Source organism: Nansenia antarctica, assembly GCF_963989245.1.
Source record: "Nansenia antarctica genome assembly, chromosome: 12".
NCBI classification, from domain to species: domain Eukaryota; kingdom Metazoa; phylum Chordata; class Actinopteri; order Argentiniformes; family Microstomatidae; genus Nansenia; species Nansenia antarctica.
Window position 1 is genome coordinate 3,566,628 of NC_137682.1, and position 72,089 is coordinate 3,638,716.

Consider the following 72,089-nt stretch of genomic DNA (forward strand, 5'->3'; position numbering starts at 1 on the left):
GCCACTGACCTCATGTCTTTTAGCTTGCTTTTATAGTTGTTTTTATTTTCTTAAGATTGTTGTCTTTATTTGCACTTATGACACCACGGATCTCATTGTCTCTTAGCTTGTTTTATAGCATTTTCGCTAATTTGTCTAGTGTCATATTTGTGATATGTTATATGTGTATATGTTTGTGAATATGTGAACATGTTTTTCTGTTTTTGCACCTTCAGAAGAACCACTACCATTTCATTGTATAGGCAACTGGACAAAGACAATAAAGTCTATTCTATTCTATTCTTTAAGCTCTCTCAACGATGTTTTTGTCACAGGGAGCAGGTGTAACATAAACATGAAACAAAAAAGATAACTATGAATCTTTCATATTATTTGCTGTGCAGTGGTTCCCGAGGAGGAAGCTTTTGAATGTTTCACAGGTCTTAAGCTTGACACACAAAGGAGAGGAAAGGTGAACGCTGTAATGGATTTTTTCATCTTATAAATGCTTTAACATTATCTGTATTGTATGTATTCCTGTGGTATTCATTTTCACACAGAATGTGACAGTATGTTCCATGAGGTGGGTTCCCGTGGGATTGTTGTGAGTCTGACTCAGACCAGCTGCTGCTGGTGGTGCCCAGAACCAGGCTGAAAACCAGGGGGGACAGAGCCTTTGCGGCTGCTGCACCTAAACTTTGGAACAGCCTCCCCCTCCATGTACGGGCCGCTCAGACCCTGGAGATTTTTAAATCCCTCCTTAAAACACACCTGTTTTCCCTAGCCTTCCCCCCCACCTAGCTATCGGTCCCTGGCTTTTATTATTTTATAGTTTTTATTGTAGGTCCCTAGCTCTTATTGTCTTATTGTTTTATTGTTTTTAGTCCTTTTATCTTCTCTTTAATTTTTACCATATCTTGTATTACATTGTATTGTGTGCATTGTGCTTATTTATTTCCTGCATTTTATCTATTTTACAACTGTGAAGCACTTTGGTTCAGCATTGCTGTATGTAAACGTGCTATATAAATAAAGCTGACTTGACTTGACTGTCCTGTTTGTGAACACAGAGCTGTTTGGGCCTTGTGTTCATAAACAGTTAGTTTAGGACTCTGCTGTCGGTCCCACGGGAACTCACTCCCTGTTCTCAGACTCGTTATCAATGTTATGACTATGTTAACACTATATCAATTGTACTATGTGAGAGTTTGGTGTCAGTCATTGAAAGCTTCCCATTGAGAAGTTGACTGTCCGCTCGAGCTGTAAAATATAATTTTCCTTCAATAAATATTATACCTAGATTTAAAGCAAGTTCCTATCTTGAGTCTCATTAATAATCCAATCCGACAACGCAAAAACACATAGGGGACAATGGGACTGGCAGCTTGGGCTAAGGGTCGTCCTCTACATACAGGTCTAACAGCTGTGCTGACATCATGTCCGCCACAACTCTAGAAACCAGAAACATGGTTATTTGGCCGCAGTTCTTACTCTCGTCTTTTTACTTGACAGTGTGATGTGGCATATCTCCAGATGGCGGAAGACAAGGAGACGTGGACCATATGACCACATCCTCCGCCACCGTTCCCCCCACAGTCCTTTAGTGAAGGAGCATCACTGCCAACTGTCAAAAGAAGTTGGATATTTCTTCTATGACCCTGTCACACTTCAGGGATGGGGGGGATAGAAAACATTTAACAAAACTGTACATATTAATTTCTCACACAGCAGTTTCCGTTGAAACTGCTCGTCAAAACCAGTGTAACATATTATAGCCCACAGCTACTGTAAGTGAGTTTGTCTTAAAGGGGGCAGTGTCTTAAATAAGTGTGGGGTACGGTACTCACAGGACCTGTGTATCACTGTATCACTACTTGAACATACAGCAGGGTCGCCTTGCCTCTAGCACAATGACATCTAGCAGGATCTCCGCACAGTATATAAGGCCGACAGTGTCCAAATAGAAAAGTCAGCGAAGACAACAACAACAAAGAAAACTAAAAGAGGGGTAGTGGTGGTCTAGTGGATAGTGAGTTGGACTTGTGATTGGAAGGTTGTGAGTTCAAATCCCGCCTGAAACCACACCACTACTAGTGTGCCCTTGAGTAAGACACTTAGCCCTCAGTTACTCCAGGGGGAATGTCCCTGTAATTCGTAATTGTAAATCGCTTTGGATTAAAAGCGTCTGCTAAATGGCAACATTATAAAAAATTAATTAAAATTAAAAGAGACTGTGACACACTAATTGCATCATCTCAACTGATTGTTAGTAAGTGATGTCTTACTATCATCTCCTAACTGTTTTTTCTTTTCTCCCTATATATATCCCTTGGAAACCTAAATGGATGAATACAGAATCCCCTATGAGTGAGCAGAAGCCTCTTGTGGTTCCCCGCGGCGCAGCTTTAAGACTCGCTAGTACAGTCATTATCACAGAGAGCTCAGCGCCACACAACATCGCCCATAAAGAAAGAAAGGGACTGTGAAAAACTGACAGCGTAAAGCTGATTTAGAGGCACAGCACTCTAATATACGACTGGGTATAAATCACGAGTGTCTGATAATGGTTAGCCGTCGTTTCTTCGAGCAGGTTTGATGTTGTTACAGTATGTCTTCCATTCAGTTGAATTATTAATATATGAAGTATTGAGTACACCATTGATTATGTACTGTTGGGAGTTGTTAAAAGCACTTGTTTGAACATAGTGTAGGGCTTTTCTATATGGTACGCTTTTTCTGTATTGGTTTAAGTAAGTTTAAATTAAACAGTAGGGTACTGTATGTATGGCTGTCTGTACTGTAGGTACAGAATGTTGGTTTGCAGTGATCAAATGATTAAAAATAGCTGCTCAGGAGAACGCACTGAAAGTAGACTTTTCATTTAGCACAGTATGCTCACTCTCAAAGCAAAGCACATGAGGGAACACGATAAGTGATGTACAAAATGTACTGGAGAAGGATGAGAAATACATTTCTTGCAAATGGATTCACATTGTTTACAGAATACTCATCAATATGTAAATAAAAAAATAAAAAAAAACACAATGGCAGCGTTAACAGTATGGCACAATGTCTAGGAATACAGTATTTCAGTCAAAAGTTTGGACACACTTCCCCATTCAATTGGATAGGAACGTTTTTCGTATGTTTTAACCTGATTCAGTAGAGTTGTGAAATGTTCTTTGAAGAGGTTTTTTACATTTTTGTGTGATTGTTACTCCCAAGTTAGGTAAATTGTCTTTCTACAATTTGAAATGGTATGTCATTGTAGTCTAGGTCAATTGCTTCCCTGTTAATTGGAAACAGTTCACTTTTATACTGGTTTACCTTATATCCCGATATGGATCCAAGCTGGTTAAGCAGAGAGACTGCCGTTGGCAGAGTTTCAGTTGTTGGGTCTGAAACATCAAACAGCAAAAGGTCATCGGCATATAAAGACACTTTGTGTTCCATGCACCCCCTCCAAATACCAGTAATATCTGCACTGTTATGGAAGAGAGGCCGGCCCAAGAACACCTGGCGCAGGGACTTGGAGACAGACATCACACAGAGTGGACTAACATGGAAACAGCTGGAAAGCAAAGCACAGGACAGAGGACCCTGGCGAACTATTGTCGACGGCCTATGCTCCTCCAAAAGGAGCGATAGGCGTAAGTAAGTAAGTATGGAGGGCAATTGCAAGCGGTTCTTAAAAAGGCGTCGGACATAAAAAAAAAGAGTGACGATTCTTAACAAAGCCTGTCTGTCTGTCAGTTGTTATTATTTGGGGGATAATCTCATCTAATCTATGCACCAGGGCCTTTGCTAGCATTTTGGCCTCCGTGGCCAAAAGCGAGATGGGCCTGTAAGAGGCACACTTTGCAGAGTCTTTCCCTTTCTTGACTATGAGAATTATGCATGCCTCATTTAAGGATGGGGGGGGGGTGAGCCCAGCCGAAAGGATTCAGACAAAACAGGGTATTAATTGTGGGGAAAGGAGCGCTGGAAACTTTTAAAAGAATTCATCTGGAAATCCATCCGGCCCTGGGGATTTACCAGATTGCAATGATGATATGGCTAGGGCTATTTCTGCTTAGGTGAGAGGTGCTTCCAGCTTCTCCACCAGGTCTGGGGGAATAGTTGGAATGTGGATCAAGGATCAAGAAAGCCTTTAATTGTAATTCCATCTCCATCAAATTGAGAGGTAGTTGGGAGTAGAAATGAAAATGCCATTGTTCCTGTTGTTGTTCTTCATGAATTTTCTATGTTTATCTTTATGCTTATGTTATTGTGATTGTGAATATTGTGATTTTATTGCCTTTATTGTGATTTTAATCCATGCACTTTGGTCAGTGCAAGTTGTTTTAAATGTGCTTTATAAATAAAGATGACTTTACTTGACAGTTCCATCCCAAACAAACAACAATACAATTGCTGGATATCAGGTTTTATGTACTGGAATGCTTGAAAAGGTGTACCAATAGTTGGATTGCCCTTAAACTGCATACTATAATAGTCTAGTGAGTCATTTGTAAATGGCTCTAGCTGTCACCATGTCGGAGCCCTCTCAAATTCTATTCTAATCATTATTCTGATCTGCCATTGAGGACAACAGGGGTTGTTCTCCCTACTCATCCATTCATCATTAATCACTTCAGTGATGACACCTCACATAAAAATGCTTTGCTTGCACAGATGCCCATCTCATTTCATAAGAGCATATTCAAGAACTAAATCAGAAATCTTGTTTCGTACACTTTCACGATAGACACCAGATACCTCAAATGAACCCAAAGTGTTATTGAAATATACAAAGTCCTTCTCGTTACAGCTTGTAATTGGGTTGAATCAGCAACTCTACTCAACATAAAATGACACAGAGCAGTTGACAAATGAAGGACATAAGGACCGTATGTGCGCGATGGCCTACTTGAATGTTAGTGTGACTGATGGCTGCATCAATCACTTCAAGGCCATTATTCATAATAAATCACAGAACTTTTGGAAAGTGGGTCAAAAGGGACGACTTTGTGAATGGCCATGCATTTGATGCATGAAGTGTTGGCACTAGTCTTCGGTGAACAACCATGGCAAATCCACAATTTGGCTGAGGCTAATGTTGATGCTAATGATTTAGTTGCTGTAGCTAAATGAACATTAGATGAACATAATTTTTACGCAGGGTAGCCGACGGAGGAAATTACTTTCGGGCTCTACACAGTTAACAAATAATCTTCAGTCAGAAGGACATAACTCATCAGGACATGTTTATATGTATGAAGGGAGGTGGTGTTTTTTTATGTTCTCATGAAACGGCAGAGCAGATGGTAATAAAATTCATACTTCTCCAGGGCAGTCGTCGTGTGTGTGTGTGTGTGTGTGTGTGTGTGTGTGTGTGTGTGTGTGTGTGTGTGTGTGTGTGTGTGTGTGCATGCGTACATGTGTGCATTCGTGCATGTGTTCTGACAGAATGTTGTGTGATTTCAGTAGTGTATAGTGTAAGAGTCTCTAGGCCCAGAGGGAGGTCGACACAGAGGAACGGTACAATCGGAGCGTTTATTTCGCTTTTACAACGCGCAATCCTTGGCCCCCTCCTATTCAATCTCTACATGCTTCCATTGGGACACATCATAAAAAAGAACAAAATTGCCTCCCACAACTATGCGGATGACACTCAAATCTACATAGCCCTCTCACCGAACGACTATAGTCCCATCGACAATCTCTGTAATTGCATTGAACAAAGAAACGCCTGGATGACACAAAACTTCCTCCAATTAAAGGACAAAACAGAGATATTGTATTCAGTGCACCTGACAAGTCAGTGCAAAACTTGATTCTCTCTCTTCAAACTAAAAAACTGGTCAGAAAATCAAAATTCTAGAACTTCAACTGCCACATAAACTCGATAACTAAATCAGCCTTTCTATCACCTGAAAAACATAACAAGAATGAGAGGTTTCATATCCAAACAAGACTTTGAAAAAACTCATCCATGCATTTGTTTCGAGTAGACTTGATTATTGTAATGGTCTATTAACAGGCCTATCCTAAGGGGGGTAGGTTGCAGCTCATCAAAAACGCCGCTGCTAGGGTCCTAACAAAACACATGAACACATTACACTAATCCTGAGATCTCTACACTGGCTACCAGTCTCTCAGGCTATGTTCACACTGCAGTGAAATGTCACCCAAATCCGATCCAAATCAGGTCTGATTTATGCATGACCGTGGGAACAGCGCAAGTTACATGAAATCTGACTTTTTAAAATGTTTCATGTTAAACAGTTGAATCTTTACAAAATTGATAATTCATAAACACCCCTCACACTAATGGTGAGCAAAGTGTTAATGAAACTAAAACTACTGAACGAGCTACATAAACAATGCTTTAATGTACTAAACAGTACATGACGTTACTGTACTATGTATTAAGTCTATCTAGGGTAAAGCCTTTGTGTGCGATATCGGCCATTACAGCAGCAACACAGAGACACTGTACTGTAGTGTACCATTAGGACTGCTTAGTCAGTTGAAGATTATTCACAAAGGGGACTGCGCATGGAGAAAAGAGGATGACGCCTACCTCGAAGCAGCCTTTATTTAATACACTACTGGTAATTAGCAAACCCCCCATGGTGTCTTTGTGTTACCAAGTGCTGAGCCCACCAATATGTTCAATAGAACTGATATTCCACAGCGCTGCCGGGGAGTTAACCTGACACACCTCGTCATTGGCTGGTTAATCCATCAGATGTAACCTGACACCTCCTCATTGGCTGGTTAATCCATCAGATGTATCCTTCAACAAAGAGATATATTACCTTGGATAGGATGGCAAGCAGGGGCGGTCCTAGGCATAGGCGAACTAGGCGGTCGCCTAGGGCGCCAAATGCCCCCCAAAAAACTTTTTTTACATTTAAATCATTTTGTCTCTATGAAAATATGTCTCAGCCTACTGTCTATTTTTGTCTTGAAACCATTGTTGTCCATATTTTTACTGTTGAATGTGTGGGTGGTGATGAGGCAGTACTGGTGGCTTAATGTGGTGGTGGTGGCGCCTCTAAAATTTGGGGGGAGGGGGGGGGGGGCATCAAATCATACTCTCGCCTAGGGCACCTAAATGCCTAGGACTGGCCCTGATGGCAAGTATCTGATATAAATAGAACTTTGAAAACGTTCCCGCACCCTCACGACTGGTGTGAAAAAAAGTCATCCTTCCTTTTTCTAGCATTGTGACTGCCAATGGCCCCTGGTCCTAGTGTAGATTTGTTTTTGTTTTTTTGATGACTGATGTCAAGATGATTCACTTATTTTAGACAAATGTACTTGTTGTTGTAAGTTGCTTTGGGTAAAGGCGTCTGCTAAATATCTAACATGTAAATGTAGGGCTCTGTCCTAGGCCCCTTATTGTTCTCTCTGTATACCAAAGCCTCTTGGCTCTGTCATTTCCTCACATGGTTTCTCTAACCACTGCTACGCTGGGCCCAGTAGTTCAAAAACGTTTAATCTCAATCAGATCCGATCAGATTCTGAAATCCCATTTTTTGTGATCCAGGATCAGACAACTCAGCCAGATTTTGTCCCAGTATTTCAAAGCAACTCAGGATAGGATCACCCTGATCCAGATTCAGACTTTTCAAGATGACTAGATCCTGAATATCAGTGCTTTAATCCTACCGATCTCCATCTAGTGGATATGAAAAATAATACAAGGAAGACAAGAGACCACATTGCAGAGACATCTATAATGTGTAATTATATTTTTTAAAATACATAAATACATAAAGGACAAATTCATAATGGAATTGTAATTTAAAAAAAATACTCCCACTAGGGTAACAACACCAAAAGCGAAGCGAAGCAAAGTGATGGATGCGTCGTTTCTAACCGAAGCGAAACCACCCTTTTCAAGCGGAGCAACCGACGGGTATTTGCTCCGGGAGTTACTTCGAATGAGCGTTCTCACATCTCCAAGCGACGCAGAGCAAAGCGAACTTTATCCTAAACTCCGTTTCAAGTGAAGCAAATGTTCTAGTGAGAACACCCCCTTAGTATGCTAGTGCTGAACAGAGAGTGCTCTCTACAGCCATGCTTTTCCCTCTGCACTTCTTACTCAAACCGAATCAGACAGAAAACATGTTTCTAATGAGTATGAATGTGGCTTATTATATCCAGTGACATATTATGGTGTCATGGCCTGGGGTCATAAGTTAATTATTTAAACAAAGCACTGCAATTCAAGGATGTGTGTGGCCTTTGCTTTTGTATTGAATAACAGCACTTTGTAAACTTCATCTATAATTTATTTAAACCTTGATTTAGCCTCGGAAGTAATTGAAAACAAACTAGGTTAGGTATTAAATGTTTAATCAGTTTGTTAAATTGCAGGTTGAAGTCTTGGAAAATCAGCTTTAAACAAGCTTCCAGTCAGCAGGTGCACTAAATGCAGGGCCGATCCTAGGCATTTAGGTGCCCTAGGCGAAGTATGATTTGATGCCCCCCGCCCCCAATTTTAGGGCCGCCACCACATTAAGCCACCAGCACTGCCTCATCACCACCCACACATTCAACAGTAAAAATATGGACAACAATGGTTTCAAGACAAAAATAGACAGTAGGCTGAGACATATTTTCATAGAGACATGAAATTCATAGAGACAAAATTATTTAAATGTAAAAAAAAACAAGCGCCCCCCAGGCATTTGGTCCGCCTAGTTCGCTTATGCCTAGGACCGGCCCTGACTAAATTTTAAGTACTGTAACATCACACAGTAAGCTTGTTGATCAAAGATGGGACAGTTTACAATAAAAGGGGTCTGTATTCAGGAGAGCCGTATTCATAAGAACTGTATTCAAGAGAGACGTATTCAAGACAGACGTATTCAAGAGAGATGTATTCAAGAGAGGCATATTCAAGAGAGACGTATTCAAGACAGATGTATTCAAGACAGACGTATTCAAGACAGACGTATTCAAGAGAGATGTATTCAAGACAGACGTATTCAAGAGAGATGTATTCAAGACAGACGTATTCAAGACAGATGTATTCAAGGGACCTGTATATGGGCTGTCCAAGGTGCTGCTAACCAATAACAGCATGATGATTCAACATTATAGGTTATTACACACTCAAAACTATAAAGCAATCATAACATCTCAGAATTTCACATACGGTGTAACCGGCAATTGTCTCGGCAAGCAACCAGAAGAGGCTAAACCAAAATGCATTAATGATGAATCTATGACATCAATCACATTAAATGTGTAATTTTCCCCTCCCATATAATCAGAGTCACATGGGTGGTGAGGGTCAGAACTATTACAATCCCACAATTGCTTTTTACTGGTTGTCATAACGTTTCTGTTTACTGTTGTGACTGTACATATTTCATGCATATCACAAGTCCCCATTCACAGCATAACCCAACATTGTTTATCAAAGGTTACTCATTGTCTAATACAGTTTTTTACGATTGCTAACTCACCATGTTCAATACTGAAACCACAGATTCACAACTCTTCATACAGTCAGCAGAGCAGAAACCCATGTGAACAAAACTGTGACTCTTTCTCTGTGATTTGTGCATTGCTTTCATACAGAATGTATTCAATGACTATACGTTCTCCAAATGCCATAACACTTCTCTCATTCAAACTCCCCCACTTGCAAAATACTATGTATTTGCAACACATTTTTTCATTGTTAAACCACTGTGTTCAAAACTGTGAAGAACACGTTCAAAACGTAATTATTTGGTGCAATTTTGCAGTAATCATATTCCTATCATATATGACAGAAAGCTCGCAATAAACCGTTTTTTTGCACAGTATTTGAGTGTGCAGATGCTGTTATTTTGCACTCTATTGATACTCTTCAGTTCCAGAACCTCAGCAAAGTCTGATAACGGATGAGCGGTGGTATTTTCACTATTTGCAGTAATCATATTGAAATGTCTAGAAAATATTAGCAGAATATATACAATGAAATGAAATAGACTAGATGCATTGCCAGGGAAGACTTTGCATCTTCCACTTTATTTTTCACTTTTCATTTTACACAAGTAAATGTAGTGTACTTTGAAGTAAATGTACCATAACTTACTTTCTGCAAAGATACTGAAAAAAAAGGATAAAACATAGAAGGATAGAAGCAAAAGATAGAATAAATGATAGAAGCAAATTGCGGCATTTCTGATTCATTATTGTTGCCTAATACTTTACAGTTGTACAGTCAACTATTCTGTCTATGATTACAGTTTTTTACGGTCGCTAAGTCACAGTGTTCAATACTGAAACCACAGTTTCACAACTCTTCATACAGTCAGCAGAGCAGAAACCCATGTGAACAAAACTGTGACTCTTTCTCTGTGATTTGTGCATTGCTTTCATACAGAATGCATTCAATGACTACGTTCTCCAAATGCCATAACACTTCTCTCATTCAAACTCCCCCACTTGCAAAATACTATGTATTTGCAACACATTTTTTCATTGTTAAACCAATTTTGCAGTAATCATATTCCTATCATATATGACAGAAAGCTCGCAATAAACTGTTTTTTTGCACAGTGTTTGAGTGTGCAGATGCTGTTATTTTGCACTCTATTGATACTCTTCAGTTCCAGCACCTCAGCAAAGTCTCATAAGGGATGAGCGGTGGTATTTTCACTATTTGCAGTAATCATATTGAAATGTCTAGAAAATATTACTGTAGCAGAATATATACAATGAAATGAAAGACTAGATGCATTGCCAGGGAAGACATTAGATGTGAGCAGATGCAGACCAGAGGGTGGACCAAAACCCTCAGGAGTGAGACATTTTTGGTGTGATTGCTATTGTATTGTAGCCCTGGAATTTCTGTTTTTCTTTTTTACAGTATTTGAACTTTGCATCTTCCACTTTATTTTTCACTTTTCATTTTACACAAGTAAATGTAGTGTACTTTGAAGTAAATGTACCGTAACTTACTTTCTGCAAAGATACTGAAAAAAAAGCATAAAACATAGAATACGTAAAGGATAGAAGCAAATTGCGGCATTTCTGATTCATTCTTGTTGCCTAATACTTTACAGTTGTACAGTCAACTATTCTGTCTCTGATTACTATAAATCAAACCATTTTTATAATGAAATATTCATTCTTGTGAAAATCATTCAAACTATGTAATGCTCCCTGTTGTTAGTATTTTGTAAGTCAGAATGTTATGAATGACAGTGTATGCTTCTGAGTGAACATTGTTGACAGTGTGTGGTTGAACGAGCTTCTTTTGAGACATGAATGAAGTCATTGGCCAACATGAGTGTTACTAATGCAGACTGTATGAAGAGTTGTGAATCTGTGACTTCAGTATTGAACACTGTGACTTAGCGACCGTAAAAAACTGTAAAAGGGAACAGCTACAGAATGAGTAGTTGTAGTAGTAGGAGAAATGGATCAAGGAAGACGTGGACGTGGTCGTGGAGGAGGAAGAATGGCAGAGAGAGTGAGAATGCGTGGAGGACAACCAGGGAGAGGAGATGGAAGACAACCAGGGAGAGGAGATGGAGGACAACCAGGGAGAGGAGATGGAGGACAACCAGGAAGAGGAGATGGAAGACAACCAGGGAGAGGAGGTGGAGGACAACCAGGGAGACGAAGACCAAGAGTACAGGTCTCTGATGAGATTAGGGCCACAATTATTGACCATGTCATCAACCGTGGTCTCTCTTTGAGAGTGGCAGGTTTAAGGGTGCAACCAAATCTGGAGCGCACAACAGTTGCATCAATAATACGTATCTTTCGGGAAAGCAACAGGTGAGATGTGCATCCTTCAACGATAATTGAATGACACGTTACAGTACTAGGGCTATACAATATTATTGACATTGTTACATGACATTTTTAAATATATTGATATTGTTTTGTGTTTTACACTAGGATCCAAAGGTTGCCTCACTCAGGAGGAAGAGGCAGAATATTGACTGATGCCCAGGAAACTGCTGTTGTTGATATGGTGATAGAAAATAATGCCATAAAACTGAGGGACATCAGAGAAAGAGTGATTGCAGACAACAACACCTTTCCCAACGTGCATACAATCAGCACAACAACAATATCCAGGGTGTTGTCCAAACACCATATCAGCATGAAACAGTTGTACACTGTACCCTTTGAGAGGAACAGTGTACGTGTAAAAGATCTACGGTATCAATATGTCCAGGTACAGTAAGATGGCTGTTCAATGACCAAACAAGGTATACATACACCGCTAGCTATGCATAATGTCATGTAAAATCTTCTGTATTTCAGAGTGTAATGGAGATGGAAGCCAGGCCAACAGGGCACACCTTCATCTATGTGGACGAAGCTGCCTTCAACCTGGCAAAAACACGTCGCAGAGGGAGGAATATCATTGGACAGAGGGCAACCGTGGACGTCCCAGGCCAGAGGGGAGCCAACATCACCATGTGTGCAGCACTGTCTAATGATGGTGTCCTTTTACACTCACCACTGATTGGCCCCTACACTACAGAGAGGCTCATTGCCTTTCTGGAAGACTTACGCAGACTACTTGTGCCAGCAGAGGAGGGAGCAGCAAACCCTACCTTTGTAGTTGTGTGGGATGATGTGGCCTTCCACCGCTCTGCTGCAGTCACACTCTGGTTTGCTGCTCATCCCAGGATGATGGTGAAATACCTGCCTCCATACTCCCCCTTCCTAAACCCCATAGAGGAGTTTTTCTCTGTGTGGAGGTGGAGAGTGTATGACCACCATCCTCATGACCAGATGGGATTACTGGATGCCATGAATGCAGGGTGTGAGGATACGACTCCTCAAGACTGCCAGGGGTGGATCCGACATTCCAGGAGATACTTCCCTAGATGTATTGCCAGGGAACACATTAGATGTGATGTCGATGAGAATCTGTGGCCAGATGCAGACCAGAGGGGGGACCAGAACCCTCAGGAGTGAGACATTTTGTAATTTCTATTGTATAGTATTGTTGTATTGTATTGCCCTGGAATTTATTTTTTGTTGTGTGTTTGAACTTTTTATTTGTCACTTTTCATTTTACACAAGTAAACTGTAACTTGTAAGTGACTTACTTTCTGCAAAGATGCTGAAAAAATAAAAACACTAAAGGATAGAAGCAAATTGTGGCGTTTCTGATGAATTCTTGTTGCCTAATACTTTACAGTTTTACAGTCAACTATTCTGTCTATGATTACTATAAATCAAACCATTTTTATAATGAAATATTCATTCTTGTGAAAATCATTCAAACTATGTAATGCTCCCTGTTGTTAGTGTTTTGTAAGTCAGAATGTTATGAATGACAGTGTATGCTTCTGAGTGAACATTGTTGACAGTGTGTGGTTGAACGAGCTTCTTTTGAGACATGAATGAAGTAATTGGCCAACATGAGTGTTACGAATGCAGACTGTATGAAGAGTTGTGAAACTGTGGCTTCAATATTGAACACTGTGACTTAGCGACGGTAAAAAACTGTAAATGGATCTCAAGAACGAATTTGATGTCTTTATTGTACATTATACAACAGTTAGTTCCGACCAAGTAATTTGATTGGACAAGAGGCATTCCATGAGTGCTGATATACAGTATAACAGCACTGGGACTTTTAACTATATGTATCACTCAGAAATGACCGTTAATACAAAGTAGCTAGCCTGCAGATGTTTGTGTTCAAGTTACTAGGCAACAGTCCAGTTGCGGAACAATTTTTTGTTGACGGAGCCAAAATAAATGATTAAATAAACAAACAAATTGTGACTGCTCCTGGTGTTTCTGGACACCTCTCGGAAATGAGAAAGACGTCAAATTCGTCTTTAAAGTTTTTTTTTTTTTTTTAGATTTTCGTTTTTTTAGCTAACATTCAACTCGAAGATGTGAAGTACCCACTCGTTATTTTTCCGAACAGTTTTACGTTCATTAAATAAGTGTAATCTATAACACAATGACTTCGTTTCTTGTTGTTTGATGGGGATTCATTATCTTTGATGGGGATTTTCTGTGCTTAGTGATTTCCGGTGTAGCAACTTTCAAATACTCATGTCGTCTTCAATTTGTTTCCGATTTCAATGTATGATGCATCATTTGAAAGCTTACAATCTGTAGTTTAAGCACATGTAAAAAACAGAAAAATGATTTCGCCTACAGGTAGCCCTTTTCATTGGGCTGTGTCACAAATCATAATCTGTTGTCACTTATTACTGTTAACTAATAAACTGCGCTGTAGAACTGTTGTATAAAAACAGGTACGAGGCCGAAGACAATCACAGCCGTGCTGATATTCAGTATAACAGCACTCCCTCTCGTGTGATATTGCAAAAAAACAGTGCAAAAAAACAGTGCAAAAAAACAGTGCAAAAAAACAGTGCAAAAAAACAGTGAGGAACATTGGATGAAGAGGATCCACCAAGGTGTCCTTTTCAAATGGGGGCTCAGTACTTCCTTTCATAGACATCTTGAAGACTGTTATCTTAATTTTTTCATTACAATAAAACATTTTATTTTCATCATTACACAGTGTTCCTAGCGTGTTATCTCTGCCATGTTTTACAATGGGCAGTAAACTAGATCAGAGATGGGGTTTTACAGTGATTGGGATGTAATCATTATTTCTAATCCCCACTGCCTATGGCTGCACAATAAACCTGCAAAATACTACATAATATGAATCCATTTGCTTGGCAAATAAAGGTCTTCACAAACTCATAGAAAGACCAAAAGATACTGCCAGCCCCCGCCCAAGGGTAGATTTCTATCTCAAGATTATTTTGGCCTTTAAGTAACCTCTGTCTGCTGACAGTAACAACTTTAATGTTTAAGTGTGCACTGCAGTATAACTTTGCCTCCCCACATAGCCATCATGTGTCAACATCTTGTAAGGAAAATATTAATTATATTATTATAATTTTGTCCTACAATCTTTAAACTGCTCTGGAGTTAGTTGTTTATGTAAATGTCTGAGACATCTGTTGACCTGCTCTTGACCTTAAATAGAAAGCGACTGTCCTTTGGGGGGTGCACACATTCAAGTTCAACTCTTACAGTCAGTTAACATCGCTCTTACTTCCTACAGTTGTCATACAGGAGAGATAATTATTTCTTCTCTCATCATTGTCTCATATTTTCAGCAAGCAACACCACATAGTATTGTCATAGTAATTATACCACACACTTGTCTACTGAAAGCAGTATAGTGTATTATGTGACACAGTCTGATCATTTGGTCCGCATGTCGGCAACCAATCAAAATGTTCTGACTTTTCGTTTGAAACATGGAACTACGTTTCAACGTTGTTGAGAATCACGACACAAACTCGCTAGTCAAGCCGCAATAGTGCAACGCAATGGATTGGGTGAGTAATCCCCACTGCTACCTAGTTAACTATAACACTACTTTACATTGTTAGCAGGCTCACAAAACAAGCTGTGTTAGTTGACTAGCGATGTGTCATTGATTTTCAACAACGCGGAAATGTATAAATCATTTACAAGAAAAGTCTAATCATTACATCAGATCCCGACATGAGGACCAAAGCATTAGAATGTGTCACATATTATGTACATAGCACTATCCTCAGTCACATCATTAGACAGTCCCAGTAATCAGTCCCATGTATCAATCTAGTAGATACTGCAAAGAGATACAGTATATAAAGCAATCAGATTAATCAGGACAGATTTGGTTTGGTAGGGAAAAACAAAGCATTATCTTTCTCAAGAACCTTTGTTTGTGTGTTTTATAATCAGAAGAAGCTTTTCAGATTGCTGGAGACATCTCCAGTCACAGAATGTGCTCTTTGTCTACTGCTAGCGAGACTTAAAGGAGTCTTTTCTGCTCATGTTATTCCAACAAATAAAACTCTTGAGGATTTTGCTCATTTAGAATGTTGATCTTGGAGCTTTTCATTTGTCTCTCTCTCTCTATTTGTCTGAGGACCAGACCCTGGTTGTACAAAGGGTGAATGACAAAAAGAGGCCAATCAGTGAAATGATGGAGGACTGTGTTTACGTGAAGCCCAAGGTTATCTCACTGTGGTAAACAACGCTGAATAAGGACAATGTTTTAAAAGGCTTCCAATACACAGGACTTGTTGCCACAAACACTGTTTTGAGATGACAAAGACAAACATCCCATAATGAGATTATTACTATCTACAATACATGTAGCCAACAAGTGGCAGTTAACTCAACTGTTGGCATCACATCTAGTGCTCCCAAGCATTTTTTTTCTTCTCCAATTTGCTGCTTAATTGATAAAGCGGAGGAGCTCTGTGGAGGCCTAACGGTCTGCCTAATGATGATCACAACTTGGGTTGATCAATCCTGAGATCAGACTAGAGTACTGCTGCCCAGTGGCGGACTCAGGCTGTTTGAAGGGCAGGGGCGAAAAGGAAAAAAGGGCATCTACTGCACAACATGGGACCCCATCAGTGCACATGGTCAAGTTTAGACCATTGGAAGGGCAGCCAATAGGGCACATCCTCTCATTTTGCCACTCAAAAGGGCACTTTAGTGTGACGTTTTTCAACGGTGGGGGCACCTGGTCAAGTTTAGACCATTGGAGGGGCACCAATAGGCTATGTCCTCTCATTTTCGCCACTCAAAAGGGCACTTAAGACTGCCAGTGCTGCTGCCTGTATCTGAGGTGGCAGAGGGAAGTCACTGCAGATATTCAGCTAGTACTGGCCACTTCTTTAGGGCTTCTCATTATTTGTTGGCATTTTAATGGACCTGACAGCTTTTTTTTATTATTGATTGTGATTCTGGCTGTAGTTGAAGCAGCCAGGGGGGAGGGGGCTATTAAGGACTTCTTTAATGGTTTTCCATTTTAATCCACGGCCCAATGTGTGTACAAAAACATGTCTTTAATTTGGCTTAGTGAAGCGTGGAAGCTTGCGTCTTGCTCTGGTGTTTCATTTCAATGATCTCATTTGTACCAGACATTTGGAATGCAGATGAGGTGCATTAAGACTGATATTTTAGTGCTGGATGTTTGGCTTTGTGGTAATGAGGCTGGGTTTAAATGGGTTTCAATGATATTGATGATGATGCTGAGAGACAGAGACAACAGACTCTATTTAGAGACAACTGGGGGGACAACTTTAACAAGTGGGAAATGAGATTACCTGATTAGGAAGCATTTCCATATTAGGTAAACCTTACAACTGGGGAATGATCTCATGATGAGATCATAAGTGTGTTGTTTGCTTTTGGTCAGAGGGTGATCAACGATCAACTGCTAAGTACTGTACTAAGTCCTGTGTTCCATTACACTCTCTATTCGGTTGTTAAGTCTGACGTCAAACGTGATGTTTAGCAATTTCCGGGTCCAAACCAGAAATTCCCCGCACCAGAGTACTACAGCGGTAGAATGACAGTTCAATCGTTTTTTAGACTCGGATCTATTCATACAACAAGGGACGCAGCACTTTCCCGTTTTTCCCATATTCATCAGCGTCTTTGAGCCTCGGAAAAGCACTATATAAATATAATGAATTATTATTATTACTGAGTGTAACCCTGGTGAGATGAGGGGTTGACTTAATTGATGTCTGTGGGGACGCCCACTGACTCATTCCATGTCTCAATCCCTGAACCAATGGATGCAGGCTCCTCCCTGCACCCACCCCTTTTTTCCCTTGAGTGGAGCCCAAACTCTCCACTCAATTAGCAGCACCTGTGCTCATCTCAGAGACACTCTGTGTGAGTTTTCACCACTGACACAGAACATTTCATCCTGGATCTTGACTCCTGAAAACCAACTGGAAACTGAACTTGGACCCACGGAATTCATGTTCTTCACATTCAGATACTAGTTTCCCCCAGCTGCTATGCTGCTCAGTGGATGACCAGTTTGTTGCTGTTGTGTGTGAGGAAACCTGCTGCTTTCTGCATTGGTCAGGCTTCTTGGAACCCTTTCATGGAACCCTTCCATTGAATCCCTTCATTGAACCCCTTTCATTTAACACTTTGAATTGCCTAATTGACTGACTCTAATTGGATGGCGAGCCACGCCCGGAATATGAATCTCTGAAGGATTTGGAAGCTCATTCCCAAGAGCCCACTTAGTAGGCCTCAAGCCTGCACCTGGAACATTCCTTGACTTGACTTGGGTTAGAACCTAAGGTTAAAGGTGCACTTGACCCTGAACCACTACTAGTAGTAGGAACCAACTAACCCAGTTGAACTATTTTCTTTCTTTTTGTTTCTATGTTTATGTTGTGTTGTGTCATGTTTGTATGTTGCAATATCTTTTCCTAATATACCGGTAAACTTACTTTTGGTCTCCGTCTCCTCATTACCCTTCACACAGCTCCCACACGAACCTAGCACTAGCCCATTATTGATTGTAGCCTTGATTCCACTTTGTGTTCCTACTAAGGTACTCATTACTTAGTTATTACTTGGTTATAAGTGTTACATGAGGCATTTCGAAGACAGCGCCTCAGCCAACTTTGGACCCGGAAACACGTCACGACTTAACAACCGAATACTTCTATTATTCCTCTACATACAACTTTACTATAAGTAGACATACAGTACCAGTCAATTGAATGGGGAAGTATGTCCAAACGTTTGACTGGTTCTGTATAGAAAACATCAACTTCACACCATCATACCCTTGTGTGATCTTCATCCTGAGGTTTGAGGTTACCCATGTGATGTCACATCCTATCAGGTAAGCTGGGGGGTCATTATGCCTTTTATCCAAGGGCACGGCCTGTGGTGTGTGGTGTGTGTCTCTCTACACCCCTCTCTCAGATGTCCTTTGCCCCCCTCATCTCTCAGATGTCTTACGAAGTTCGCGTTCGCACGCGTACACGTGTGTGTTTTCTGGAGCATGTTAGGTATAGAGAATGATGAAACTTTTGTTTTGTTTTTTTGAATCACTAAAGATTTGATTACATTTTGTCTCCTTCCTTCTTGCTAGTCTTCACAGCCTAGAATATGACACACCCACTGACGACGTCACGGTTCTACTTGTTGGTTGGCGTTGAGAACCACTATTTTCTGATTCCAGCTCAGCGAATCAACTTTTCAGGACTCCGAACCAATTGAGTTTCGGTCTGAACGCGCAGGGCAGATTCCAGACTTGGTTCGCGAACCGTAACGTTTCCGTGGCGGTGTGAAAGCCCTATCAGGAATAGTTTTACCTCAAAGCCTTATTGGGGTTCTGTAAGAGTCTCTAGGCACAGAGGACTGGTTTGATCAGCGCGTTTATTTCGCTCTACAGCTCAGCGCAATTAAGTCTTAAAATAATAAAACACACAAATAGTAATCAGCCCTTTCGGGATTGGCTCGCTCGCTAGTTTCGGCACAGGGTCTCTCTCCGTGTGGCAGGTTGTCTCTGCCTCGCTCACTGCCGGGGGAACAAACACACACAGGTTAAATAGACCGGTTGGATAACGAGTCTGATTACTGACACCTGTCCGTAATCAGATCGTCATCCATCCCCCACCAACAGTCTGGCTCCCTCTGCAGGCCAGAATGCGCCATGCTCCCCACAGGTTATTATTAAAATGATCCTTTTTTCAAAAGAGATTTAGGTGTACTTTCTCAAGGTAAACCAAGAAGCAGAAGCCCTGGTATATCTCCTCCCTCCCTCTTCTGTAGCTTCATTTGTAGTCAGCTTGGTAAACACTCTTCCCTGATGATAACAGAAATAACAGCAGCGAACAGTTTATTTGTAATCAGAGAGTAAGCGATTACAGTTCCTTTAAAACTACAATGTCTGTGTCATCACAGAGAATGTTGAGTTTGAAATGATCAGCATTCTATAGAGCTCTCTCTGCCATTCTAATGAAACTCGCCAAACCCTGATTCTCTGAGTGACAACCCAATTGACCCTCCAGGAGGCTAAAGAGAAGAAATATCATTCTTTAATATTTCAGCCTGGGGTTATTAAATGAGAGTGTCCTAACCCCTGTCTGTCAGTGGGGAGATGATGAATCCCCATCCCATTTCCACAGGCGCTGCGTTGGCAGTCCCAGACCAGTTAGCCAACCCCCTCCGCCGTGGGACTCTAAGCTGGTCAGTATTAAAAAAATATTAGCTATGATAATTCCAACCGCAGCCAATAGGCATGAGGAGTCCTGCGGGGGGTGGCTGACATTAAGCCTGCCTGGAAACTGTCATTTCCGAAAGATAGATAAAGTCCTTCCGGAGGGGAGGGGGGGTGCCCTCATTTTAAATGAATGTGGGATTGGTTCAAGTCTAATCAATATGAAAAATTGAGGCAGCTTAATCTGTAAATTCTTGGCTGAAACAGTGTGGGACGTCATTACTGTGTTTAGCACGCGCTGTGCAGCTAATTACTGTTCAGTGCATGTATCAGTGCGTAGTATTCTGTACATGCATGACTCAGATAACACAGATGACACAGTTGCATGTGTGTATTAAAACCTCCACGCAGAGACGGCACAATGTTACCCGCTGGCTGGCTGTTACCGTTCCAGATTCCCCTTCTTCCAATTCAATTCAATTCAATTATACTTTATTTATTCCCGTGGGGAAATTCATTTTGCCACGCCACTCTCTAAAAACAACACATGACAACACAACATAAAGGACAGACAATAATACTGGGCCAGCCATGTATAGTATATAAAAAACAGTGAGATCATGATAGAAAAGTGGATAAAAAGATGGCTATAGTTATTATATTAAAATACTAAAAAGTGATGATGATGATTAAAATAAATAATAAATACAAATTCAGGAGCCTTGATCCCGACTACTACTTTAGTTGCCATTGAACAGTCTTAGTGCAGCCGGGATAAATTATTTTTTATATATATTCCTCCATCATGATTCATTATTCTGAGATGAGTGAGTGCTGCAGCCTCGAGCCAATCAGACGTCACACACACACACACACACACACACACACACACACACACACACACACACACACACACACACACACACACACACACACACACACACACACACGCACACACACAAAAACCTGTAGTGTCCGAAGAATGACTGGACACCACTAAATGGCACATTCACAAAAGCACCCGTCTCTACGAGACGTCTGGTGCATTTGGATTGGATGTTGAGGCTAGGATGTTGACATGATGAAACACATACCAGTACGGATGTTAATGAGGACAACAGGCTAGAACAACAGTTACAGTGTCATGCGGTTGTTAAGTCTGACGTCAAACGTGACGTTTAGCAATTTCCGGGTCCAAACCAGAAATTCCCTGCACCAGAGTACCAGTGTACTACAGCGGTAGAATGACAGTTCAATCGTTTTTTAGACTGACAAATAATGGGAAAAACAGGAAAGTGCTGCGTCCCTTGTTGAATGAATAGATCCGAGTCTAAAAAACGATTGAACTGTCATTCTACCGCTGTAGTACACTGGTACTCTGGTGCGGGGAATTTCTGGTTTGGACTTAACAACGAATTTCTTGGCTTCACTGCAACAATCATATCTCTCACAGGAATCCAGTAGGTGGTCCTCCGTAGTTCACTGTATCCAGTTATTCTGTATATTGTAGTGACTACATTATGGGTTCATGTTCTCCTCTTACTGTTGGTTGTGTAGTGGGAGGGAACCAGTTCTGGCACTAGGGGCAGAGGGGAGGATTATTAACGTTGCGACTTCCTGTTTAGACTCAACAGTTTTGGGATCGATTTTCTGGTCCTGTACTGAGAGTACAAGTTGTTATTTTGATTAAACAGTTATCATTACGTTGCCTACGTCTTTCCTTTTTCCTCCGGCACTACAATATCATCAATGGTGCTAACCTGTGTTAGCATTGCAATGTCTGCATTAGGCTGAATAGAATAACCTCAAAGGTTGTGAAGACATTAAATTGGGCAATTAGGAAGCACAAGGAGCTATCTTTACCTTGCAAGCATAAGTGCACATGTGGTAGTACTGCGCTGTGCATACCTGAGCTGAATGCCTATTATGCAATACGTGAGTTTTTACATTCCATTATGTTTTGTGAGATGGAACCTTTGTATTTTATTAATTACTACCTCAAAAATGGAGATAGAACCTTATAATTCTAACGTCACGAATGAGCATAATGTAATGCTCGCCTTTTGAATTTCTCAAGGTGACCTGTATGCCCTGCCAACCCTTTCTCCAAAACCAGCCTCTCTCCCACTCTCCCTGGCTTGCCCACCCTGTGTGCCCCCACCCCCTCAAGACGGAGGCCATGTAAGCAAATCAATGGTCCAGCCCAGCATGGGGGGCACCTCAAGATTCATTAGCCTAGGAGTTATAGCTATAAGGAAGTCATTATTTAAATGGGATTCAAAATTCAACACCATCTTAAGGACTATCTGTGAAGAAACACACACACACACACACACACACACACACACACACACACACACACACACACACACACACACACACACACACACACACACACACACAGTATGACATGGCATATCGTGACGTTAGAATTATAAGGTTCTATCTCCATTTTTGGTCAAAATTGAGTTTTCTTACATAATCTGATCCATTAGGTGTATATTAATGCCTGTGTGGTGTTGTTTTTAAAATGTTTACATTTTTGAGTTAGTAATTAATAAAATACAAAGGTTCCATCTCACAAAACATAATGGAATGTAAAAACTTTGACGCTCAATATCTCTGAACTACCCTAAACGGAGATAGAACCTTATAATTCTAAACGGAGATGGAACCTTATAATTCTAAATGAAGATAGAACCTTATAATTCTAAGCTCACGACATGCAGAGTAGCCTCATCTGTGTCTAAACAGGATATAACTGTTTGTAATTCATAATTCTTTTCAAATGACTGTGTCTCTCGTGCTTAAGTGGGAATTGAGTAGAGACATGAGCATAAGTTATGGAAAGTCATTCGTTTTTGAGAAATGTGACCTATTGAGAAATGCATTCTTTTGTATGGGTTGTCATAAACAACCAGATGAAGTTGCTGCAGTAGAGTAATGACCCTGCAAGGACGAAACCTGGCCAGGGGATGTTGTCTCTCTGTGCAGAAGAGGACAAGCACAATACATAAATAATTAATACTTTGTGTGTTTAATATAAAAACAACATTGTTATTTTCTTTGTTCCTGAGCAGTTGTTGTCTTTTTTTAATATCACAAAAACAAAATCAGTGTGCTTCTTTTTATAGGCAATATTATCGGTTGAATAATGGAGATGTACTAATCTTAATCAGTGGTAAATCATGAAACACCGTTTTGGTTACAATGGGATCATCAGAGGATCATTGAAGTACACTAGCCTGACCATTAACCACATTTAGTCAGCATTAACAACTAACCGAGAGGGGTCATTAATCTACTTAAACGGCCTCTCACCACACACATACACACACACACACACACACACACACACACACACGTACACACCCACACACACACACACACACACACACACACACACACACACACACCCACCCACCCACACACACACACACACACACACACACACACACACACACACACACACACACATGGGTCTGAATGAGGTCAAGCTGGGTGCAGGAGTCAGCATGGATAATCTAACTATGCAAAAGTTGATATGTCTTCAGACAGAAGGATGCCTGCCTTGCAGCCCCTGCGTAGTCCTCAGTCCACTCCTTATACGCAATGCTGCACATCTATGACAATATGTTTACATTTACATTTACATTTACATTTTTGGCATTTAGCAGACGCCTTATTCTAAAGCGATTTACAGTCAATACATTTGAATACTAAGCAAGTGAATCATCAATCCACCAGTCGTAGCAGGAAGAGTAATCCAGCTCAGGCCCGGGGCCATTGATAGAAGGAAAAACCTTCTTCTATCACCTTCTTCTAAACCTAGTTTTTTTTTTTTTTACACTGGAGAAACAGAGAAACAGTACAAGGGGAGCAATAGAAGTTTTTAGGGACTCAGTAGAGGGGAAAGCGGGTGTCTTTAGGAGACGCAGTGCTGAGGGGCAGAAGATGTCTCAGGAGGAGCAGTTAAGGTGTAACCTGAAGAGTATGTGTGACTAGATTAAAGAATTCTAGGTCAATGACTCAAGAATGAAAGGGCATGTACAGGGATGCTGCAAAGAATAGCAGTCTGATGAAGAAGTCAAAGCTTTGACAAAGCCCAGGTCATCTCAGTTCCCTGACCTGAATGATCAATAAGTTACTGTAATAAGTAATCAGATACTGTAATGCAGGTAGACTAACTACAAACAACAGTACACGAAATGAAACAACATGAGTTGTTGTCAGGGGTTTTCTCAACAGAAAAGCAGTATCTCAGTTAACAGACTCCACTTCGTTTTATTTTGAATTGGATTTTCCTTTTTTTTCTTTTAACTACATTACATTATTATTAGCAAACGATCCCACTAAATGACTTGTCCACAGCAATAAACAAAGAGACAAACTGATCAAAAACATCAAAAAACGTCCTCTTCTCCAACTGAGAATGATGGGTAACATTTGACATCCAAAACTTAATGAAAATGAAAGTCACACACTTCTCTTATTGATGTAACATTTATTCACCTTTAACATTTCACAAGTAAAACACATTTAAAAACATGAGGCATTTGGGCTTTTTATTATCCAACATCCTTCCTGCACTACACCTTGCCAATTCCTTGTGCCAGAGAGGTTTTGGCACTGTATTTATCTGCCTCAGGGCCAATGATCAACCACTCTATTTTAACCTTGTGCTCTGATCCACCACTTGTCACGTTACATCACAGTTCCATTGGCAGACATGTCCAGAGAGCAATAGGCACATAGCACATCGTGACGTTAGAATTATAAGGTTCTATCTCCATTTTTGTCAAAATTGAGTTTTTTACATAATCTGATCCATTAGGTGTTTATTAATGCCTGTGTGGTGTTATTTTTTAAAATGTTTGACATTTTTGAGTTAGTAATTAATAAAATACAAAGGTTCCATCTCACAAAACATAATGGAATGTAAAAACTTTGACGCTCAATATCTCTGAACTACCCTAAACGGAGATAGAACCTTATCATTCTAAGCTCACGACATGTCCTGTATTTGTGCTGTATACTTCAACTGCAACTCTTTCTTTAACACTGACAATGGCATTGAAACAGTAGGTTGAAATGTTAAAAGCACGGAGAACGAAACACAACTCTATGGGACAAAGCTGAACTCTAACTGAGAGTTAAGAGAGTTCTCTAATGCTCTCTCTCTCAATGCTAAGCACTGCATGTTCTTGTAACCAGGCGACCGCATCACCTATCCCCTTGTATACCACAGTCTTCATGTCATCAGTAATGCAGTCTACTCTAAACACATTGGCCATGCATGCCCCTGTGAGGTACCAGCGCTCATGCTTTGTGTCTTGCTTAGGGGAAACGCTTTATTTGTATTTCCTTGTGATGTGCTCGGGTGCTCGGGTGCTCGGTCACCCGGTAGGCAAACCAAAGCACTGAGTTGTAGGCATATTCACACCACCACAGTGTCTATATTCACACTGACAGGGCCTGTTACATCAACCTTCCTGGATGGTGCCCAAGAAAGTCAGAGTTCCTCCACCACACAGTCTGCCTGGACCGAATTCCAGGGGATGATGATTACTGCAGAAATAATCAACATCAGCTAGCTACATCCTGGAGCACAGCAGGGGGGGGGGGGGGGGAGCAAAGAGAAACAGGGGGGGGGGGGTTAGAGGGGGAAAGTGAGATAGATTTATTTATTTATTCTAGTATGTACATGTATGTACATTACATTATTTTTGTTTTTGTTTTTATCTTCACACTTCACATGCTTTGGCAATGTAAATGTATGTTTCCCATGCCAATAAAGCCCTTTGAAATTGAAATTGAAATTGAATAGAGAAAGAGAGAGAGAGAGAGGTAAGGAGAGGAAGAACAAGATGGAGAGAGAGAGACACAAGGGAGAGCGGGGGAGAGGAAGGGAGCAGAGGTTTAGGAACTTTTTAATTATCGCGTACATAGACAACAAAGTCCCAGATTTGAAGGAAACTATAACAGTCTTTTAGCCCCAGGGGTAGAAGCCCATTTAGCCTCCTTCTCCATTTCTCCTCTCCTCCTCTCGTCACTCAAATTACAGTGGAGACGGAATATTAGATGCATGGCCTTCTGCTGCACAAGCAATTGTAGACTTCCGTCTATCGTAAGAAATCATTGTCAGTTGCCAAGGGAGCAAATGCCTCTCACACAGAGAGGACAAGAGGAATTGGCTATGCATTTGGGCTATTTCAGGTTGATGGAGGGTTCATCCTCACATCTCAACTGTAATTTAAGGTGTATAACTGCAGATATGACCCCTCTTTGTTGAATTGACTGTTTTAATCTGAGTTTGAACAAGAAGACGTTCTCTGAGACACTTGCCAAGTGACATTAAAACAGGGGAAATGGAAAGCTAGCAGGCTATTGATTCAGCCGCATATTGAAAGTTATTATCCAAATGTGCTCTCTCTGTCCCCCCACTGTTTTACTTTTGTCAGTATTTTCTCCTATGTGAATGACAAGCATACTGACGTCTTGCATGAACTAAGCAACAGGCGACAGATACAGGCTCAAAGACCCAACATGCAACAGTCATGTTTAGCTTTTTATTATTGGATTTCCACATAGTTGAAACACCATTTGACATCCATCTTCTGCACCTGCCACTCTACCTCTCCTACGTGATCTTCAGTCTTTGAGGAGACAATTGCAACTACTGTCACTCTAGCTTATATATATATCTGTGAAATGTGTCAACTATGTGCCAGCTATGAAAAGAAATATGAAATTCCGCCCCTGCTCAACATTCCTGTCTCACAAAATCATGTTGATGGCATCATTATCAAAATGAGTTTTGTGCAAACGCTATTTTCAGCATAGTGTTAATCAGAATCTATTGTACAACAGGGGTTTTTGTGGTCATTATTTTCTCCAAATCGGTATTGCAGTACTGATTGCATTTCATCTGATGAAAAAGACAATGCACTGAAGCCTACAATTGGCCATCTATTCAATATGCAAACTGCTAACCGCTAATACATAGGGTGTACATTTTATGAGTGATGATGCTTATTCAAAAGTTGCACAATTCATGGGAATTTGCTGATGCCATTTATGAGGATGATGGTAAATATATAGGCTGCATATTATTTATTTAACCTTTATTTATGCTGGGGAGTATTTGACTGATGCTGATGTTGGTAGTGATAGAAGGCTAGTAGTAGTAGTAGTAGTAGTAGTAGTAGTAGTAGTAGTAGTAGTAGTAGTAGTAGTAGTAGTAGTAGTAGTAGTAGTAGTAGTAATAGGCTGCTAGTAGTAGTAGTAGTAGTAGTAGTAGTAGTAGTAGTAGGCTGCTAGTAGTAGTAGTAGTAGTAGTAGTAGTAGTAGTAGTAGTAGTAGTAGTAGTAGTAGTAGTAGTAGTAGTAGTAGTAGTAGTAGTAGTAGTAGTAGTAGTAGTAGTAGTAGTAGTAGCAGCAGCAGCAGCAGCAGCAGCAGCAGCAGTAGTAGTAGTAGTAGTAGTAGTAGTAGTAGTAGTAGTAGTAGTAGTAGTAGTAGTAGTAGTAGTAGTAGTAGTAGTAGTAGTAGTAGTAGTAGTAGTAGTAGTAGTAGTAGTAGTAGTAGTAGTAGTAGTAGTAGTAGTAGTAGTAGTAGTAGTAGTAGTAGTAGTAGTAGTAGTAGCAGTAGTAGTAGTAGTAGTAGTAGTGGGCAGAGCTGCCAAGTCTCACGCAATCGCCGTGAGACTCACGCATTTCAACCAGTTCTCACGCTCTCACGCCGCACCTCTATTTCTCACGGCGAGAAATAACAATTGTTTTACGGGACTTTTATTTTTGAAATTCCTTGAAAGAAAGCTACCGGACATGAGTTTCGTGGCATCTTTCTGCACGCGCATTAACTTGAGTCTGCAATCGAAGCGGCAGGCGAGCGCTGATGGAAGAACCTGTGTTCACGCGAGCTGCAAGAACGTAGCAAGCAGTGTTGCCAGATTGGGCTACTTTTGGTCACACTGGACGGGTGGATTCGGCAGCTTTTAGACCGGTTGGGCTGGACATTGTCAATTTCGTCTGGCAACCGTGGTAGCAAAATATGTGCATACATTACAACATCGTATCTGGTAGCCTACTGGACTGGGTTGCACCAATTTGGCGTAAGTCATTACTAAATGCAGGCATTTAGTAGTTACTAAACCCCTAGCTGTTACTAGCTAGTTTCAAACTAGTTGTTTACTAATTTCGGTTGCACCACGCCAATCTTTTGCCAATCTTAGCTAGTAAATACTCAGTTTTGGTAACAGTTTGTTGTTTCTCTACTGTAACATAACCAGGTACATTAATAATAATAATAATAATAAATAATAATTACAATTTACAATACAAATACAACAATTGGGGGTCCCTCAAAAAAAATGTGGGCAGCGCGCACAAGATCAACCACCAAGCCCTCATTCTGACCCAGGAAAAACCCTGGTACGTACTGTATAACATGATAGCCATCTATGAGCAATGCACTGTATATAAGATGATGACCACGGGTCTTTCTGCTGCTGACCAAGGGGCTGAGTCCTGTTGATGGGGCCCATTTTTGTCTGTAGGCTACTGTATTTGTTTATTAAGATTTCATAAATATGATATATTGTCTGAATTGTTTTCTTGTTTTATAAAATGTTAATTATTTTCATTTCTTGTGCTGGTTTATTATGAACAACATGTAAAATTGCAGGAAACTAGCACAAATAAATGGGTGGGAGAGAGGGGCCGCCGCTGCCAAAACGTGCACAGTTTTGGGTCGCTCCACCGCCCAAAAAATCTCACTCCAAACTTTTGGTGAAACTCGGCAGCCCTGATCATCATCAGTTGACTTCACCATCATCATCACTGTACCGTAGACACACAAAGGTGCACAATGTGTTATTTGTCTAGATTAGAACGGAGCTCCAATGTGCAGTTAAAGTCTGGAGCCCCCCCTCCCACCCGCCTCTCATTCACACAACTCATGCGTTAGGAGGAAGGCGCACAGACTCTATCTCAGTCTGCGCCTGGATCAGGGTTTCCGGAGAGAGCTTTGAATTGAATGCTACTTTGTGCGACGCAGGAATTTGTGGGTTGGAAAATAAATTCAACAAGTGTTCATAAGGAACACATAAGACAGTTGAATAGTGACATCTTAAAAGGCATGATGTTATTACAACTGCTGGGACATGGATAGATTTGACCACCGCCGTCAACTGGGATATCATTATTATTTTAATTTGCTTACTTGAGGAGACGTGCGTCGGAACTTCTCTCGTTCATATGTTTCTTCAAGCAGAGGTTATTATTAAACGGAGCAATATCAACAAAATCAACTTTGTCATTTAGGAGTACCGTTAGTTTGGGAATGCTGGATTTATCCCTTTCGGAATGTACAGTTGTTTCACAGCGGACTTGAAGTTCAGTGCGGAGATTAAATTGTGCCATCTTCGAGTCGCAACATTTTAAAAAGACCATCATTCTTCATTTAAACAATAATGTATTCGATATGAACCAGATCCCGGAACAACACAGGTGATTTTATCAGCACTTGTCTTGTCGCAGGACTGTATAAGCGTTAATTGATTCATGAAACATATTGGTAAACATATCAGGTAAGGACCACAGTGTCAGTGCATTAACATTTCTATTGATAGCAAATCAGTTTAACTGCATTCATCAATGTTATTATTATTTTTCATGACAATTGGCTTATTTGTAATAATAGGACTACCTACCAGTATCCCCAATTTGAGTTAATTATGACCTATTTATTACCTACAGGTCGTGAGCTTAGAATGATAAGGTTCTATCTCAGTTTAGAATGATAAGGTTCTATCTCCGTTTAGAATGATAAGGTTCTATCTCCGTTTAGAATGATATGGTTCTATCTCCGTTTAGAATGATAAGGTTCTATCTCCGTTTAGAATGATAAGGTTCTATCTCCGTTTAGGGCAGTTCAGAGATATTGTCAAAGTGTTTACATTCCATTATGTTTTGTGAGATGGAACCTTTGTATTTGATTAATTACTAACTCAAAAATGTCAACATTTTTAAAAATAACACCACACAGGCATTAATAAACACCTAATGGATCAGATTATGTAAAAAACTCAATTTTGAAAAAGAGTTAGAGATAGAACCGTATAATTCTAATGTCACGAGGTGATAATAATATATAATGTCATTGGTTTGTCATCCCAGGGGGACACAGCCTGGGAAGTTTGGAGAGGAGGATGAGGAGTCCCTGGGTGGAGAATGAGCTGCCAGGGTATCGGTCTTAGACGGGTGTCTCTGGTGCTCCTGTGGGAAGGGGTGGTACTGTTCCTGTGCTGCTGCTGGACCTGGGCCGTCTCTGCGGCCGGACCCGGTGATGATGGCTCCTCTGGGCCCCTGGGCCTGCTCCTGTCCGACAAGGGGCCCTTCCATCACTCCATGGAGTTCTGTGAGTCGGTGGAGAGACACCAGCAGGGGTACACCACCAGATACAAGATCTACAGGTGAGACTGAGGGGTCTGTAGCTAGTAGTCTACCACTAGTTCTCCAGATCGTGAGCTTAGAATGATAAGGTTCTATTTCCGTTTAGGGCAGTTCAGAGATATTGAGCGTCAAAGTTTTTACATTCCATTATGTATTGTGAGATGGAACCTTTGTATTTTATTAATTACTAACTCAAACATTTCAACATTAAAAAAATAACACCACACAGGCATTAATAAACACCTAATGGATCAGATTATGTAAAAAACTAAATTTTGACAAAAATGGAGGTAGAACCTTATAATTCTAACGTCACGAGATACTGTGCAGATATACTGTGGTTCAAAGAAAAACATTTAATTTGAGCAGAGAACGGTGTTCGAAGTCTTTGAGCACAACTGAGTCCCACCTCTTGTCCTGCATGACCTACATACATTATCAATGCAACAGCTCTCTGAACCAGCTCATACTGGTTGTCATTCTGTCAACGGAGAGGTCAAGGTCAAGAAAGGTGTCATACATACTGTACATTTGAAATTGGTTCTTTTGAATATAATCATACGTGAGATGCCCTACGGTTACAAGTGATTATCAGATTGTCACTTTCTTTCTTTTCACCCATTCTTTATTTGCCCCTGAGGGTTAGGGTTAGGGGGGTGGGGGGGGCATCTTCCCTGCTGTTGATGGCCCCAGGGTCTTTTACAGGACTCTGTCAGACTGTTTCCCACTAGTGGAGCCTCCACGTTCCTTCCATAAGTGCTCACTAGCAGGTTAGCTGGAGGCTAACCCAGGGTTTGATCTATCCAGTGTGCCCATCAAGCAGAAGCAGATGGAGAGACTCACCAGCCTGTCCCTGGTTACGATGATGGGCTGTAATGACACCCTCCACGCAGTCCTGACTCCCCAATTATTTTCCTACGGATCATTTCTCGTAGCGATGATTTGATTGCCTCCCATGAGGGGAGAGAGAGGGAGGCAGTGAGGTAATATGGAGACTAGAGTCGCAGACCGACTAGAGAGAGAGGAAAGCGTCTCGAATGCTAAAGCAGATGCAGGTCCCATGTGGGACGTGAGTGTGTACACAACCTTGGGTCTAAGGTGTCGTACGGTATGTTCGTACACTGTGTAGCTGGTTGCTAATGGCTGTTAATAAGTCACAAGGGTTTTGGAGAATCTAAAATCGTACATTACCTGGGCCTATAGTATACCTACTGTAAGTGCTCACATGTACAATATGTATTAGCCAAGGAAATGTTGGCTAAGGAATATTTCAGATTGAAATATTCTTAATACATTCCTTGGCATTTGTAGGGTGTCCTCAAGTGCTCATCATTGAAGTCGTGACATTAGAATTATATGGTTCTATCTCCATTTTTGTCAAAATGTATCCATTAGGTGTTTATTAATGCCTGTGTGGTGTTATTTTTTTAAATGTTGACATTTTTGAGTTAGTAATTCATAAAATACAAAGGTTCCATTTCACAAAACATAATGGAATGTAAAAACTTTGACGCTCAATATCTCTGAACTGCCCTAAACGGAGATAGAACCTTATAATTCTAAACTCACGAAGTTTAAGTGGGAATGCTATTTACCTTATGGAGATTGTCTCATCAATTAAATGCAGTCTCATTTGATCTCATCTCACAGTCACAGTACGAGTGCTGCTTCTGGCACATACAGAATGGCTCTTCATGGTCACTGGCATGTAGTAGTAGTGCAAGTAGTGCATCACATTCCTGTAAGGACTCACTATTGGTAGATTATGAATACAGTGTACAGAGTTCTTCATAATGGATATTTATTTCTGTAAGTAACTGAGTCTCTTTGCCTGACAACAAGCTTCACAGAGAAGTATCGTGAGTTTAGAATGATAAGGTTCTATCTTAGAATTATAAGGTTCTATCTCCGTTTAGGGCAGTTCAGAGATATTGAGCGTCAAAGTTGTTACATTCCATTATGTTTTGTGAGATGGAACCTTTGTAATTTATTAATTACTAACTAAAAAAAGTCAACATTTTAAGGCCATTAAAAAAAAAGGCCATCTGACCATCGTTGAATCCATACTGAATTATTTATTGTATCAGAGGGTGCTGGAGGAAAATGTGAGACCATCTGTCCAAAGATGTAAGCTTAAGCGGATGTGGACCATGCAACATGACAATGACCTAAAACATTCCAGTAAATCCACCAAGGAATGGTGCAAAAGTAAGAAATGGAGAATTGTGGAATGGCCAAGTAAGTCAAAGCCCGGAACTTAATCCTGTTGAGATGCTGTCGGGTGATTTGATACAGGCTGTCAATGCAAGACACCCCTCAAACATCACACAGACACCCCTCAAACATCACACAGACACCCCTCAAACACCACACAGACACCCCTCAAACATCACACAGACACCCCTCAAACATCACACAGACACCCCTCAAACATCACACAGACACCCCTCAAACATCACACAGACACCCCTCAAACATCACACAGACACCCCTCAAACATCACACAGACACCCCTCAAACATCACACAGACACCCCTCAAACATCACACAGACACTCCTCAAACATCACACAGACACCCCTCAAACATCACACAGACACCCCTCAAACATCACACAGACACCCCTCAAACATCACACAGACACCCCTCAAACATCACACAGACACCCCTCAAACATCACACAGACACCCCTCAAACATCACACAGACACCCCTCAAACATCACACAGACACTCCTCAAACATCACACAGACACCCCTCAAACATCACACAGACACCCCTCAAACATCACACAGACACCCCTCAAACATCACACAGACACCCCTCAAACATCACACAGACACCCCTCAAACATCACACAGACACCCCTCAAACATCACACAGACACCCCTCAAACATCACACAGACACCCCTCAAACATCACACAGACACCCCTCAAACATCACACAGACACCCCTCAAACATCACACAGACACCCCTCAAACATCACACAGACACTCCTCAAACATCACACAGACACCCCTCAAACATCACACAGACACCCCTCAAAAACATCACACAGACACTCCTCAAACATCACACAGACACCCCTCAAACATCACACAGACACCCCTCAAACATCACACAGACACTCCTCAAACATCACACAGACACCCCTCAAACATCACACAGACACTCCTCAAACATCACACAGCTGAAAGAAGTCTGCATGGAGGATAGGAAAAACGTTCTCCCAGGCGGCTGTGGCGCAGGAGGTAGAGCCGCCGTCTAATGATTGCAAGGTTGGCAGATCGGCGGTTCGAGCCCCGGCTGGCCACATGTTGAAGTGTCCTTGGGCAAGACACTGAACCCCAAATTACTCCCAGTGAGCGGGCCGGCACCTTACATGGTAGTTTGCCGCCATTGGTGTGTGAATGGGTGAATGAGAGGCCGTTGTAAAGCGCTTTGGATAAAGGCGCTATATAAGTCAGTCCATTTACCATTTGGTAGACAGTTATAGGAAACGGCTAATTGAGGTTACTTCAGGGGGACCAGCTATTAGGGCATAGGGTGTCTTAACCTCAGTATGAATTTCCGTCTGTGTAAATGTTTTGTGAAATAAATGATAAAGATACATTTTCATTGTTTTTGGTCCAAAGACATCACCATTATCTATAGCAAGGCACGTTTATTTGTATAGCACTTCGTACAACAGGGGCAATTCAAAGTGCTTTACATACATTATTTAAAAATAAATTTACATTTTGGGCATTTTGGGCATTTAGCAGACGCCTTATTATTAGCAGCGACTTACAATCGATACATTTGACTAAGCAAGTGAATCATCAATTCACCAGTTCTAGCAGGAAGAGTGATCTAGCTCAGGCCAGGGGCCATTGGCAGTCGTCGTGATTATTATTATTATTTTTTAATTAATAGACACTAATAGACACTGGAGCAAGGGGTGCAGTCAAAGTCTTAAGGGGCATAGTATAGAGGAAAAGCAGGTGTCTTAGGAGACACAGTGCTGGGGGTAGTAATGTCTCAGGAGGAGCAGTTATGGTGTAGCTTGAAGAGATGGAGGTCTTCAGTCTCCGACGGAAGATGGGTAGTGACTGCAGTTCTGACAGCCGTGGGAAGCTCATTCCACCAGCGGGGAGCCAGTGTCGTGAAAAGACGTGACAGGGCAGCACGACTTCCGTGTTGGCGTAGAGGTGGTGGGGCCAGTCGGCCAGCAGAGGTGGAGGAGCGGAGTGCACAGGCTGAAGTTTGGGGGGTGACCATTGCCTGCAGGTATGCAGGGGCTGTCCCTTTTTGCTGCCTGGTAGGCCAGCACCAGGGTCTTGAATCTGATGCGAGCTGCTATTGGAAGCCAGTGAAGGGTGCGAAGAAGAGGGGTGACATGAGAACACTTGGGGAGGTTATATACCAGACGGGCAGCAGCGTTCTGGATGAGCTGAAGAGGTCTGATGGCGGCCAGGAGTGCGTTGCAGTAGTCAAGGCGGGAGATGACCAGTGACTGGGTCAGGAGTTGCGCTGCTGGTGAGGAACGGTCGTAATCCTTCTGATGTTGTAAAGGAAGAATCTGCAGGATGCTTTACACTTCCACCTGCTCTCCTTCAAGTTACATGTATATGTTACGGTACATGTGGGAAAACTAGGGTTAGGGTTAGGTGCTAGGGTGACTTGGTACATGCTGGCATGTCTAACCTTAACCCTAACCCTAACCTTAACCCTAGCACCCTAGCACCTAACCCTAACCCTAGTTTTCCCACATGTACCGTTTCCCACATGTACCGTAACACATATACAAGTGGGTTTAAGAAGAAATTATGTTGTACATCTGTGCAAATACTGTATGCCCACATCTCTTTTGGGGAACCGTCTAATTCCCTATTTACGGATGTGTGTGTGTGTGTGTGTGTGTGTGTGTGTGTCTCCTGACGTTTCAGGGAGTTCGGACGATGGAAGGTCAACAGTCTGGCGGTGGAGAGACGGAACAGCCGTGTCTTGGCTCCGCCCCTTGAGCCGGACTTCCTGCACACCATCCGTCAGCTCGGGCGGCGGCCCACGCTCCACAGGATCACCGAGAGCATCATCAAGAAGTACGGGACCCACCTCCTCCTCTCGGCCACCCTGGGAGGTAAAGTACAGAGCTCCAAATGGTAAATGGACTTACATAGCCCCTTTATCCAAAGCGCTTTACAGCGGCCTTTAATTCACACATTCACACACACATTCACACACCAATGGCGGCAAGCTACCATGCAAGGCGCCGGCCCGCTCGCTGGGAGCAATTTTGGGGTTCAGTGTCTTGCCCAAGGACACTTCGACATGTGGCCAGCTGGGGCTCGAACCGCCGATCTGCCAACCTTGCGATCATAAGACGCCGGCTCTACCTCCTGCGCCACAGCCGCCCAAATGAAGCCTTGTCCCCTGTTTGGCCGACATCACAGCAGTCAGATTCCGTAGTAGTGAGCTTCTCCTTGATGTCAATGCCCAAGTCACCAACTCCACTTAGAACAGATAATTTAACTGATTAAATTGACTTTGACTTTGTCTTGAAATACTAATGATACAGTCTAGAAACACCAATAGCAGATTGGGCTTATATACAGTAGCATATACAACAAGAAAGCTTGTGTCAGTATGGTCGTTGAATTTGTTTGATTTCGACCTTACTGTCTGTAGGTCACGTGCCGTGCTCATTATGATTATTCAATGTCATTAGAATCATGACCTTGTCCTGACCCTGGGCCCAGTTTGTCCTAGCCAGGTCACATGCTCAGGAAAAAGAATCACTGAATAATTGCAACCTCTCTGAAAGGAAGCTAGCTGATTACGCTAACAGTGGTCTCTCTCTCTCTCTCTCTCTCTCTCTCTGCTCTCTCTCTCTCTGTCTCTCTGCACTCTCTCTCTCTGCTCTCTCCCTCTCTGCTCTCTCTCTCTCCCTCTCTCCCTCACTCTCTCTGCACTCTCTCTCTCTCTGCTCTCTCTCTCTCTCTCTCTCTCTCTCTCTCTCTGCTAACAACCCCCTTTCTCGTGCTTGTAATCAGGGGAGGAGTCCTTGACTATATTCGTGGACAAGAGGAAGCTGAGCCGAGGTCAGGGACCCAGGGCCAGGGCAGCGGAGGCCAGCAGCAGCAGCAACGGTACGGGGGGGGGAGTGACCCTGGAAGCTCTGCACCAACTGGCTGCCTCATACTTCACAGATCGGGAGGGCACCCTGCGCAGGCTCCACCACCTCCAGATCGCCTCCACTGCCATCAGGGTAAGAGGGAGGCCCACCACAGGCTACTGTAGGTAACATAGACATGGCTGTTCTAGTGTCAACTGTCACTTAGATCCAACTGTCACTTTCAAATTAACCTCAAGATTCCTGTATATACTCTGGGCAGACTCATTCGGTTGTTAAGTCGTGACGTGTTTCCGGGTCCAATGTTGGCTGAGGCGCTCTCTTCGAAATGCCTCAGTAATAATAATAATTCATTATATTTATATAGCGCTTTTCCGAGGCTCAAAGACGCTGACAAATATGGGGAAAACGGGAAAGTGCTGCTGTGTCCCTTGTTGTATGAATAGATCCGAGTCTAAAAAACGATTGAACTGTCATTCTACCGCTGTAGTACACTGGTACTCTGGTGCAGGGAATTTCTGGTTTGGACCCGGAAATTGCTAAACGTCACGTTTGACGTCAGACTTAACAACCGAATAGGGGTGGATGAAGGAACAAGAACCTGTGGTGCTTTTGGCCTGAGGAGGAAGAAACGTGTTGAAGCAGTGTTGCTTTTGATTTTGTATTTTTTTCTGAGAAAAAGAAATAAGGCCAGATGATCGTTGGAGATTTAATTTCTGTTTAATATTTACTGTGTAACACCGATGTTATGTCTTTCATTGCTTTATTGACCGACTGACTCCCTGCTTTCCTGATTGAGTATGTAACAGATGTAGCAAAGTCTATTAAATATGTCTGGCTTTATCTCAATGAGCAAACTACTGGGAATGGCCATTTCTTATTAGGTGCCTCAGGCTATAGTGAAATATATTCTAACGAGGAGACAGTTAAGTCTCTATTGACCTTGAAAAATGTGGTAGAAGAGTTAGATGGACATTATTCTGTCAGTACAGAATACATCAAAAAGCATTGGTCCGCCATCCACAATGTGTAACGTGTAACCGACAGACAGCAATAGTCTGTGTTGATCAAGAGAGACAGTTGCCCTACACCGACAGTTCTCAGACGGTCTATTCAAGTTGGTTAATTTCTCAACACAAGGGTTAGCATACCTGGATGCTAAGTACCTTAGCATACCTGGATGCTACGTAGCTATTGATGAGAAGTGGCGGCCTAGCTGAGAGTGTGACCCTACAACAGTTATGCATCAAGATGATGTAATGTCAATATCATTCTATTAATTTCTTCCCAACCTAACCACATTTCTCAGCTATTTTGTGGCAGAAGCAGAGTGTCACACTGAAGAAAGAGTTATGAGAGGGGTTAATAATAATAATAATAATAATAATAATAATAACTTTATTTGTATAGCGCTTTTCCTGCAAACGTTGCAGCTCAAAGTGCTTTAATCGTTATATCAAATCAAATCAAATCAAATTTTATTTGTATAGCGCATTTCTTACAAGATGCAACTCAATGCGCTTCACACAGTGAAAATGTTCAGTCAATCAGTCAATCAATCAATCAATACTGACAGAGCCGCGAGCAGGCAAAAGTAAAAAACCTGTATACTATGTAGCCAGGAAAAATTCCCTTGCAGCCCTCTACCAATAGAGCGACTACTAGCCAGTTTGCCTACCAGTACCCAGCGGTCCCCAAGGGGAGGCCAAGGACCACCGGCACAAAGCAAGCAAGCAAGGGCAAAAACCTGTACACCATGTATCCAGGAAAAATTCCTTGCATATTATCGGCGTACACACTGTCCATAAATTTAGTGTTATATTTGCATCGTTCTGCATCCAGCATGGTCACAGGTCCTGCCAAATATCATCTTAATTTAATTATTTTGTAACTTAAATGCAATATTAAAATGATGGGTTTTTATCATCTTAATTTAAGTATTTAGTCATTTAAAGACAATATTAAAAAGATGGGTTTTTAGTCTTGACTTGAACATATCTGCTGAGGTTGCATCCCTAATGTAAACTGGCGGTGCATTCCACAATTTGGGTGCATAAAATGAGAATGCAGCCTCACCAGATCTCTTCTTTTGTACATGTGGTACACAGAGAAAACCAGCGTCAGAAGACCTGAGAGCTCTATTAGGCTGATATGCAGTTAAGCACTGCCTGTAATATCTGGTCCTTCATTAAAACACATAGGGCAGAGAATGTGAACGAGAGATGAGAGGAGAGTGTTATCGAGCATTCATTTTAGCTGTTAAATGATGCATTATCAAAGACTGTATTATTGTTGTTCTGATATTGTTATCTACATTAAGGGTCATTGTACTTCAAGATAAGGTTGTTTGTTTTGCATATTGAAACTGAATGATTGTGTCTGGTCAAAGTTATTTTGGATTGCAAGAACTCTTATTTACTATGTACCATTACTGTACAGTTACTCACCCAAACAAACCGTTGATCATTCATTCCACAAAAGTCTAAGCCTTAAAGCCTAGCCTTTTATGATGAGTTTCATTTATAATGATGAATGGGTTTGTTGTTGATTGTTGTTTCAATAACGCAATAGTCAGAATAAGATTGATGGAGTCAATATATGAGAGATATTAAACAGTGTGAACGTATTATCTTTCTCACTCAAACGATGATGGATGTTGTTGCTTTATGAACACACATACTGTCGAAGCACAGACAAACTGCTCAGTCCAGTCTCTCTCGTGAGTTATATTATATACAAGTAAATATTCAATAACCTGATGGAATTTAAAGAGACACACACAAACACACACAGACACAGACAACCAGAACAGGCACTACTACAGACACAAATATATAGACAGACAACCAGGCTACTGATAGCCGTCACACTACTGCATACACCCTACACCATACCATCCGGATAACCTATGACCTTTAATACCTCTTTAGGTTACCGAAACCAGGACGGGGCCCCTTGGCTGCAGTAACTATGACAACCTTGACTCTGTCAGCTCAGTGCTGGTTCACAGTCCAGAAAACAAGATTCAGTTACAAGGTATGTGATGTCTGAAACAGGTAGTAGCAACCCTCTCTCTCTCTCTCTCTCTCTCTCTCTCTCTCTCTCTCTCTCTCTCTCTCTCTCTCTCTCTCTCTCTCTCTCTCTCTCTCTCTCTCTCTCTCTCTATCTCTCTCTCTCTTAAACTCACTCTCTCTCTCTCTTTCTCTCTCTCTCTCTCTCTCTCTCTTTCTCTCTCTCTCTCTCTCTTAAACTCTCTCTCTCTCTCTCTTAAACTCTCTCTCTCTCTCAAACTCTCTCTCTCTCTCAAACTCTCTCTCTCTCTTCTTACAGTTAATACACCCCCTAAATGACCCCTTCGTGCCTCTCTGACCCCTCCTCCTCCACCCCTCTCTCTCACGTCCTCCGTCCCCCAGGATTGCAGGTGATCCTCCCAGCCTACCTGCAGAGCCGCTTCGTGCAGGCCGCGCTCAGCTACATCGGCTGTAACTCGGAGGGCCAGTTCGTGTGCTGGGCCAGTGACTGCTGGTGCAGGTGCAGTCCAGGCTTCCCCCAGTGTAACTGCCCCCAGGCGGACCTGCAGGCCCTGGAGAACACCCTGCTGCGCATCAGGGAGGCCTGGACGCTGGCCAACCAGGAGTTTGAGAATTCAGGTTGATACTTTTAGCCAAAACGTTGGATGTACTGTACATTATGTTGTTGGATAGTCAGGTACCCAGGCAAATCGTGAGCTTAGAATGATAAGGTTCTATCTCCGTTTAGGGTAGTTCAGAGATATTGAGCGTCAACGTTTTTACATTCCATTATGTTTTGTGAGATGGAACCTTTGTATTTTATGAATTACCAACTCAAAAATGTCAACATTTTTTAAAATAACACCACACAGGCATTAATAAACACCTAATGGATCAGATTATGTAAAAAACTCAATTTTGACAGAAATTGAGATAGAACCTTATAATTCTAACGTCACAAAATCTTATATGTGTTTGTAGATAATAATCAAAAAAACACTGTCCAATTATACAATACTGGTGGAAGAAGGTTGCATAACAGTAGGAACAGTCTTAAGGAACTTCTCACTTCTTCTCTGAAAGATTTCAGAAATACCACTATTTTTGTGACAGAAATTATATGATCAGATATAGCACTGTAGGTTACCATGGCAATATACCATTTATGCCATGCTGACAGCTGGAAATATGACATATTCGTGTAACAGCCAGTCACTCACATCATAAATATCTATTACCAGTATAGAGACAGTGAGTTGTTCAATGGTGGACAACTCCCTGACAGCTAGTTAATAAGATATGATTCCCCCTGGCTTAAATTAAATATGAGATGAGTTCTCTGGCACACTGTTCCAAAACTGTCCACCCTCATCCCACTGGATGACCACAATGGAAATAAGCCCTGTGTTTTTGAAAGTACAGTACTGTACTGCACTGGCGGACTCAGGGGGGGGGGGGGGGGGGGCAGGGGAGGCGACCGCCCCTCCTGGTGCCCCCACGGTTGAAAAACGTCTGTCTTAAGTGCCCTTTTGAGTGGCAAAAATGCCCTTTTGAGTGGCGAAAATGAGAGGACGTGCCCTATTGGTGCCCCTCCAATGGTCTAAACTTGACCATGTGCACTGATGGGGTCCCATGTTGTGCAGTAGGTGCCCTTTTTTTCTTTTCGCCCCCCCTGCCCTTCACACAGCCTGAGTCCACCACTGCTGTACTGATGTCTCTGACTGGAGTGGATGACTACTTTTAATGATCAAATACATTCAAATTCAAGTTCATACAATGAAGTCATAAAACAATACAAGAAACATTGCAATCGCTACCTGTGCACATTGTTTGTTAATTCTTATTTATCTCTTGTGTTGTTTACCTTCCGGGGACGACAAAACACACAACAACAACAGACAGACAGACATCCAATGCTTCACAGGCTCCCAGCCCAGAACTAAACTTTACTTATTCATTATTTCTCCTCCTCCAGAGGAGTTCCAAAGCTTCGTGGGGAGGCTGCCAACCCATTACGCTGTGAACACATCTGCTGTCGAACACTGGTGGAGGACGGATGCGGGTCTGCTCCAGCGCTACAGGCAGCTGGAGACCAGTAGCAGTCTGCTACTCGGCAAGGCGCGGCGCACCGCTAACAAGCTCTACAGCCTCAGCAAGAGATGCCGAACACAGCCTAGAATAGTCCTGCAGAGGGAGCGGTAAGAGAGGGAGAGGAGGGGGGGTATTTATAGGGAGGCCCCCTTACCCCCAAGGTTCTGCCAAACTTCCCCCGCTTGTAATTATGTAAATGATTTATGCACGGGAAGTGTTGATGGGGGAAGGGAGCTGCTCAGTCTCACCTGGGAGAGCTAGGATGGACCGCCAGTCTCATATTGCACTGTAATTAGTGTTGCTACAACATTACTACTACTACTACTGCTACTACATGTTTGGCATTTAGCAGACGCCTTATTCCAAAGCGACTTACAATCAATACATTTGAATACTAAGCAAGTGAATCATCAATCCACCAGTCGTAGCAGGAAGAGTAATCCAGCTCAGGCCCAGGGCCGTTGATGGAAGGAAAAACCTTCTTCTAAACCTAGTTTTTAAAAAATATATATATAGACACTGGAGAAACAGAGAAACAGTACAAGGGGGTCAATAGAAGTTTTTAGGGGACACAGTAGAGGGGAAAAGCGGGTGTCTTCAGGAGACGCAGTGCTGGGGGGCAGTAGATATGTCTCAGGAGGAGCAGTTAAGGTGTAACCTGAAGAGATGGAGGTCTTCAGTCTACGACGGAAGATGGGGAGTGACTCTGCAGTTCTGACAGCCGTGGGAAGCTCATTCCACCAGCGGGGAACCTACTACTACTACTACTACTACTCCTACTCCTACTCCTACTCCTACTCCTCCTCCTCCTCCTCCTCCTCTTCCTCCTCACACGCGCTGCTGAGGTAGTGGTAGCTTGTGTGGCCTAAGCGTTAGTGCCTAGTTTCCGCGACCACAACAGAAGGCTAGGTTTCAGAAGGCTAGAACAGAAGGCTAGGTTCGCAAGAGGCGACTAGTCGCGAAGCATAATAGAGACAGTAGGCTGAGACATATTTTCATAGAGACATTTTCTTTTGGGGGGGGGGGGGTATTTGGCGCCCTAGGCGACCGCCTAGTTCGGCCCTGCCCCTGCCTTCAACATCCAGGGCTCTTATCAGAACTTCACCTTGATTTATTCCTCTCTCCTGACCGCTCTGTTTTGAGAGCCCTTCTTGTGAAGAAAATTAACTAAAATGACTACATTCCATCAGTTCTATTTCCCAAACCCAGGCTATGCTAACCCTCAATCCACAATCCAATTACACTGCTTTATCACAACCCCTCTGGTCGTAAAAAAAGCGGGATTTGATGGAGGCTCGGAATTATTAGACGAGTCCATTCTTGCCTCATGTGTTCCCTTAATGTCATCGAAATACCTTTTTTTCTCTTTGTTTATTTGCTCTGTAATTGTATCCTGATGGGATTGTTATACATTTTCATACATTGTGTGTGTGTGCGTGTGTGTGTGTGTGTGTGTGTGTGTGTGTGTGTGTGTGTCTGTCTGTCTGTCTGTCTGTGTGTGTGTGGTTCTCCATTACCACCCACCTGCCTTCCCAAGAGGAATCCACCAAAAGATGAAAATATTAATTTTGGTCTGATTTGTGTTCTATTGCATTAGCTGAACCTATGCTAAATATGAAGAAAAATAAAAATAAAAATCGAACCCTCAAATTGACAGATGAATTGCAGCTGTGAACATGCACTATGAATCCAACTGTTAAATATGTAACATAATTAATTTAGCCTTTCTTATAGACAGAAAACATAACAATAAGTGACGGAAGCAATTTACTATGAGAGGAAGGGGGATGTGGACTAATTTACCACTGGTACAGGGTTGTGGAAAACCCTGTACAGTGGTAAATGAGTCCACAACCCCCGCCCTTGAATGGTAAATTGCTTTTCTATAACAGCCACCACATAATATAAAAAAGAAATACACAGTTTTAAAATTTAAGTCATTTATTTACAATCATTAATCGTTTCAGAATACATATATCCTTCCGCCACAGAATATAGTCCCATAAACAAGATCAACGATTGCATTGTAGGTCAGCAGAGGTGTTCTTAATCAGATTGATTGGGAGGCGCATTGATACTGGAAATGCGGTCTGAACTGTGGGTTGTTGGGATATTTACCACTGTTGCTAGCCAATCAGAATCCAGTATCCAAACATGCTGTTGTTGAAAAGTAAACTAAAATCACAGATGGCTACAGTAAATTATTTTATGGTCAGCGATTCCCAACCTATGGGCCGCGGCCCTCTGGTGGGCCGCGAGGGTAGTGCCGCCAAATCATGGGCAAAAAAACAAAAACACTTTTTTAGTTTTTTTTACAAAAACCTTTGAATTAAAAAAATGTATTCATGGTACTCTGTATTTTTTTCTTAAAAACCTTTTTAAAAATGCATCTACCTACTAGTATGTATGATGATTGTATGATGATGCATATTACATATCCAATAAGAATAAGAGAATAAGGATGAGACACACAACAACAAAAAATATGCATCCGTAAAATGCATGTGTGGGCCGCGAATACTTTTGAGATTTTTAAGTGGGCCTTGAGTCCAAAAAGGTTGGGAACCGCTGGTCTAGGTAGTTCGATAGAATCGAAAACGACCAACACATCGTATCGTCTGTGAAGTGATGAACAAAGGTGGCCAAACAAACAAAATGCTAACAAAAGACCATTCTGTGTCTAACCCTATTCTCTGTCTCCAGCCCCCTCCGCTATTGGCTGAGCTACATCCTCTCCATCCTGTACTGCAGTGAGAACAACCACCTCGGCGTCTACAGCCCGGAGACCCGTAGCTGCTCCTGCCCCTACCGCCGACCCCCCTGCCAGGGTCTGATCCCCTGCTCCGCGGGCGAGGGCCCCCGCTGCGCCTCCTGCTCCGCGGAGAACCGCACGCGCTGCTCCACCTGCAACCCGGGCTTCACTCTGGGCCAGGGGGTCTGCCGGCCGGCCGTGCCCGACCACACGGACCCTTACCTGGGCCTGGAGAGCGACCGCGACCTCCGGGACCTGGAACTCCGCTACCTGCTACGGGGGCACGACCCGCGCCTGGCCCTGCGCGCCGTCTTCCTCAGCAACGACATGCGCCTCAACGTCTGGTTCGACCCGTCCTGGAGGAAGAGGATGCTGTTGACGCTGAAGAGTAACCGCGGTGGCGTCAAGTCCAGCCACGTCCACATGCTCCTGGGGGTCTCCCTGCAGGTGTGCCTGACTAAGAACAACACCCTGGAGCCGCCGGCGCTGTCTGTGTTCGTCAACCCTTTCGGGGGCAGCCACTCGGAGAGCTGGACCGCGCCCGTCGGCCGACACGGCTACCCGGATTGGGAAAGAACCAAGCTGGATATTCCCCTGGACTGCTACAACTGGACGTTGACACTGGGGAACCGGTGGAAGAGCTTTTTCGAGACGGTGCATTTCTACCTGAGGAGTCCTGTTAAGGAGTCGGAGGTGGCGGTTGGTGTGGCAGCAGGGGCGGGCCACAAGAACAATACTGGAGGGCACTTTGATTCGCTGGAGGAGGTCACAGAGCCTGCCCACAACACGGGCTACATGAAGATCAACAGCATGCATCTGTTCGGCTACAGCATACACTTGGACCCGGACGCTATCCAGGACCTGATCCTGCAGCTGGACTACCCGTACACGCAGGGCTCCCAGGACTCGGCCTTGCTGCAGCTGGTGGAGCTGCGCTACAGGGTCAACCGCCTCTCCCCTCCAGGGGCTCAGCCGCTAGACCTGTTCTCCTGTCTGCTCCGGCACAGACTCAAACTGTCCAGCTCGGAGGTGGCCAGGATACTCGCCGCCCTGCAGGCTTTCAGCGGCCGGCAACCGAACTCTGTGGAGTATGCGGCCACCAAACTATGTAGTTAATGGGCAATGATTGACATTGTAATAATTACAATGTCAGCCCCATAGTCCTATAGCGTTTGTCAGATGGATCCGTTTATGTTGGTCTATGCCTTTTTATTAAGACTTTTATTTGACAGAAGAAGTGTAATTAAATGTGATGTTTTTTCACACAGTGAATTATTATATATTTGTTTAATTAACGTAACTGTCATACATTTTGCAGTATGGTAACTACTGAGCATTTGGTAATATGGTATGGTTCTTCTTACTATGATAACTGTATTATTACAATATTATGACCATGTATGTATCTAGCGCTCCCAGTGAGTCTCCTGAGTGAGGTCGAGGTGCTGCGTATACTGTGGCTGTGTTTGGTTTAGCCCATCTGGGGATGCAGAACACAAGCTCTCTATTCTCCAACTAGGGAAGCCTTGGCACAGATTCCCAAGCATGTAGGGAGAGGAGGGGAGAGGAGGGGAGGGGAGGGGAGAGGAGGGGAGGGCTGCCTCCCTCCCTCTGTCCCTCTCTTGTCCCCCTCTGCCATTCACACTTACTGTGATGGATGAGCAGGGGGAAAGAGAGTCACGCACAGCATCAAAGCCCCGGCTACGTATCAATGACCATAATCAGAGATAGACCCTCTCCCAATGCAGGACAGGAAGGCTGGGAGGCTCACAGAGTTTCTTGGATCTATCTCCGAGAGAGAGAGAGAGATAGAGGGAGAGAGAGAGAGAGAGAGAGAGAGAGAGAGAGAGAGAGAGAGAGAGAGAGAGAGAGAGAGAGAGAGAGAGAGAGAGAGAGAGAGAGAGAGAGAGAGAGAGAGAGAGAGAGAGAGAGAGAGAGAGAGAGAGAGAGAGAGAGAGAGAGAGAGAGAGAGAGAGAGAGAGAGAGAGAGAGAGAGAGAGAGAGAGAGAGAGAGAGAGAAATCACCTTGATTCCCTCCAAGGCTGTGTGTCTGACTGCTAGACTTGGGGGCCGAGTGTGACCGGGCTTGAATATGACTGAATTGTGTACAGCTCTTATGTGTAGTAGCTTCGAGATTCATCTACATTTTTTCTCGTGAGGTTTAGGGGAGACGTGTGTTTTTGTTGCTGTGTTCTCTGGCCATTGCTTTCAGTGAATTTGAAAAAGACTGAGAGCAGACAATGATAATGCGATGGATTTACTCAATGGTGTTGCTGAATCTAGGTTCATGGTGCTGTCCAGGATGAGATCATGGCGTTGTTTCAATGTCCATGCTAGCTGTCCATACCTCTTACAACGCATGGCCAATACATTGCCTCACTCTTTGTTGCTCTCTGCAAATGTGGATATCGGAACAGAGCCTGTATCTGGTAATTCTGTACTGTCGTTCGATAGTGAGCATTCGGTCTACAATTTGGCTATTTATTTTGCATTGTAACAAGCAGGCATTCTGCATTTGCACCTGATTAAAATATCAGTTTTACGGGGATCAATCCATGTTTGCCCTCTGTTCTAATTCTATCTTGAGGGAAAGAGAAACGTAGTGGAAACAATTTGATTGAAAGTTACAAATTACACTTGAGAACTCCTTTCTTGTTTTTGGTTTATTAGAGTAGGTTAATTAAGGCATACATTTGATTATTTCAGAAGTTAATGGACTAAGCACTTTCAGAGATTTTTTGATCAATTAAAAAAAGTATCCCATTAAATTTGTATATGCAAATGAAAAATAATTTTAAAAAAACCTGGGCTCTGTAAACAAACAAACAGAGCTATCGTCACCCATGTGTAGCCACCATCGACAACTCCAAGAACCACCTTAGTGCTCTGAATTAATAAAAAAAAAAATATGGCTCAAAAATCTGACAACCCTTTTAAATGGCTTGTACACTACTATTGGTTGTACATTGTGTGTGCTGTTTCCAAATGTCACTTATCAAGAGGGAATATTGGGTAATTGAGTGGAGTGCATAATTTAACAACCACATCTTCAATTGGAGTAGTGGTTGTTCCCCAGTGCATTTGGTGATTCTACAAATCTGCTCAACAATGCAACATTAGTTTTGTCGGCCACACACATTTGGTGGTAAACCCATTCCCTTTAACTAGAGGTTCTGCTGATTTTGTCTTAAATGCTGTTCTGTATAAAGGCCAACGCACACGGCGTGCGATTTTGTCGCACTGCCGAATTCGATTCCATTGTTTTGAATGAGACAATGCACACGGCGTGCGATGCGATTTTGTCGCACGACAACATTCGATTCTCAATTCACATTCAAATTGAATGAATTGAGAATTGAATGTTGTTGTGCGACAAAACCGCACGCCGTGTGCATTGGGCTTAAGACCGGGGCAAACTCACACAAATACATGAAGCAAAGAGAACAGAAGGATAAACATACACACAGGCACGCACACAGGCACACACACACACACACACACACACACACACACACACACACACACACAGGCACACACACACAGGCACACACACACACACACACACACACACACACACTTCTCAGTACCTACTGATTTTCATAGGGTTCTCTGCCCTTCTGAGGGATCACTGTAGAGTAACAACAACAAAGGACAAAGGCCAGGAAAACAAGAATATTGAACATTGAGTGTATATGCAAACATGTTCACACAGTGTGTGAATAGAGCAGTTTTGAGAATCAATAGTGAAAAAATGTATGTTTTCTATCTGTAGACTGCTCCTCTGTCCTGCTCCCTTCCCTATTACAGCCCTATTACACAAACGTGTTCATTTAGAAAATCTAAATCATGTTCTGGTAATCACTGAACAAAAGGACAAAGCTGAGGTGAATTATAGACAAGAATAATTTTACACTTAATATAACATGGCATGTTTTTGGTAGCACTTGACTTATTTGCATTTCAATCCAGTCAACATACTGTACTATATCACACAGATATGCTGCTGTTAATTATATTGTGGTAGAGGTGACATAATGAAGATGCTTATCTTTTGAATACATTCTGGGGAGCCCCATTGATTTGATCATCTTATTAGCTTTGAAATACTCTATTATATTCTATGCTGGATTATGATATTTAAAACATCTATATTTTCTCACAAGAAGCTTAACAGTGAATGCTCTTGGGTATTCATAATGGTGTTGTTCAATCATGAGTAGCATCGATACCCACCCCTGTTATTCCAAGAATGCATCAAAAAAGGACAGATTCAGCTATTTATCTCAGTCTCTCCATGTTGTGCTACAAAGGTAATGATTCTCTGCGGATCAAGGTCTTGCTTGATGAAAGAGAGAGAGATGTAGGGGATTAAAAGTTTCCCAGATCACTGTTAATGCACAGCACAAACCAAAAAGTACGGCCGTCCCCCATCCCCCGTCCCCTCCAGTTCTGGCCAGCAGGCGACTCCGTGTTGGTTCCGCTTCGTCTTCCTAAAACACTCATCGTTAGGAAAGCCTGAGTGCATGATAATAATAATAATAATAATAATAATAATAATAATAATAATAATAATAATAATAACTTTAATTTATATAGCGCCTTTAAAAAAGCCCAAGGACGCGTTACAGGGGAATGATCGGACAGACAAAACAGAAAACAAACAAAACAAAACTGAAACAATGACTAGGGGCCAAAGGCCTTGGAGAACAGATGTGTTTTGAGGGCTAATTTGAAGGAGTCCAGGGTGGGGGCGTTGCGGACCACTGTGGGGAGGGAGTTCCTGAGGGTAGGTGCGGCCACGCTGAAGGCTCTGTCCCCAAAGGTCCGTAGGTTGGTGCCCCCCGGGGGGGTGGACAGCAGGCCCATGTCAGCGGACCGCAGGTTCCGGGAAGGGGTATGCTGGGGAAGGAGGTCAGTTAGGTACTGGGGGGCGCAGGCGTGGAGGGATTTGTAGGTGAGGAGGAGGATTTTGTAGGTGATGCGGGACTTGACCGGGAGCCAGTGGAGGTGAATGAGGGTGGGGTGATGCGATGAGTCTTTCTATCTACGCTACAGTACATACAAGCTTGTGAAGCCACACACCAGGAAGAACCCCTGAACAGGGAAGCATGGGAACAATGGGAAGAACCCCATACAAGCATACACTCACCAGACACTTTATTAGTAACACCTGTACACCGTCTCATTCAATCATGTGGTGTAACGGTCTGGAGGAATGTTTTCTAGGCACACTTTGGGCCCGTCAATACCAATCAATCATCCCTTGAATGCCCACAGCCTATTTGAGTATTGTTGCTGACCATGTGCATCCCTTCATGGCCACAATGTACCCATCTTCTAATGGCTACGTACTTCCAGAATGATAATGCACCATGTCACATAAATAAAATACCAACATGGTCGAGGCAGGGGAGGTACAGGACTCCTCATCTCGCCTAAGTGGTCACATACTGTCCTTCCCCTGTCACACCGGTCAATACGCTCCTTCCAATTCCATGCTGTTTCTGTCTCCTGTCTCGCCTGTCAACCTTCACAAATATCAGTGTTACCTTCTCCTTTTCCTACTGTATCCACAATCCATTCTGCTGCTAAATATAGCAAGCCGGGGCACTTAGGTGGCGTAGCGGACCAAGCGTTGACCACGTAACCGCAGGGTTCCCGGTTCGATTGAGGCCGCAGACATATCCTGCATGTCATCCCTTCTCTCTCTCTCTCACCCATCCTTCCTGTCAAATCTCTACTGTCTCTATCACAATAATAAAAAAAAAAATATATATATATACTGTATAGCAAGCCAAAATACACTACTATGACGTAATGTCCCCACCTACTGTAAATGTACAGTAGCCAACCCAACGTCCTTTCATGATGTGTACCCTACCCAGAAATACCATGCCAAAATACTTAAAGAACATTTAAGAGGACCTGTTGCCTACCTTACCAAATCATTTTAAAACTCATCCAAAACAACAACCCCTTACCCATCCAACATAATGTTTCTCAAAATCATCCGTTAGTGATGCTATGGGACCGACTGACAGTTAACATTACTTTTTGACATACCGTAGCAACTACAGCTGTCCTCTTATAGGCAAATTAAACTGACAACTTAATACATTTTTCTTTTCAGCAATATTTCACATTCTAAAACAACAATTAGTTATCTTAATTTACTTTAATGTTCTATGTAGGGACACTTCACGGCTAGGCTAGCAGCCTCGGGGAACCATTTTGCATGAGTTTGAGCATTCCCCCAACACATAAATCAAACCAGAGCTGACACGCATGAAACCAGAGCATATACAGTAGAGACCATTTGACATTTAGAAACACACAGATTTCAGTGAAAAAAAAACTGTTGGAATCAGCCCGTTTGGGTCTTTAGAGACCATTATGGGATGGCAGGAGGAACTGCCAAAGCTGGAGGAGCTGTAATCGTAAAGCCCTGAACACTGCAGACAATTATTGGGGAGGAAACACAAACATCCCCAGGCACCCCAGAGAACTCTGGGAGAGTGGGCCGAGTAATTATCTCCAAATCACACAGGCCATTTGTCTCTTTAAATGTTTTGAACAATACCGCAATGCACAAGTGAGCTACATTGTGAATCTATAGTTATTTTAATGGGTGACAGTGTTGTTCTTGTTTTAGGAGGCTAATTTAAGGTCAGTGGCTGGTGGGGGTTGGTTGGTGTTGGCACCCCTTGGATGGGGTTAGATGATGTGACTGATGACTCAATTTCACCTGGGTTTGAACTAAACCGTTTTAAACATCCTCTGTGAGTTTTTTTTTTGGTCCGTCTCACTAAGCTGTCTCTTCCATTAAGTTGGGATGCATTGAAGTGGGTCCAGTGTCAGAGCATGTACAGGCAGAACTACACTCCTGTGTCCTGTAAGTGGGTCAAAAGTAATTAGTCAGGTGCTCTTGTACATGCTTTGTTTTTGGACCAAAAGAGGCCACTGAGCTTTATATCAAAGCGCCCTTCAGCATGGCATGGGACATACACACACATACACATACATACACACACACACACACACACACACACACACACACACACACACACACCCCACCGCAGTGTGTTTAGATCACCTGTGGATCAGAAAACTATTTTTAGATTGGCAACTTATATCCATGACCTAGTTTTTTTAAAGGGGTATGGAGAAATGGACCACAGTGGTCAGGAGGGGGAAGGGGGGAAGGAGAGCGGGTCAACAAAACAATAGGGAAGGGAGAGATCAAAATGAGGAAGGGACGTTGGTTAGCCATCCTGTTAGCTACCCAGGTAGCTATCCAGAGAGGCTGGAAAAAAGGTATTTCAAATTGCTTCAAGCTATCCATCATGCAGAAGTTATAGAAAATACTTACCATACAAAAAAGTTTCCGGCTGGAATGTTGAGACAGGTGAACAAGTTGACCCTATTCATCAAGCCCTCCTCCCCTAGTGAAGAAACGGCAATTAGGGTGAGACATAACACTGATGAGTGGATGACAAAGAACATGAACATTCTGAAAGAACACTATGATACAGTAATTGCCCTCACCCTTGAAAACCTCCCACTGTTCGACCAAGTGTCTTTTGACAAAGCAGTGGCTTATGGGAAAGTCAGATATAAACGACGACTCACTGAATCCTCTATCACCACCCTTTTGACCTTGGTAAGGGGGGAAGAGTTATTATCTGCAGTAGAAACACTGCAAATATATTTTTATATTTTAGTTATATTACCTCCTCCTCCATCTCTCAATATTGTTAAAATGAAGATCAAATGTCCAATATGTTGAAAAAGACAAAGGTTTAATTTTTTTCACATGATGGCCAGATTTTTGCTATCAAATTATGTTGAAAATGTTGACATTTCACGAAACAACATAAATTATGTTGTTTAGTGGGTCCATGCTTCTTGATGATTTTCTGTGTTCTTGAACGCTCCTATGTACAAATGTATTTTAAAAAGTATTCAGTATTGTGAATATATTTTGCGCCATGTATTCCGCAACCATGAAGAGCAGTGAGCTGGAAACACGTGACGTTAGAATTATAAGGTTCTATCTCCATTTTTTTTTACATAATCTGATCCATTAGGTGTTTATTAATGCCTGTGTGGTGTTATTTTTTAAATGTTGACATTTTTGAGTTAGTAATTAATAAAATACAAAGGTTCCATCTCACAAAACATAATGGAATGTAAAAACTTTGACGCTCAATATCTCTGAACTTCCTACTAAAAATCTTGGTTTCAACAAGAATGATAAGTGAATAAAGTTTAAAAAGTAAAAAAGCTGTCCCTCACAGTTGATCAGTGGTAAGCTTGCGAGAGACCCCTCCTCAACACCCTTACATGCCCTTGCCCAGCCCAATGACAACATCAATCACATCCACAGCTCTTTCACTCTTAATTCATCTAACAAACTCACAGGTCTAAAGTAACAATGTAAGTTTCACAATAAATAATCCATTCTAATTCCATCCCTCCATTCTAATTCCGCCATTCTATCCATTCTAATTCCGCCCGTGTGCCTTGTCTCGACTGATCCCTAACTGAAACGGATCAAGGCAGGACTTGAAATGTGAATAAAAGGAGGATATTGAGGTGCATCCTCCTTTGAAAGTGAAACGTTACTTGATTCCCTTGAGGTTGATATGCCTGTGGTATAAGCATGCTGTTTGCAGATGACGATGATGAAATGATGAAAGAGCAGTTCAAGTCTGGCTAAAAGATGAAAAAGATGTCTCTCCTCCTCTCCTGACTCGTTATTCTCAATTCAGGTGTCTTCTATAGAAGTACTCCCCCTCGCCCCACCCTCCCATCCACCCCTCCATCCCTCTCCCCTTCACTGTCAAGATCTCTCTCTCCGGCTGAATGAAGTCATCTTCATTTAGAAGGGGTCTGCTAATAGGATCACAGTGATGTGACTCAAATGACTTGATGGGCAAATTGAGACAAATATACTGACATTTCTGAACTCGTAGCCTATGGATGCTGTTGTTGCTTTTTTCCCATCACAGGCTAATTGATTTTCTTGTGACAATCCTCATTATCAACAGAGGGTGGAATAAATTAGACAACGCTAAATGGAATCTCTTTTAACTGTAATGATGCATTGGACTGAGAAACAAGGCCACATCTGCTCACATGCTTATGATTGAGTTTTACTGAAACAGGGTTCCAAGTGTATAGTGTAGTTTCCATCCAAATGTTAAAAACAGTTGTTGTATGTGTTACGGTACATGTGGGAATACGGTACATGTGGGAAAACTAGGGTTAGGGTTAGGTGCTAGGGTGCTACGGTTAGGGTTAGGGTTAGGGGTAGGGTTAGGGTTAGGGTTAGGATTAGGGTTAGACATGCCAGCATGTACCAAGTCGACGTAGCACCGAACCCTAACCCTAGTTTTCCCACATGTACCGTATTCCCACATGTACCGTAACATATGCATAGCTTGCTGCGCACATCTTAACATTGCTAAGTCAGTGTACACAAAAGCAGGTCAAAGAGTTGGACAGGTGTGTTCTTTTCTCTTTGTTTGTTTGCCTAATCATACTTTACTCTAACTCAAAAACACGCTAATTGGTCAGTTGTGAGGTATTATGTAAATATAAGTGAATATTTTCACAGTGACATTAAAGTGTGTTTGTTAAGAAGATTGTGATAAGGAGTGGTTGACAAAGAGGATCTCTCTAAATAACATTTGGTAATTGTGACAAAAAATAGTAGCAAAGCAATAACAAAACAATATCAACAGGAAATGTATGTGAATTATCGTCAACCTGGCTGTGTAGTATTGTTAGTCATCCAGACACACTGACAGAGTTGATAACCTCAGCTCTCCTCTATCTGTCACTGGCTCTGCCCCTCATGGCTGTTGTCACATGACACATCTGGCAGGTCTGCACAGGAATGACCGTGCAAGAGAGGACAGGAAGGGAAGGGGAGAGGACAGAGGCATAAACTTCAGCAAACCTCTAGTATATGTGACAGCAGCTGGTGAAAGCAGGAACAAGTCGGCAACTGACCAAATGTTTTGGACTTTTATTCCGAAAAATGTAAATACATTTAGAAAATCAACGACACACTCGGTAGTCAACTAAGACAGCTTGTTTTGTGAGCCTGCTAGGAATGTAAAGCTGTGTTATAGTTAACTAGGTCGTAGTGGGGATTACTCACCCAATCCATTGCATTGCAATATTTTGGCTTGACTAGCGAGTGTGTCGTTGATTTTCAACAATGTTGAAATTCATTTACATTTTTCAGAATAATAGTCTGAACATTTTGATTGGTCGCTGACTTTTAGGGTTCTAGGGGTTTCACCAGCTGCTGTCACACATGATGACATGTTGAACAGATATCAGATTCTGCATTCTCCTGCCATCAGTATTTCCTTAAGTTTAAAAACGTCCATGACAATGATGTATGGCCTAACTGATACAGTTCCCTACACGTTGTTTCAGTATTTAAGAATGGAAAATTAGGTTTATTTATTTATTTTGCCGTTGTTTAATATTAAGAATGAAAAACTATTAGTACTGTTGATACTTATGAATTAATTAACTGGATTATATCATTGAAGTATAATTGTTCTCACTTGAGAGTGAGGGATAGGATAGGGCTATAGGACAGGATAACCTTAGGCTTCATCCTACTCCCTTTCCGACATTGATAGGGCCTGTACTCTTCATATTAGTTATGTGTTCTTTTATTATTTTAAATCATGTTCGAAATAAAAAAAAGATTAATTACTCAGTGATCTGCTGTAAAGGAACCTGCGGTCCGCTAACATGGGCCTGCTGTCCACCCCCCCCGCACCAACCTACGGACCTTTGGGGACAGAGCCTTCAGCGTGGCCGCACCTACCCTCTGGAACTCCCTCCCCACAGTGATCCGCAACGCCCCCACCCTGGACTCCTTCAAACTAGCCCTCAAAACTCATCTGTTCTCCAAGGCCTTTGGCCCCTAGTCATTGTTTCAGTTTTGTTTTGTTTGTTTTCTGTTCGACTGTCCGATAATTCCCCTGTAAAGCATCCTTGGGCTTTTTGAAAGGCACTATATAAATTAAAGTTATTATTAAAGAGGCAGCAGCTCTTCCACTGGGTGTGGTTGGCATTTACTGCAGCACCGCATTTACTGCAGCACCGCTGTCCCCTGTCCTTGTCCATCCTCGGCTTGTCCCTCGTCAATGGTGATGCCCCAATGAGTAGCAGTAGAACATTCGCATTTACGCCAATGATTTCACTGCAGTCATAAAAACCTCTGGAGTTATCTTCTCAGGCTGAGGCGACCCTCCGAGACACATTTCACGACTGACATTTTAAGCTGTGCTTCACTTAATTGGCCCCTGTTTGGGACAGTCCTCCTAAGAGGAGTGTTACCGTATGCTAATTCACCCAACTCAAAGTGAAGTGAGTCACATCAGCAGGGATGAACTACCGGTATGTATTCGTTTAATTCTAGCTAAGGCAGCTGGGTACTGACCCCTTGACAGTGATAAAGGATTTTATAATGCCCCAACTCAACCATGGGTAATGGCATGAGGTTGGTGAGACTTCTGCTTAACACTAGAACAGCCGTGTCTATGTTACCTACTATAAGAGTTTAACACTAGAACAGCCGTGTCTATGTTACCTACTATAAGAGCCGCCTCCCTTTACAATGGGAAGCTGCTACCTACACACAACGACCACTAGTTGGCGCGTCTTGTAAATTAGCCTGCCTCCTACACAGAAAAACTGCAAAATAACTTCATACTAGCTTATCCTGATGTGATGTTGAAAATGTAAGGATACTGGGTGGTAGAACGCACATATCTAGGAAAAGTCATGAAAGGAGGGTCCTGAAATTTGATTGAGTGCAAAGATATAACAAATGACCCCCCTCATGGCTGATTAAGTGTTAAGTCTTTGCATTTGTTACATGTAATGTAGTGAATGAGCCATTGTGAGTGAGCAGATAGCCACTGTATAATTCCATCAACATCATCATCATCATCATCATCATCATTCCCTCAGACGTTCTGCACTATATTTTATTCTTTCAAATCTTACATTTCATGTATGTATCATCTTGGCCTTGTGTGTTGCATTCAGTCAGATGGGAAAGTACTCTTAATTGCCATCAAACCATGTACGTATGTATAAACTAATATTTTGTATAAAAGTATAACATAAAGAGGCCAATGCCGTGCAGCTGGTGTGCTACGGTGGAAGAAAGACACAACACTTCTGACTCTGCCTAGCAGCCTGGACATCTGGTTGATTCCTGTTGGTTTTTGTGCTGCTAAATTATGTGCAAAGCATCCAATTTGGGGGCCCAGTCCAGCTTCACTGATTGCATTGATAATATTTCTATGATCTGTTGCGACTGGAAATGCTCCCTGGCCTCTCCAACTTCCATTCTGACACTAACTACCTCCTTCAGTACCTCTGCAATGTTCTGGCTTGACTAGCGAGTTTGTGTTGTTGCCGATTTGCGGCCCAAATGACCAGACCATGTCACATTTTATTTTAGTGTTCACTTGCTTTTATTAAAGTGAATCAGAACAGAACTACACATGAGTATGAAAGGTAGAAAAGACTCATTATTCCCTCAATTCACCTCTATACTGTCATCTTTCTGAACACTCCATTCAGTTCTAAAAATATCAAGCCTACTGTAGGTTTACTGGCTAAACTAAAAAGTTACACCTTATACTTAATTTGAGGACATAACCACCAAAATAATGCATGTGTCATTCTGGGGGATAATCATCCACTCTCTTCAGCTCCTCACTCTCAGACTCTGCTGACTTGGATGGGATTTCTCCGATGATTTTATAAATCATGTTCGCACGTCCTGATTTCACCAAGTGGGACACACGTTCCTGGATTGGGATGTTCAAAGTTCATTGTCATACAAACAGGATAGGATACAGGGGAGTGCGTTTGACGCTTCCCCGAAAAGTTCTTCACCCCATACGTATAACTCTTCTATTACACTAAGTAAAAGAAAGTCCTTTTCTTTCCGTTAATTCTGTTCACACGCAGGGTTGGAATAGACCCATCCAAAAAAATTAGGCAGATCTTTATTGTCTTGTCTGTCTCAGCCAAACAATATTTCTAAAATATGAGGGTCCAGGAATGGGTCAATGAATGCCAAAAGTATTTGGTTTACTACTCCACAAATAATTCTCACACATCAACATGGCTAGCTAAAAAGAATATTGGAAGGAATGTGCTCCGTTTTCTATTTCTTAATGCATCAATATGGCAATCATAGGTAATGGATGTGCCAAGATAATGTAATGCTGAGAGATTTATGACGATCAAACAGAAGACTGCGGCTCTGAGTCTGAGCCCATTTCACAGACTATGGGAGCAGATATTACCATTGACTCACACTGCAGCCACCATTTCCCACCATCTCTCATTTCAAAAGAGAACATTGTCATTGTGACATCATTTTCAGACAGGTTCCGTTATAGCCATCATCCATCCCCATTAGGCTTCAAGCACAGGCACCATCTTCCCATATCTCTGGAGATATGATGGAACAATTGACAAAGATTCATTCAGTTTTAGTTTAGTCTGTATATCCCATAGATAGGGTTAGATAGATTTCTATCCTCAGTCTGGTTTTTGAGTGGAGAGAGACTTCTTCTTCAATTGGGTAAACATGTGAGAACCATTAAAATGCAAGACAGGTGGAACATCCAGGTGCATAATTGCAATAAGAAATGTTATCGAAGTGGAAACACATTTCAAGGCAAGGCAAGTTTGCTGTGAACTTATGTTATGAGGCTTTCATTAACACTGCTAAAGGCAGTTTAGTCACATACTGGAAAATGAACACATTTTCCACAATCTCATCGCATGATACAACGCATATTAAGTACATTTTTTGGCCATGGGCCAAACAGTGCATTTGAGCTCTGCATGTGGAACATGTTCACAGTCATAATGTATTTATGCATTTTTATGCCACCGATATACAAAAGGGTTCTATTTGCATTCATAGCTGCACTTTGGCAGACAGGGAGCGTGAGTGATGCTATCTGTCTGTGGGTGCAGGATGACTTTGAGCGTTGGTCTATGAGCGGCCCGGAGGTATGTGGTAGTACCTATGAAATGTATTGTGTTTACTCATTTCTGCTGTAACCACCAAGCATCTTGCTTGGATTGGCTCAGTTTGAAGGCCCCCAAATATGTGACTCTGCTGCCATCTGCTGGTAAAGCAGAGAAACACACGCACACAATGCTCCTTGGTGTGACAGTCTTTGAATGACCACATTGGATTGTCCTAGACATGACTTTAAATGGGCAAATCTAGGATTGGTACATCGATTTTTTGGGGGGAGTTTAATTCATTAATCCTTTACATCGCATTTGAGTCTTCTCAAAGTCTTATAAATGCCTCATCACGAGCATAGTTCAAGTGTCTTACCCCATCAGAACTAAAGGTTACAAATGTAACCGAGCGTTCTCTGAAAGAGATGAGGGACACTCCCCCCTTCACTATGGGACTTGCACTCTTGAGTACCCCTATTCAATCACATCAGAGTGCATGGAGGGTGGACCGATAGCGCATGCCAGTCTCTCACAATCTTGGTTGGTGGCCAAGGCGTGTAACAGTCTGAGGAATCGGTCACTAATCTTTTCTCGTTCACTTTAAATTACAATCTGTTGAATTTGCAGGCGGGCAGATTTCTTGGTACCCTGGCAACACATTATGGCTGAAATTATATGATTGGATAAAAGCTCTAACAGCCCTCCAAATGGCTGGAAGCAGCGCAACCAAGAGGAAAGCTATGAAATGAAGAGAATAGACTAAGGGAATAATTTTATTTAATAAATATATCAAAATTACATTTATATTCTGATGAAGTTTAGGCCAGCAGAGAAGGCCTTGCTGGCCCTGACGGCCCACCACTGGTCGCCTCAAGACGAGTCCCACGAGGGTCTTACACCTGATGGAGACATTGCGCTCCCTTCGTTAAATTACATATGATAGGGTGCACCCCCGCAGACGTTATAGTTATACCAAAGCCTACGTAGCCCACCAGAAGCAGTAGAGAAGGATTTGCTCTAACAAGCAGGTCCTGTAAAAAGGAGAGGCTCTCACACCACACCTCAAATAGCCTCCAAATTTAGGACAGAAGACCACTGATGTATGGCGCCCTAGTAATCTGAATCACGGAATCCACATTCAGAGGCAGGTGTTCGAGACTAGGTTGGACCTAGCTCATTTTCCTGTGCAGCTATTTTAGATTTAGCCTTAGTCTTTAGACGAAAATGTATATTAGTTTTAGTCTAGTTTTAGTCAACAAAAACTCAAAAACTTTTTTGTCTAGTTTTAGTCATTGACGAAAACGTGTTGCTTTGTATTTTGACAGAGCTGCCAAGTCTCACTCTTTTGACCGTGAGACACACTCATATCAATCAGTTCTCACACTCACTCGCTAGTCGCTACACCTCAAATTTCTCACATGGAGAAAAAAACAATTGTTTTGCAGGACTTTTATTTAGAAAATTCCTTGAAAGAAAGCTACCGGACATGAGTTTCGTGACATCCTCGTTCTGCACGCCGCGTGTTAACTTATGCTTGAGTGTGCAGTCGAAGCGGGAGGTGAGCGTTGATGGAAGAATCTGCATTCTATCCTCACCTGAAGCAGACGGTTCAAAACGGTAGGTAAATCTCACCTCATTCGAATTATCGGTATTCCAGAATAAAATACCAACTAAATTGAATCACTTAACTGCCTGTGAGGTAATTGATACTGTGAGCTTGTAATTATAAGGAGATTAGTTAGCTAGTAGTTAGCCCTTGGGGGGGGGGGCGATGTTTTCCGACCAGACGGATTTCTGGGCTTGTGCTAGCAACATTTTAAAGATACTTAAGTTATAAAACCAGAGGACCAACATCGACTTGAAACATTCATTTGTGAACACAATGCCTTGATACAATGACGGAGTACATTTTTTGTAGGCAAGGATACTATACTAGAAATGCCGTAGCCAGGCGCACGGGTAAATTTGACCTGTTGGCGGTTTTAGGTATACAGCGCCCTCTGGCGGTTTTAGTGTTAAACACAAGTCATGTACAGTGCATGTACGTGCGTGTACGTTTGCGATGTTGAAACTGGACTGGTAGATCTCGGCAGACTGGCTACTTGAAAAGTAGATCTTGGTTCAAAAAAGGTTGGGCACCCCTGGTCTAGGGGAATGGAGAAATGAGCAGGCGTCAGAGAAAGCTGCCGGAATAGCTGTGTTTTCTGGTGTGATCCTTGTCTCTGTGAGGGCAAGAAAGTAGAGGGACATAAATGTGATGTAAGCTGAGATAGCTTCTGCTTTTTACATAAGATGTTTTCACAGTCTATCGATCACCTTTCTGTTAGATATTAGAGTAACGTTAGAGCTGTGTAAAGATAATGAATGGGCATTTGGTGTGTATTAGATACCTAATGTTTTGAAACCACCAAATTCCTCAATAATCTCCGTTTGAATGTCAAACTGGACTGGATTCCAGGGAGCCCCGGGAAAATTGTTGGATTTTCAGTGGAACCATTAAGTCAAGTTAAATGAAATCAGATTTTCTTGGTCAGGAAAAACTCCCTAGACAGGAAATAGTCCCTTAACATGAGGCAATGCAACAGCTTTCAACAACATTTGTCACACTGCCAGTCTCCAGAGGGACCAGAGGGACCCACAGCAATCTTCCACTCATCACTGCCAAAGATATAAATATCAATGCAACTAAACTGATAAGAACATGTCAAATGTTGAAAGCCTCCTTAACGTACGTCCTCGTTAACCACATTGGCAAAGCTGGTATAGCAACCACGGAATCCCCCTGCATCATCCACTGTTGTGCTGTTGTGCCCTGACTCCATACTCCTTTGTTGACCCTTCTCACTGTTTCCCAGACATGGGAAAAGCCCTGCTATTGCTTTTTTATTTCTAAGTTATTTCTTCTGAGTGGGGCAGTCCCACTCATATTTTTCATTTTATTGACAGATATAGTAGAGATTTAGACAGGAAGGATGGGTGAGAGAGAGAGAGAAGGGATGACATGCAGGATATGTCCGCGGCCGCAATCGAACTGGGAACCCTGCGGTTACATGGTCAACCCATCACATGCTAGGCACTTCACGCTCAGTCCAATGGGGGATCGGTAGCAATGGTTTCTTGTATTATAATGAAGACATTTAGGCCCAATCCCATTTCACCCCTTGTGTACCTGTTCACGTGTAGAGTAGGGGTGTCCCAACTCTTGTTTTCATGTAGGGGTAGTAGGGCCAAGGGGTAGGGCTACATAGCCCTCCAAACTGAGATTTTGGAGGACCAGACTCCAAACACAGCCACAGCACTCTGTGTTATGAAATCCCAGAGTCCTTGAAAATGATTTATGCTTCTTTAAGTACTGTTGCTTTGAATGTCTACTATTGTGTATAGGTACACGTTTTAAGTACAGATTGTCATTGCAGCAGATTCAGGCACAGAGGGAGGTCGACACAGAGGTCTGGGGTTTGGGCACTGCCCGTTTATTCACCTGTCCCCGACACGGGACAAATAATAATGATAATAATAATAATATCTTCTGCCCCTCAGCACTACGTCTCCTAAAGACACCCGCTTTCCCCTCTACTGTGTCCCTAAGAACTTCTATTGACCCCCTTGTACTGTTTCTCTGTTACTCCAGTATAAAAAAATTATAAACAAATAAAATAAACAAGTTTTAGAAGAAGGTGATAGAAGAAGGTTTTTCCTTCTATCAATGGCCCCGGGCCTGAGCTAGATTACTCTCCCTGCCACGAATGGTGGACTGATGATTCACATGCTTAGCATTCAAATGTATTGATTGTAAGTCGCTTTGGAATAAGGCGTCTGCTAAATGCCAAAAATGTAAATGTAAATGTAAATGTAATAATGATGCAGTGCTCCAGGGATCACTGATCCCACACTCCTTGGCGGTTGCGGTGTCTCTGTTTATCATTTTTCAGTCGACCGTCTGCCTGCTTCTCACTCGAGGGAACAAACACACACAGGTTAAAAAGACCATCTGGGATGATGAGTCTGATTGAAGACACCTGCGTCAATCAGCTCCACCATCCCCACTCCACCACAGTCTGGCTCCACCTGCAGGCCAGAACGCGCCATTGCTCCCCACAGTCATAATGGCACAGTAATGTATAACACTATAGTAATGTTATATGCCTTTGTCTTTACACAGAGTTTTGTGTGTGGCCACTAATTCTATTATTTAACATGAAATGTGTCTTATCGGTGCATAGCACAGACAACACAACAAAGACATACTGTTCAAATACGTATTGAGTTTGAGGGACATAACTTGACAATGCCAATGGGTGACTGGACATTATGTACAGTAGATAAAGTTCTTCCCAATAAGGTTTTGCACTGTTCACTGAACCTACAGTGCATGAGAAATGAGTAACTCACTGTAGCCGTTCAGAGGGAGTCGGCAGGGTTGGAAGAGTAGAGTAGGGTTGGGACGTGGCCCGTTTATTACCGTCACAAGAACTCAAACTCAGGTACAGCCTCAGCACACCCCCGACAGGTGTGCTGGAATTAAATAGTCAAATAATAACAACAATAACAAAGCTTAGGCGGCGTTGTGGACTAAAGGCCGGTTTAGGCTTCTGCGTAAAGTCGACGCCGTAGGCTACGCGTAAGCTTACGTAGTCCCGCGTGGACGTGCGTAGCCTGGACGTGCTCCTCTCAAAAAATCTATCCACGCGTCAGAGCGCACGTTAACCGTAAGCTCTGTGATTGGTCCGCTTGGTAGCACATGATTCAGACAAGATTCCGACTCTCTCGTCGCCCAAAATGCGGAAGTCATGACAGAAATGTCATTCACCTTTTCTGTAATTACTTATTAATAAAGATTTGAAAAATTATGATAACCATCGTATTATCTTAGTTTAATGTCATTTCAATGCATCATAGAACTTTTATTTACAACAACATAACAACAAAAAGATCGCTATTATGCCGCTTAGAGCTTTGAGCTCCGTTGAGTTCCTAACCGGAAGAGGCACAGCACAGGGGCTGAAAACACACTGCCACCTAGCGATGTGACGGTGTAATTGCAGCGCGGCCTACGCAGAAGTGTAAATTGCGAGACCTACGTAAGAATTTACGTAAGCTACGCACGTAAATTCGACGCAGAAGCCTAAACCGGCCTTAAGCGTCGACCATGTAACCGCAGGGTTCCCGGTTCGATTCTGGCCGCGGACATATCCTGCATGTCATCCCTTCTCTCTCTCACCCATCCTGTCATATCTCTACTATCTCTATCACAATAACAACATAAAATATGATTGGTACTGCCCCACTCAGAACAAAATAGCTTAAAAATATATATATTAATAATAATAATAATAACAACAGGCAGTGCCCGGTAAACTTCAAAGCAGCTGCACGTCCCGCCTCCAACCCTTTCGGTTGCTCGGTCACAGTGCTCGCTGGTTCCGGTGGAATCGGGTATAACCACTCTCCGTATTCCTTCCCCAGTCACTGCTCTGGAGAGGGAACAAACACGCAGGTTAAAAGCCATCCGATGTGGACCTAATTACACAACTACCCAACCCACACTCACATGTTCACATACATAATGAATTGATGTCACTGGGACCTTTATATTTTTATCCTGTGAGCAATGGCAAACATGTTTTGTTGAGTGAAAAAATATAAAGGTCCCAGTGACATCAATTCATTATGTATGTGAAAATGTGAGTGATGCTCGTTAACTTATTTACTGACTGAGTTTGACATGGATTTGACCTGGATGGTGACCTGAGAGAAGTTCATATTGCATAAACCACAACCATGGATATAGAACTAATTTCACAGGAAATATGCCTTTTATGGGCAGTTACATTTGAGCAACAAAGACTCTATATAAAGCACTCAGTGTTGGATAAGTAGAAGTGAATTATATGACAGTCTGACTTAATGAAATAAGAATAACCTCTCCTCTCTTTTCCCTTGGTGACACTGCTGTGACATCTCCATCTATATACAGTAGATCTGTGTTCCCACTCATCCTTGTGTGGCATAAGGCACTCAAGGCCCCGAATGGTTGCGGCTAAACAGTAGATGAATTCACTGCAAGACAACGCCACCTTTTTCTTACACGAGGTGAGGTCCTCGGGACTAAAGTATAGCACTCAGGTTCGTGTATGCGTGTTCGAGAGCTGAAAAGGATTGGCATGGGAACGTTGCTCTCGACTTAGCCTGAGGCTGTGTGTGTGTGTGTGTGTGTGCGCCTGTGGCTGTGTGTGTGTGTGTGTGTGTGTGTGTGTTCTCTCCATGGTGGTGTGTTCTTGCCATTTGTGTTTTGTCTGTGATATGCACAAGCAAAGATGATTTCAGTGTTTTAGAGTACGGTACACACAGTCTCAGGTATGGGGCCCTGCGGCCCTGTGTGTGTGTGTGGGGGGGGAGGGCCCTGCGGCCCTGCAGCCCATACTTGGGTGGGGGGGGGGGGGGGAACAATACTCCCATTGTGTGTGTGTGTGTGTGTGTACCATCTTTCTGTGTTGACTTAAAAGGATGGTAACAAACTACCAAACTACTCAGACGGATATGCCCACAGTGCGTGTTCCTGACTTGTTAAAACAGACACGTTAAAGAATCAGAAAGGATATGTTATATACAGTATATATATATATATATATGTTAGTAAGTTAATTACTAATTTACTAATTAAGTTAATTAATTATTTCCCATAAAAAGAGCTCCTCTGCATGTATACAAGCAACGGTGTTAACCTTGGCACCGCCATGTTTGTGTCCATGTAAGCCAAACTGTGCCCCTGTGGTGTATTCCTTGAAAAATGCAGGGCTCTCAAGTCTCACGCATTGGGCGTGAGACAAGGTGTGGCGTGTGAGCGTGTGAACGGGTTGAAATGCGTGTGTCTCACGCCCAATGCGTGAGACTTGAGAGCCCTGAAAATGTTAGAATCTTTGTGCTTCATCTTTGGGCTATGTGGCAAGAAATCAAGTAGCTTGCTTTTAATTTAGCTATTGAATCAAAAGTATAGTTTTGAGATGATTGTGGTTGATCATTTTGAGGCATAGGCCAACTGCCCTTCATATCCTCACACCTTCCATTTAATTCATCCACTTGTCCCTCGAGGTCTGCCACAGTGCTTTGTATGACACCACTTCATCTGACCATGTTGACAGTCCTTCCTCCATGTCCTTCACACTTGGACTTCACATGGGCTAGCTCTGTGCCCAATTGTAGCTGTGTTGCTAGCGATCTCGGCTTTCGACGCTCTGATCTCTGTTCGTAAAGTCTCAAAATCATCAGCCAATGCACATTTCAACTCCTCTCTGATTACCTTTGATATTTCAGCCCTAAGGGAGGTAACGATATCCGCTTTAATCGCTTCCATGTCCATGGGCACAATCGGTTTGGGGTTTGCGTTGCGGTTTGGGAGGGTATGCTCGCGCTTTTCGAGGATGTAGCGGGGCCTTGTCGTAGATCTGCTATATTTTCGCACTCTTGATTCCGTCTGCATCGACTTTTACTGAATTTTACACTACTTTAATTTGTTAGCAATATATATGGTTAAAAGTTAAAGTAAAAAAAAAAAGGTTGTTTAATTATGAAATGTTTAAGGGTTAGGGTGAAAAATACGTCTCACTCCATGCGTGCTGACCGGAAGCCCCCCACCCCAAACATTTTAAAAATCTGTATCACCTACGTCACCAAACGTAGTGAAGTGAAACTTTATTTATATAGCGCCTTTCGTACATTAATGCAATTCAAAGCGTTTTTACAATAGAAACGTAGGCATTCAATTCAAAGAGAGAAATGCGATACAGAGAGTCGTGAGAACAGCCCAGAAGATTACCGGCGCCCCCCTCCCCTCTCTGGAAGAGCTGTACAACACACGCTGTCTCAGGAAGGCCTCCAAGATCTCCAGAGACCCATCCCACCCTGGGTACGAACACTTTGCCCGGCTGCCCTCGAAAAGGCGGTACAGGACCATGGCCGCAAGGACAAACAGACTGAAGCACAGCTTCTACCCCAGGGCCATCCAGGCCCTGAACACAGCAAAGACCTAGGTTCTGGGCCCTGGACAGTCTGGACGGATTGATGGCAGCTGCTGGATTGAAAAAAATCAGGTGTAGTGCTGAGGCACAAATGTGTACATTTCAAGCCTGCAAACTGCGACACTTTAAATGAATGTGCAATAACACTATGTGCAATATGACAACCCTAGTCGTCTTATCTGTACAGTATAGTAAAGTAGATAGTGTACATAGCCTTTATTTATGTAAACCAGCTCCTTTCCCTTCTTGTTTCTTTTTTTTTTTTTTTCTTTCTTTTTTCTCTTTCCTGGCACCAGGGGAGCCCCCCCTCCCAAATTTCGTTGTTTGGTACCTGTACTATAGCAATGACAATAAAGACCATTCATTCATTCATTCATTCATTCATTCATTCATTCATTCATTCATTCATTCATTCATATTAAACAGATTGTACATCTTTGTAAACATCTGTTTAAAATCCATTGGCCAGGTAGCCTCTGGTAGGCTATGTTGGGAGACCAATGGGCTATGTATGTATTGGGGAACAGTATCCTCTTACTCAACACCTGACTGCGTGGACTTCACTGGCAGACCAATGCGCTTCAATGATTATTGAAACAGAACCAGGACGGTGTGTTTGTATGACTCAGTTAACATGGATTTCATCCCCCCAGCCAAAGCATCACTAAACGGCCAATGACCAGCTGACATTTGATCCTCCATAGATAACATGCACCCTATCGTTGATTTTCTTCCTGTATACTGCCATAAGGCAAGGCAAGGCAAGGCAAGTTTATTTGTATAGCACATTTCATACAACAGGGGCAATTCAAAGTGCTTTACATACATTATTTAAAATTACAGCAAGGGGAGCATAAGAAAATAAAAATTACAATGAATAAAATAAAATATTAAAAAAACATTTAAAAAGACAATAGTTAATGGAAAAAAGACATTGATAGAAGTGTTTGTGTTTAATCATAACTGGTGCAAAACATGAAGGTTTTTTAGCTTAGATTTAAATATTTTAAGGGTTTGGGCCTGTTTGATTTCTTCAGGGAGTTTGTTCCAGGAGCACCCAGGAGCATGCAGCAGCGTGACTGAAAGGCTCAACTCAAGCCATATTTGATGTCTGATACTTTACATCAAAACCATTTGATGGCTTTCAAGATTTGCTTTCAGGATGAGAAAATACTACTCATTTAAGTTTGGTATTTCTAGTTATAACATGTAGATAAAGAGAAGTGTCCAAAGTACAACTGATTAACACTACAACAGCCGTGCCTATTTTACCTACTAGTAGAGCCCCCTTTTTAGAATGTAAATCTGCTATTTACACACAGAGATCACTAGAGGGAGCTTCTTTTTTTTAGCCTGCCTCCTACACAGAAAAACTGCAAAACAGCTTTATAGTTTATACTATCTTATCCTGAAGTGATTTTTAAAATGTAAGGATACTGGGTGGTAGAACACACATATCTAGGAAAAGTCATGAAAGGATGGTCCTGAAATTTGATCGAGTGCAAAGATATATATATTTTAAATGACTCACAGGGGTTACCGTGACCCCTCACGGCTCTTCTAGTGGTAATAATACTTACTCCTTCACCGGATGGTGACATCAATTAATGTCACCACTTTTTATTTTTTATTTTATTTTTTTACCTTTATTTATACAGGTAAAAACACATTGAGCCCCAAGGGCTCATTTTCATGTGTGACCTGTTCACAGACATACAACAACAACATCCACCACAAACAAATACAATACAAAACCTGGCCTACATAGTCTAAAACTAAACTAAAACTACATAGTCTAAAACTAAAACTAGTCTAAAACAGTCTAAGATAGTCTAAAACTAAACTAAAACTACAAAACCTAAAACTAGACAGCTAAAGAGCTAGGGACAGGGAGGGGTCAGCAATGGGCAAAAGGGAGGGTCAACTCAATTGCAAGAACAAATCATCTTTTACTTTTTAATGTTCATCTAAAGTTGATCCAGATCCAGGATGTATTCCTGGAAACTCCTTGGCAGTCTGCCAGATATCGGCTGGGTTGGCTGACAGTGGTCAGAAGTGAGGGGACCCGATTTCCCAAGCTGATTTCCCGCTCAAGCGACCATGTTTCTACTCTTCCCAAAACACTTACCGTCTTTCGTCTGGGGTGAGAAAGGGCTCCAGACAGGGACAGGAAATAGTGGGCAGTCCCTAATGTGTCTATAGAGATGTAGAGAGTCACTATCACATCACTAGTAAGTCACCAGACTTTCTGAAAAAATGTTTTGCTCTTTCCAAGTCACCTCTTGGCCTCAATCAGGGGTGAAGTTGATGCCAGACACAGATCTGGGATCAGCTGGCCTTCCTCAAGTCCAAACCTTTACCGTTAATAATCTTGTGAGGTTAGAATTATAAGGTTCTATCTCTATTTTTGTCAAAATTGAGTTTTTTTACATAATCTGATCCATTAGGTGTTTATTAATGCCTGTGTGGTGTTATTTTTCAAATGTTGACATTTTTGAGTTAGTAATTCATAAAATACAAAGGTTCCATCTCACAAAACATAATGGAATGTAAAAACTTTGACGCTCAATATCTCTGAACTACCCTAAACGGAGATAGAACCTTTTAATTCTAAGCTCACGATCTATTAATTTATATTTGTTTATTCTCTCACATACTGTACAAACAGAAACATTTACAAACATTGATCGTTTCTAGGGGCAGTTAGGAGGAAAGTTCATCCCCGTCTGGCGAGTTTGTTTACAAATCGTCAATGTACCAGAATGACATACACAGGGTTAACACAGTTTATAAATTAGTTACAAACTATTTATAAATCCTTTATAGATGGTCCATAAAATGTTATTAAAGTTTGTTTAAGAAGTGAACATTGTTGGCTTATGGTAGAGAAATGAACATTCAATTCACAGGCAACAGCTCTGGTGGACATTCCTGCAGTCAACATGTCAATTGCATGATCCTCAGTGTTTCCTCTATATGCATTGATTTGTGGCGGCCCTGTTCCCTCGGTTTAGTAATCCGTTCCCTCGGTTTAGGGTTAGGGTTAGGGTTAGGGTTAGGCCCTACGAGCCAGAACGATTGCAAGGATTCTAACCCTAACCCTAACCCTAATCCTTGCGATCGTTCTGGCTCGTAGGGCCTAACCCTAACCCTAACGAATTACTAAACCGAGGGAATGAATTACTAAACCGAGGGAACGGATTCACACATCAAATCATTTTTTTCTACCATGTGACCCCAGGGGGGCTCCGTACTAAACCAGTGCAGTTTGGTGCATGTTTAAATAAATTGACTATGATTATGACTATGGTTCCCCAATGAGGAAAGTGATTTGGACCTATCTTTACAAAGGGGAGCATTCCGCAGAAGAAGAAGAATTATGCAGAGTACAGTAATTGTATCAAGAAAAGGAAGCCAATGATTATTGTTTCAGGCCTTCAACACCCAAACTCTGTCTGACCTTTGGATTGATGAGGCAGAGTTTGTAGGAAGTAGCATTGTGTTAGAATGTCTGGGCAGGAAGCTGTCTTAGGCTCTTCCAAGAAGAAAGCTGTTTCTTCCGCTTCCTGTTTCCACTGATTGCACTTATTTCCCACTTCACTCTCATTGAAACTTAGATGGAATGTTGTTGCTGGCTGGTCTCTCGCACCTAAAAATAGAAGTTTCTGTTTCAATAGACAATAGATTTCTCGTCTATGCCCCAAATGGCATAAATGTATTTATAGACCACCTTAGGTGTTCCTCTCTGAGTCAGATAAAGTATGTACCTAGGTCTCTGAATTGTAATGTTATAACAATTCATCAAAGATCAAAGCTTTGGTCAAAGTAAGTTGCCCCAAACATTGATGTTTCAATTCCCAAAGGGTTTTTCTTCTTCTTATGAATAGATGTTTTAGGCTGGAAGAGGTCTTGGTGTGTGGAAATCAACTCAGTCCATATTGCACCCATGTGAACTTTGGATAATACTACTCAATGAATTCCCTAGAAATATCTAATCTACACATGTGACGGTCAGGGCTAAAGAAAACTCCCTATTTTCATCCTCCCACAACCCGCACTCTATTGGCTGAGAGACGTGATGTCACAGAGGGGGCTGCCCTATAAAAAAGGCACTCTCCCACACAGCCAGCAGACCACTGAGCACCAGCAGTAACAGTAGCTACTTCAGCTTCACTACTGACACTGATCACACACACAGCTCCATCTCCTGTTTTATATGCTAGCCAGCACACAGATCACATCTCTTACTATGTGCAGAAGACTGGAATCACTGCCTATCACTTGTCTGGAGAGGTATGTACAGTAACACAATATGTCTATGCTGTTTCCTATTCTGTATGATCACCTTTATGTTTTGTTTTATGTGATTTCAACTGTATCTTATGGGAGTAAAAAAAGTAGAGATTGTTGAGAAATGTTCAGTTGTAGTAATAGAAATGTGAATTATAATGTCTAAGAGAGAAAAATAAAATCTCAATGTTGTCTGTTCTTTATCTTTGTAGGGCAAAGGTACTCAAAGCACTCTTTGGAAGTTTACGGCAGAAGACAGATCTGAACATCATGGGGCACTCTGACAAAACTGACAAACTGCGGAACGTGGACGACCCCTTAAAATGGAGGGAGTCGTTTGAGAACCTGCTGTCCATCCAACGTAAGTCTGACTCTTGCTTTGTTTCATCATATATTTCATGAAAAAACTAAGTGGAGCAATGCTGTTTGTTTGTGTATCAGATATAGAGATGTTACCGTAACACTTTTCCTCTCCTCTCCTCCAGATGGACTGAGCTTATTCAGAGCCTTCCTGGCGTCAGAGTTTAGTGAGGAGAACATTGCCTTCTACCTGGCCTGTGAAAACTACAGGAAAACCAAGACCTCCTCCAAGCTATCAGCCAAGGCTAAGAAGATCTATGACGAGTACATCTGTAGTGACGCACCAAGAGAGGTAAACCATCATCAATATCCCTTCAATGCATAAATGAATTAACATGCCAGACACTGAATTCAATTAATTAATTGATGCACACAATGGAGAGAGAGAGACAGAGAGTGAGAGAGAGAGACACAGAGAGACACAGAGAGACACAGAGAGACACAGAGAGACAGAGAGACACAGAGAGACAGAGAGACACAGAGAGACACAGAGAGACAGAGAGAGAGAGAGAGAGAGAGAGAGAGAGACACACACACACAGAGAGACACAGAGAGAGACAGAGAGACACAGAGAGACAGAGAGACACAGAGAGACACAGAGAGAGACAGAGAGACACAGAGAGACACAGAGAGAGACAGAGAGAGACAGAGAGACACAGGGAGAGACAGAGAGAGACAGAGACACAGAGAGAGACAGAGAGACACAGAGAGACAGAGAGAGAGACACACAGAGAGAGAGACAGAGAGACAGACAGAGAGAGAGAGAGAGAGAGAGAGACAGAGAGACACAGAGAGAGAGAGACTGAGAGAGAGAGAGAGACACACAGAGAGAGACAGAGAGACACAGAGAGACAGAGAGAGACAGAGACAGAGAGACAGACAGAGAGATAGCACTGGTTCATACATGCATAGTGTTTCATACACACTCAACAAACTTTAATCGAAATCCCTTATATTCCTCCTGTAGGTGAACCTTGACCACGAGACC

General features: G+C 42.3%; 2 protein-coding genes across 2 annotated transcripts in view; both read left to right on the plus strand.

Annotated features, from left to right (window-relative positions):
• Positions 1–30,204: 30,204 nt before the first annotated feature.
• On the plus strand, positions 30,205–45,509 carry LOC308168688 (BMP/retinoic acid-inducible neural-specific protein 3-like; the record flags this gene model as incomplete). Its single annotated transcript, XM_080543303.1, has 7 exons — positions 30,205–30,446; positions 35,356–35,546; positions 36,460–36,674; positions 39,470–39,575; positions 39,953–40,189; positions 41,526–41,748; positions 44,345–45,509. 7 exons carry the CDS (start codon positions 30,205–30,207, stop codon positions 45,507–45,509), a joined length of 2,379 nt encoding a protein of 792 aa, XP_080399429.1.
• A 25,191-nt stretch (positions 45,510–70,700) lies between these two features.
• Positions 70,701–72,089, plus strand: part of rgs5b (regulator of G protein signaling 5b) — a gene marked incomplete at both ends in the record, with an annotated part of 1,521 nt that continues 132 nt past the window's right edge. Inside the window, 4 exons of the mRNA XM_080543163.1 lie at positions 70,701–70,744; positions 70,954–71,102; positions 71,227–71,393; positions 72,069–72,089. The exon at positions 72,069–72,089 is cut by the window's right edge and continues 132 nt beyond it. Coding sequence (XP_080399289.1) covers positions 70,701–70,744; positions 70,954–71,102; positions 71,227–71,393; positions 72,069–72,089 — 381 coding nt within the window. The remainder of the gene's footprint in view (positions 70,745–70,953; positions 71,103–71,226; positions 71,394–72,068) is intronic.